Here is a 56,462-nt window from a genome sequence, read left to right as displayed (position 1 = left end):
ATAGATGAAATAAATTTAAAAGATACATGGAGAGAAAGAAATGCTAAGACTAAACAATACACCTTCTATTCAAACGGACATTTATCATGGTCCAGAGCAGATATGATATGGATGTCAACAGAATTGTTAGCTAATATTCAAGAAATAAATCTTGAAACAAGTACTTGGGCAGATCATAATCCAATGACAATTAAATGGAAAGGACAAAGAAGAAGATCTAGATCGCCGTTAAATAATACTATACTAAAAGAAAAAGACTTCATACAGAAAATGGAGAAAGAACTGGCTTTTTTCTTTAAAGAAAATAAAAAAGAAGACATATCAATGCAGAACGTATGGGATACAATGAAGGCATATGCCAGAGGCTTGATAATAGACTATACAAGGGAAAGAAATACCACGAAAAGACTTGTCTCTAAGACATTAAAGAGTTACAGAAAATGCCACAGAAAAAGGACATTAAGTTAAAAATGGATATAATTAAACATAAAATGGGACTAATGGAAAAAGAAGAATTAGCACAGAAAATCAGAGGTGCGAAACAGAACTATTTTGAAGATGCAAATAAACCAGGTAGATGGTTAGCATATAAACTGAGAAAGGAGAAAGAATCAAGGAAAATATTGCGATTAATAGATGATCAAGGCCAAGTTTGCTATGGAAGTAAAGAGAAGAAGGAAATTATATGAGACTATTATGGGAAACTATACACACAAGAGAATATTGACGCTGAAAGAGTTAAACAGTACTTACAGAATGCTAATCTACCTAAAGAGATTGAAATAATGTTAGAAAGCAATATAACGATGATAGAGTTAACTGAAGCACTTAAGAAGAAAAAATAATGGAAAGGCACCAGGCCCAGATGGACTTCTGGCGGAATTTTACAAAATACTACAAGAATAGTTGAATCTTCTATTGCTAGAAGTTATGAATAAAGTTATGTTAAAGAAGATACCTAAATCATGATCAGAAGCTTATATTACACTTGTCCCAAAAGAAGAGGCCGACCCATTACAAATCAAGAACTATAGACCTATTTCCCTACTAAACGCAGATTACAAAATTTTTGCTTCAATACTGGCAGAAAAAATTAAAAAATACCTAAATAATTTTATTTATCCTGATCAAAATGGATTTCTGCCAAAGAGACAAATTAAAGACAATATGAGAGTAATCTTGGACACTTTGGAATACTACGAGGCACACCCTGAAAAACAAATGGCTTTGATATTTTTAGATGCACAGAAGGCATTTGACAATGTGAATTGGTGATTCATGTTATTACAGCTGGAACAGATGGGCTTTGGTAAAAAAATTACCAAAGCAATAAAAGCTATATATCATAAGCAGACAGCAAAGGTAATGATAGCGGGAGAATTAATGAACTCTATTGATATAAGAAAAGGAACAAGACAAAGGTGCCCACTGTTGTTTGTGTTAACCTTGGAAGCGCTAAACAGAAATATTAGAGAAGAAAAGGATATAAAAGGGATGAAAATTAAAAAGGAAGAATTTAAGTTGCAAGCATTCACAGATGATCTGGTTTTTATTTTAGAAGACCTACTAGAAACAGCATTAAAATTGATAGAAAGGATAGAGGTATATGGGAAGGTGGCTGGTTTGAAAATAAATAAAGACAAAATAAAGATTTTGACAAAGAATATGTTATCAAGACAAAAGGAAGAATTGGCGGATGTATTGAAAATCCAGGTCACAAATAAGATCAAGTACTTGGGTATACATTTGACAGCAAGATGTAGTACACTAAAAGAGAATAACTATATTAAACGTAAGCAGCAGATAGCGCTAGATTTGGTGAAATGGGAAAATTTACAACTGTCATTAATAGGGAGAATATCAACAATCAAGATGAATATATTACCCAGAATTTTATATTTGTTTCAAACTATTCCAATTAGGCTTGGAAAAGATTATTTTGGAGATTTAAATAAAATTGTGTTGAAATATATATGGCAAGGTAAGAAAGCGAGAATAAAATTAAAACTTTTGCAAGATGCTAGAATAAGAGGAGGATTTGGTTTGCCTAATTGGGAGTTGTACTATCAAGCTACAAATCTGATGTGGGTTAAGGAATAGATAACATTAAGAAATGCTAGATTGTTGACACTAGAAGGACATGATCTGTTGTTGGGATGGCATGCTTTTTTATGGTATAAAGGAACTAAAACACAGGGCTATTTTAGAAGACATTATATACGGGAGTCTCTGTGGTTAAATTGGGAGAAGACTAAAAGGCAATGTTATTTGAAAATTCCGGTCTGGCTATCGACTATTGAAGCATTTTCTTATCCTATAATATACAAAAAGGAACAAACAGTTAGATATGGTGAAATATTGAATGAAAAGGGTGAACTTAAATCTATGCAAAAATTAGAGGAACAAGGTATAAAGATGAATTGGTTTTCATATGCACAAATACATTCTAGGTATGATAAAGATCCTGAAACAGAAGGTTTCTATGATAAATTGACTGATTTAGATAAGATTTTAACAGATACTGATGAAAAGGTATTAAAAACTGTATGGATATTTATTAGAAATTAAACTAGAAGAAGAACAAGTTAAAGAAACAATGATTGCTTGGGGGAAGAATTTTGGATATGTGATTGATTTAGAGAAATGGCAAAAATTGTGGTCTCAAAATTATAAAATGACAATGTCTACAGCATATAAAGAAAATTTGTATAAGATGTTTTACAGGTGGCATTTTCCCCCAACAAGAATGGCAAGAATGTTCAAGAACAAGTCTGAAAAATGTTGGAAATGTCATCAGATACCTGGCTCATATTACCATATGTAGTGGACGTGCGCTGATGCCAAAAAATATTGGACTAAAATCCACACATGGTTGGAAAAAATGACAGAAAAGCATATAGACTTGAAACCAGAGATATTTTTATTGGGAATTTTACCTGAAATATATAGTAAATAATTGAAATATTTGATTGTAAATGTATTAACAGTGGCTAGGATCGTATTTGCTAAAAACTGGAAAAATGAGAAAATACCAACACAGGAGGAAGTTATTAAGAAAATAATGGAATGTGCTGAAATGAGTAAATTGACATTTGAAATCAGAGAACAAGAAGATAAATAATTTTATAAAATTTGGGATCTATTCTATCAATGGTTAGACAATAAAAAATGGTAATGAAATATTTAGATTTTTAGAACGTAATGAATATATAAAGATGTATTTTTTATTATATCTACAAAATGATTATAGGATAGATTTGAGATGGAAATATGAACTGTCATAAAATAAATTAAGTAAATATGGAATATTTTGTAAAACATGAATGAATAATAGTATAGTCAAATGATTGATTAACAATGATATTAATGTATTTAGGAATATTTGATTGACAATATGAGAACATATACAATGTAATTCTAATGGAAGACTACGAAGTGGAAGCACAAAACAATTTGTAAACCAACCTATTTGGAAAATAGTTTGATGTTTTTATGTTGTGTTTGTTCATGTTTGTCTTAAAAAAATAAAACTTAAAAAAAAAAGAAATCCTGGCTTTTCCCTCTTAAAATACATTTAATTTTCACAACTTCAGGAAGGGAAGGGAACCCAGAATTTGGGTACTGAAATCCACTGTAAGAATTGTCATAATATTCATGAACTGGCAGAGACATGGTAACAAGGTCAGGCAATGAGAGCTGAATTAGAAACTAAAACTGAAATTGATTGGCTTGCTTCACAGTGCATCAGAAGACAATCTGGCCAACATAATGATCAAGCCATTGGGTGGAGTGCACCATGGGAAGAATATTAAGTTAAGTGTCTCTTCCAGTCATGAAGAGGTGTCAGAATATTCAGAAACTGCAGAGACATAACAAGGTCAGGCAATGAAAGCTGAGTTAGAAACTGAAACTGAAGGAGCCTGGGTATGGCCCTGCAGTTCTGTGTGTCGTGCTAAGAATTGAAACTATTCTTATCTGCTCTGAAGCTGCTGCTTGTGTTTTGCTTATGTTACATTGGAAGAATCTACTATTGGTATTGTAGATTTTACTCATATTATTATGTATATTAAAAAGTTAATGAATCCTGCTGAATCAGTCATCTGTATGTGCTTTCTGGATTTGATTTCTGCAATAAGAATGCTAATCATGCAAAAATAGCATTCTGCTCTATTGGATATGGATAATTCCAAGTTTAATTGCACTGATCTCCCAGGATGAATTTCTCTGTAGGTTTGTGCTAGCTGAAAGCAGCTCTTCAGGGTAAAGTTAGCTTGGTTGGGGGAAACTGGCCCAATTCAGTGACCTGGTTGGTTGATCCTAAACAACATTGACATTAAACACAGAGTAGCAGAGGAAAAGGGTTTCAAAGGCTTCCCCATCCAAGGCAAAGGGAAGTTCTAACATCTGGGGATTTGTATAGTTGCTGGCATTGTTGGGTGTTGCAATGTACAGTAGATGCCACTCTATGCTAATTGTTGATATATTCAGCTACCTCTCCAGTCTCAATGCTACTTGCCCAACTTTTCCTCATGAGAACATGTGTTCCTCAGTTTACCATAGAATTCTAAAGCAAATGCACTTGAAAGTTTTAGATCTGGATTAGATCTAAACTTCAATTCAAAATCAAATCCAGATTTGTTCCAGGCCAATCTGCTATAATTTTGGATTATAGCTCTCCTCATTTTCTACCAACAGGTAAATTCAGCAGTATACCAATTTGTGTCCTTTGTGCAAAGAAAATGATTGTTTGTATTTTGTTTTTACAATTTATTTCACCTACAACAAAAGATGACTCCCTCACTGGAAATCTTCATTTATATGGTTTCTGATGTTTTAGTACATTTCTTTCTTTTCAAATATATCTTTGCAAATAAAGGGACTAAAATCATTTTTTTTCCAAAAAGAAAACTTAGATTCTCAAGGTACTGAATTATGTTCCTTGCATCCCATTCCATACTTACTTCCTGTACACCCATGGAAAAAGAATAAACTACATCTTTTTGCTCAAGTAATTCAAATGTATAGAATTCTGAAATCAGGCTGTTTCTCCTGGTGGAAAGGAACCTTCACTTGCTCGTTCTTCCAGGTTGGATGGCTTTTTCCCCTCCATTAGCTTCAATATGGCCTGCAGGGCTTCCTCATGAGATTGTTCTTTAAAGCACTTTCTGCTCAGCAATTTAATGGCTTGCAAAAACTCAATATAGTTAATGTGGTTGGCCCCCTTAAACCTGCAGGAGACAGAGGGGAAAATCAATTAACCATATGCTAGTGGATTTTCATTTCCTCCTAATCTGTGACACAGGAGTAAGCAACTTATGCTTGCAGGCAATTCCCATACCCATCCTTAAAGCTGCCAAAACTTGAAAAATAGCTGAAGTCAGTCTAAAATGCAACGCATTCTGGGATTGGGGCATTTCAAGACTGAAAATGGGGGTGATTAGCACTCTACAAGCCTCCTGTTCCTTTTGCTACCTAAAACCCTACAAACAGAATAAAGAGAATGAAATTTTCATCCTTATTCTTTCTGGGAAACTACGAGCTGAAATACACTATCTGCTCTTTCAAGCATTATCCATCACTGCTGTAAACCACAGACGGCTGAAATCACGTAAGCCTCTAAGATTAAGTCTTTAATCTCTGGGATAAATACAGTATCCAGGGGTCTATGAACTTGGATGGGGAATAGAGTTTCAACTTTATTTTCCCTAACCCTAACTGAAGTTTAGCTTTTCAAGTAGGCATAATAAATTATGGCCCCTAGACCCCCAAAATGTGTAGCTTCAATAAATCTCACTATTTAAACTCTAAAAAGTGGTATTGTCTTATACTGAAGAAACATGTTACTATTACTGATATGTTAATTTTTTAAAAATACTTTCATTAATTATATTTTTAACAAATTGGTTTCCTTATGCTTATGTATTTTATTTTATGCATTTGAAGGCAGCTTTCTCAGAGAGGGTAGAACTGACGTAGCGGGAGGATGGGTGATTCGGGAGCTCCCAAAAAGCTATTGAAATCCCTGCAGCTGGACGGTCCAATTAGACCTAAATTGTCCAAGAGAGATGGTGATAGAGGAGAGCACATCCTGTTGATCCCAGGGACACCACAAAGTCCCTGGTTGATCCAGGGAAAGCTCCCTAATCCAATGGCAGAAGAAAGCGGCCATTAAAACTGCTGAAAAGCTGGGACAGCTCTGGAATGGAAGAAGAGACAGAAGGAAAGTGTGTTGGACCTGGGTGAGGGTTTTTTAAACTTTTTTTCTCTAAGGATGAAAGAGCACTCTAAGGGGAAAAGAATTTTAAGGAGAAGATGAAAGAGAGAAGTTAGCGGTGAAAGAGCATGTTTTTAACTGTCAAATTTAATTAGGACTATTTTATTACATTTATAACAAAGATTAATTTTCTAATTGGACTGGACTAACATTTAGAAAAAGATAAATTTTTAATTTTAATTTTAACTTTAAACTTTGGACTATTCTTCTCTTTCTGCTTGTTATCTATTAACCTAGAAATTTTAAAAGTGAAACCTTTTTGGAACTTTTTGATTAGAAGTGAAAGAAGTGAAAGCAAAGCAATAGTGCCACCTAGAGGTTACAGAAAAGTTGGAGAGATCAAAGGACTGAATTGGTGAGAAAATTGTTTTTGACTGCAAGCTGTTTAGATTTAAAAGGAAGATAAAGAGCAGAGTGTTGAACTATTGTTTAAACAGGTGCTGTGCTGGTAAAATAATCTAAACAGCTGGAGATTGAAAAGGAAGAGAAAAGACTACTGGGGCCTTGGACTATGTTTTGACTTGGGTTTTTTTTTTTTTTTTTTTTGGATATTATATGGTGGCCAGGGTCTACTTTGTGACTTTTATTTAGAATTACTGCTGGCTATTTTAGTTTATTTTTTTATTGCTGGTATTTGTCTCCCCCCCCCCCCGTTTTTTTTTACATCCATTGGCTTTTTTTAATTCTAGTCTTCTTCTTGGTATATTTTAATTTTTCCTATTACTTCTTTTTATTATTGGATTACTGTTAGTGGATTACTTTTGGATTTTTTTTAAATTTCTTTTTCTCCTTATTCTTGTATGGCCTCTTTGTGAATTTTGTATTTTTGATTTCTCTGTTTTTATATTTTTATATTTATATTTTTATATTTTTTGCCATTTGATATGGAGAGCTTGGTTTCTTTGCAATTAGATTAAGGTAGAGGAGAACCTGAAGAAAGCAGAACTTGGATTAATTGGCAGATACTTTTTCTTTGGGATTATTTGAGATGAGAAGGACAGCTGGAACAGCATCTTCAATTCCTACCCCCTTTTCTCTAAAGTCAGCTGGTCAGCGATCAATACAAGCTGTAACAACAGGAAAAGGAAAAAGAAAAAGGAGTTTTCAATGCAGGAGCTAAAAATAATGACGTAAGGAATACAAGAACAAGGGAAGCGTATTGAAGAGAAAATTGAGAATATACAACGATGAAGAATGAAGAAAGAATGCAAAAGATGGAAGAAAGGGAAGACCAGACAGAGAAAAAAGTTGGAGAAATAAATTACAGATTGACAGTAGTGGAACAAAAGAAGGAAAAGGGAATGATTGAGCTGGAGATCTGATTTTTATCTAAGATTTCAAAATGTTGAGGAAGAAAAAGGAGAAAATTATTAAAAATTTTACAGAAATAATGACAGAAATGTTGGCAGAAGCCATGGAGATATCAAAAGAAAGAATGATGGATGAAATTGATGTCTTATTTCGAGTGTATACAAGATATGTAATGAGACATAAGCTACCCAGAGAAATACATGTGAGATTCACCAAGAAAGCAACTAAAACAGAAATGTTACAGAAAGCAAGAGACGACCCATTGAAATGTAAAGGGAAGATGATCACAGTCTTAAAACAAGTACCAAGAAGAGTGACAGACTTGAAAAGAGAGTATCAGTTCTTCACAAAGATTCTAATTAAGGAGTGAATTATAGATAGTTGATTCCAGAAGGCTTGATGTTTATTTGGCAAGAACAAAGAAACAGATTGGATTCAGTAGAGAAAGCAGAGCAATTTTATGATGAATACTTTAGAGGAAACGAAGAACAAGAGAAGAGGAAATAATTAAACTTTGAAAGGAGATGGCTGAAGGGATAAAGAAAAAAGAGAGAAGAAAGAATACGAGAAGAAGGAGCAACAAGTGGCAGGGTGGAACCAAAAGAGGCAAGAGAGCAAAGAGAAATCAGAGCAATAAACCCTACATATAACGTGTAAATAATGGATGAAGAAAAGAAGCTAATATCAATAAATATAAATGGATTGAATTCTGCCATCAAAAGAAAAAAGATTTTTCATAAGTTAGAAAAACTAAAATTAGATAGAATCTGTCTGCAAGAAGTACATATTAAAAAACCTATATGTTCAAGTTCCGGATTATCCTAGAATTGAGAATGTATATGCATCATTGGCATAACAAAATAAAAGAGTAGCCTTATATATTAAGAATACAATAAAAGTTAAATTAATTTTCACAGATGAAGAAGGGAGGATATTGATGGTGAAAATAATAGACAATAATCAAAAAATGGTCTTAATAGCAATAGATACAACAAATGAGAAACAAGAAGAGTTTTTAAAAAAATTACACACAAAAAATAATAGAATTGAAATATGACAGTATATGTATTTAAGGAAATTTTAATGCTATAGTAGACAGAGTTGGGCTACAAAATACCGAAGATAAATTAAAAGAATAGAAAGACACTGCCAAAATCTTTTTTTAAGATGGCAGAGGAACTAAGTATTCAAGACGTATGGAGAGAATTAAACATCAATAGACAATATACATTTTACTCAAATAGACACTTATCATAGTCAAGAATAGATACGATTTGGATGTCACCTGAATTAACTTTAAATGTACAAGAAATAAACATTGAAACAAATACTTGGGCAAACTAATATGGGTTAAATGGGAGGGACAAAAGAAAAGGTCAAAATGGACTTTGAATAATTCAATTTTGAAGGAAAAAGAATTTATAAAAAAATATGGAAAAAGAATTAGCTTTCTTCTTTAAAGGAAATAAAAAAGAAGGCATCTTTTTGAGGACTTTATATTTTTCAACTTTTTGTTCATGACACAAAAAGGTTATGGCAAACGCAGGCAAGACATCTTCTTAGAATGATTTGTGGGTGCAGAAAACAGTATTTGGGGCTAAACAGAGCCTTCTGTGAACAATTAGTAAGTAATCTTAGTATTTTCAGTAGTCCCTGCAAGCTTGTTTGCAATGTTCCCACCATTATCATTCCAAGCTCACTTGACTTCATTGAAGGCAATGAGCACATCAGTGTTGGTCACAACTTTCCCATCCATCACACCACATTCCTTCAACATCTTGTAGAAGTTCTTCCCAGACATGGTGTTCCTGTGAGTAGCTGTGTTTCCATATGCAGCAAATCTAAGGAAAGCGTTTTCCAGTTCTGACATTCCTTCTGCAAGAGTGAACGTGACATGGTGTCTTTAGAAGAGGACCTAAAACTGTGCCAAATGGGGAAAAGAGGGCAACACCTTTGAAAAGACAACCCAGGGCTCCATGCTAGAAGGAATTAATGGGAACTGAAGACAATCCTCAAGTCAAGAATATCAATTATTGTTAAGATAGTGTTCCACTATCTCAGGGCATTTCTATTATAGCTGCACAGCTTTATAAGAGAAAACATAAATGTTGGTTCACAAACAATGATGAGTTTTACATTTTTCATGAAAGGTGCACCTTTACTGGCTGCTGGTAATCTTTGATGAATTGGCAATTATCCAGCTTCCCAATGCATTGCTTAGGAAGGACACAACTAAGCAGTTCATTTGAAATCTCATTCTTAAAATAACATTACAATTTTTAAAAATATTGCATTTCAAAAGTATGCACACTTTAAGTTTGGGGATGATTTATCCTGGTATCTATAGCTTAAGGTTGGAAGTGACCTCAAAAATCATTGATCCAGTTTTTTTTTTCAAACCTAGCAAATTGGCTTTAAGCTCCAATCAGGGCTGGCTAGAGAATTCTGGGAGTTGAAGTCCACACACTTTAATGTCGCTAAGTTTGAAAAGCACACATCTAGTTTAATCAAATACCAAAGCATAATTCTCACCACCTATTTTCCTGTTACTGTAGCTATTGACTAGAGTTTTTCTTACACTGCAGAAAGTGCAACCCCATTAAGTCCTCTTTATACATTGCCTGAAAGCCATCTACACATATAATTTGAACCTTAATTATGACCTTGTAGTTTGCCTATGATGTCATTATTAATGTAAACTTTCAATTTCCCATCAAGAAATGGGAAAGATGCTTGTGTTTAAAGCAGCAGTAACAGGCAGCTCGGTGATGCACTGCACAATGTCATGTCTGTATCAGTAAAATTCTTCATGATCATAATCTCAAGGATTATATCATACAGAAAGTGTTGACCTTTCTTTAAAAATAAGTTTTAAGTTCTGGCATGTCTATCTAGTGAAGAACTATCATTCAAAACTTGGATTTCATAAAAACATTCCAAAAACTTCTTTCTTCTAATACTGAGTAGGAAGTTGTATTTCAGAAGTACCCTATTCTTTCTCTGAAAAGCAAATAGAGCATGACTTATCTGCAATCCATTTTGAAAAATACCATACCGAACTACATCCAAATGTCATTCTTACTACAGAATTTATTTCAAAAGTAGTGGATGCAATTTGCTACTACAGTAGTCTGTTCAATCTGATGCTCTCTAAATATCCTGAGAATTTTGGTAATCTGAGGGTGAAAGTCAGGTGAAGGTTCATTCTCCGAGCTTGTGGATTGGTTTCTCAACCACAATTTTTTCTCAACCATCTACAGCACAGGATCTGAAAGTCCAGGTATTTGGTTTACTGGTCTTGATGCTTGCAAAGAATTAAGACAGGACAAATGTGATATATGAACCATGAACGCATGTACAGATATTAAAATTGCATGAAAAAATGCTAATATATAAATCTAATGATGCCTGGATAAGTAGAAATGCTAGATCAATTGGTTTTTAAACCTGGAATGATGGTTCTCTATCCGGTGCCTACATAGGTGCTCAATCACTAAAGGATTATTGAATCACCTGGGATGAGCAGGTAGCCTGCTCTTCTCACAAATTGAAATGCTTGATGAACCTAACAACAACTTGGATAATGAGGTCGCTTGGAACTCTTTCGCCCAAAATTAGGATTGACCGTGAAGTGGTGAATGAAGCATCATCCTTCATAACATTCATTAGATCCTTCCACTTATGACACTTAGGATCAAAGGTTTAATTTTGACACTCAAAAAAAAATTAGTATAGATTTCAAATCTGCTGCTGATTGTGAAGTTAAAACAAAAAGGAGACAAATAAAGTACCTATTTTCGAATCAGAGAGAAATCAGAAGCAAGTCCTGTGAATATAATTTTATAAATCCTATTTGGGAGAGGCAGATTACAATGCTCAACGTAGTAGTAGGACATCCTCCTCTTTCACAAGCTGTTAGATGAGCATAAGCTTTACAATGCTATCCAAAACTTGGTATGGAAAAACAGCACACAGAGATGTTGTTTTTCCTATGCACTTTTGTTATTTGACTACCTTCTTTCTACTACATGGCTTTTCTTATCAGCTTTTTGTTGCTTCAGAGTACCAGAGTACACAAAACATGAATCCCCGCAAATGGTATGTTTACTCAAAAAGCGAAGTCAAAAGACATACTTAAAGATTGCATTTCTATTAGACAAGGTCAGGATGCCAGTGGAATGCTTTTTCCATTGGAACCATATGTGTGGAACCTTTTTCCATTGGAATCATTGGGACCTTGAGCTTGAAGCATTTCTGCCTTACTTAATAAACTTATATGCTGCCCATCTCAACAAAAGCCTTAAGAGGACAGTTTGTAAAATAAAAAGATAAACATAAGAGTTAAAATTAGCAAAAGCAATAGCACTTAAAATTATATGCCACTTTATAGTGCTTTAAGCCCTCTTTAAATGGTTTAGTCAGCATATTGCCCCCAACAGTCTGGGTCCTCAATTACTGACTCCAGAAGGATGAATCAAGCTTGAGCCAGAGGATAGAACTCCTGGCAGTCAGCAGTTAGCCTGCGATGCTGCATTTAATCACTGCACCACCATGGCACTTTAAAATTAAGATTTAAAAATTAATTTTTTGATCTATTTTAAAATTAAAAACATAATTTAAAAACTAAATAAGAACTAAAACCAATGGGATGAGGTCTTTTTCTTACAGGTCAATCTCCTCCAGCAAAGAGGAGATTTACCTACAGCTGGCAAAACCAGGTTTTAAGGCCCTTCTGGAAGGTCAGAGGGTGGGACTCACAATAGAAAAGGCTCTTCTCAACTCTACCAGCAAAATTCCCTTGACAGGGTCTCCAGCAATCCACTTCTGCTGAAGCAAGTGGGCAGGCTAAACCCATTATTTTTTCCTGGAATGAATCTGATAGATTCATTGTTAGAAAGCTCAGGCAGCCACTGGAGATTTTTTTCAGTGATGACTAATGGATGATTTCTCGAAATTAATACATTTGGCACTAGATAACATTTTTTTTAGAGTGAATCCTATCATGTCTGGAAAAGACAGACACCAGAAACTTTGGTACATTTGCCTTTCATTAATTTTATTTTGAAATAAACACGAGTATACAGGACAAGGTCAGGCTACCTTCTGAGTTTCCCAATGTAACTGTACATAATTTCTTCAGTTTGATACATTTCTGCCTTAATTTTTTTTCTGGAACGAACATGCTGATGTTCTGCAAGCTTAGGCCACTGGAAGCTGTTTCCACTTTCACAACAGATGTGCAGCTTCCAGAGTTTGGTGCATTTGCTTCTAGTCATCATTTTCCCAGAATGAGAGCATTTAAATTGAACAAAGGGAGAAAAACCGCTGGAAGATCTTTCCACACCAAATACAGTACATGCAAACAGCTTTTGAAGCTTCATATATTTACTTCTATGTGACATTTCTCTAAAATGAGTGTTCATGTCAGGCAAGGTCAGAAGGCTATTGGAAACCTTTTCCACATTGATTATAAATATGTGATTTCTTGAGCTTGATGCACTTGCCTCAGCAATTTTTTTCGAGAATGAGTGTATTCATATCGGGCAAGATCAGGATACATAAAGCCTTTTCCATACTGATCACACAAGATTTGAGCTTGGTATGCCTGCCTCTCACAAATTTATTTCTTGAATGAGTGTGTTCATGTTGGGCAGATTGAGAAGGCCACTGGAAGCTTTTTTTTTTCATTGGCTACATGTGTACTATTAGTTGAGTTTGATGCACTTGCCTCTCAGTAACTTTTTTCTAGAATGAGTGCATTGATGCTGGGCAAGATCAGAAGGGTACATGAAACTTTTTTCACACTGATCAAAGATACAGGATTTTTTTTAGCTTGGTACACTGGCCTATCACTACTTTAATTCTGGAATGAGTGTGGGTTCATGTTTGGTAAGTTGAGAAGCCTTCTGGAAACTCTTCCTACAATGAGTACATGTGTAATATTTCTTGAGTTTAGTGAACTTGCCTCTCAGTAACTTTTTTCTAGAATGAGTGAGTTCATGTCGGGCAAGGTCAGAATGATACATGAAGCCTTTTCCACACTGATCAGATACAGGATTTTTTTAGCTTGGTGCACTGGCCTCTTGCTACTTTAATTCTGGAATGACTGTGTTCATGTCGGGCAAGGCCAGAAGGATACATAAAGCCTTTTCCACACTGATCACAGATACAGGATTTGTTCAGCTCGGTACACCTGCCTGTCACAAGTTTATTTCTTGAATGAGTGTGTTCGTGTTGGGCAGATTCAGAAGGCCACTGGAAGCTCTTTTTACATTGGCTACGTGTGTAGTATTGATTGAGTTTGGTGCACTTGCCTCTCAGTAATTTTTTTCTAGAATGTGTCTTTTCATGTCGGGCAAGGTCAGAAGGGTACATGAATCCTTTTCCACACTGATCACAGATACAGGATTTTTTTAGCTTGGTACACCGGCCTCTCACTACTTTAATTCTGGAATGACTGTGTTCATGTCGGGCAAGGTCAGAAGGGTACACGAATCCTTTTCCACACTGATCACAGATACAGGATTTGTTAAGCTTGGTACACCGGCCTCTCACTAATTTACTTCTTGAATGAGTGTGTTCATGTTCGGCAAGTTGAGAAGCCTTCTGGAAACTCTTTCTACATTGATTACATGTGTAATATTTCTTGAGTTTGGTGCATTTGCCTCTCAGTAATTTTTTTCTAGAATGAGTGGGTTCATGTCGGGCAAGGTCAGAAGGATACATAAAGCCTTTTCCACACTGATCACAGATACAGGATTTGTTGAGCTTGGTACACCTGCCTCTCACAAATTTATTTCTTGAATGAGTGTGATCATGTTGGGCAGATTCAGAAGGCCACTGGAAGCTCTTTTTACATTGGCTACGTGTGTAGTATTGATTGAGTTTGGTGCACTTGCCTCTCAGTAATTTTTTTCTAGAATGAGTGATTTCATGTCGGGCAAGGTCAGAAGGATACATAAAGCCTTTTCCACACTGATCACAGATACAGGATTTGTTAAGCTTGGTACACCTGCCTCTCACTAATTTGCTTCTTGAATGAGTGTGTTCACGTTTGGCAAGTTGAGAAGGCCACTGGAAGCTCTTTCCACATTGGCTACGTGTGTAGTGTTTCTGGGGTTTGTTACACTTGCCTCTCAGTAATTTTTTTCTAGCATGCATGCATTTATGTTGGGTAAGGTCAGGCCACTGGAAATTTTTTCCACACTGACCACAAATATATGATTTCTTCATCTTGGTACACTTGTCTTTCATTAGTTTTGTTCTAAAGTGAGTCTGTTCATGTCGGGCAAGTTTAGAAGGCCAGTGGTAACTCTTTCCACAGTGACCACAAATGTAGGACTTGAACTTGGTGCCTCTCATTAATTTACTTCTAGAATGTGTGTGTTTATGTTGGGCAAGGTGGGAAGGACAATAGAAATGTTTTCCACCCTGGTCAGAGTTATAGGATTTGTTGGGCTTGATGCCCTTGCTTCTCATTAATTTTTTTCTAGAATGAACCCGTTTATGTCGAGCAAGGTCAGAAGGCCACTTGAAGCTTTTTCCACAGTAACCACATGTGTAGGGTTTATTTTTCTCAGTCAACTGGTTTGTCTTCAGATGGGAAGGTTGGTCAAAATCCATGGGACCAGATGATAAATCTTTTTGATAATCTACCTTTGATGGGCATTGTTTCTTACTAGCTTTTCCAGAATGCACAACATGATGTCGAGCCAGGGCAGAGGACCATCGGAAGTCCTTCCCACATTCCGTACATATTCTTGGACTTTTGATATCGGAACCTTGGTTTGTTGTGAGATTTGACTGAGGTTTAACTGTTTCAGACGATTCTGTAACTTTACTTTCCATTTGAAATTGACTTAAACTGCCTGCTTGTATTTTAAATTGGTCCTGTGTATCTGTTTGCCCTCCCAAGGCAACATGTAGATGATGCTTGGCTAACAAACAATGACACTGGCAATTGTTCCTATCACAGTTACAAGTGTACAGATTCTTAGCACAGTTCTTTTGTTCTGTAAGGATTTTTGAGTTTTCACTGAATGTTTTGTCTGTTTGCAGAGAAGTGGGCACTGAGCTTTTTGGACTGTATGCTCCCAAGTGGAACAGTTCATCTCTATCTGCTTTCAATTCCAAATTATCAAGATGCTGCTGAGCACAAAGACTATGACTGCATCTTCCACATTGGTCATTGTGTTGTTTCCCTGTGTAAGGACTTGTACGCACTGAGTTTAGGTTAGAGGTTTCACAAGAGTCTGCAAACATGTTTCCTCTCACATGGGGGACAAATGACAAGGTACTAGATTTATTTATTTTTGATTGTCTAGTCAATTTCTCCCTAGGAAGTGTATGCCACTTGAGTACAGAGGACTTGCAGAAATCCTTTCCATTCTGATGGCTGAAATACTGCATCTTTGCAGGAGTGTTATGATCTCTTGACTTTTGTTGGAAAGTTTCCCAAGAGGTTGCACACATTCCGTTTTCCTGGAAGGGAATAGGGACAAATGCCAAATGACTTGGATTTCTATCTTCCAAATTAAGCTGGCTTTGTCTATCTGCTTCTCCTCCAAAATATAGTAGCTGATGTCGGATAAGCTCAGAAAGCCACTGGTATTCCTTTCCACACTGGTCACAGATATGCAGATTTTTGGTCTCAGTTCTCTGGTCTGTTACTTGTATGGCATTTGGACCAACTGCTTCATCAACATATTCTATTATATTCTCTGCCTTAAGAGGAACTGGTACTAATGTGCTTCTATAGCATACTTCTGATATCAGACTACCTGCTTCTGATTGAAAGCTTTGATGCTGCCAAGCTGAGTTTTCATTTGGAAGCACATTTTTATAATATTGGGAAAGGTGAGATAGACTTTGGTTATTTTCTCCACATTGGTCACCTATTATTAAACAATTTTTAGTCTGGCTATTCAGGTCTGGCACCAGTGAATTGCATATTTCCAATTGCTCACTCTGCACAGGCATTTTACTTGCACAGAACACATTTTTATGTTGTGCAAATAGAGATGGTTGCTGGAAGTCCTTTTTAGGCCTATCACAAAAGTACAGATTCTTGGTTTGGTTGTGGTGGTAATTAATTGGTTTTGAGCTTTGGCTATTTGCTTCCTCATCTTTTACAGAGGTATTCTTATCATGGTGGGGTACTGAAAGATTGGTCACAACTTTGTCGGACTGCCACGGATACTCCCAAACTGCTTCTGTCTTTGCTGAATTCTCCAATGCTACTTTCTCAGCAGTTGTCAGCTGATCATTTGCCAAACCTTCATTATCTGCCAAAATTAAAAACACTAAAAATAATTCCTGGAGACGTTGGGAGCACATTGGGCATAAAACTGACCCCTACATTTTAAACATATTCTTTAATTGTAGGAGAAACAAACAAGTACCTCATTCCTTAAAACTGGAGAATTTGCTTTGGCAAGTAAGCTTGCCAAACTTCGTTTATGTGCAACTATAAAAACTTGGCATGTTAAAACACTCATCATATAAGATTGTAGAGATGTAGTGATTTGGGGAAAATAGAGTTATTTTGGTAATGGAAATGTTGGGACCACTGGCATCTAACAGAATGACAAGGAAATTGGGATAATATAAATCTCAAGCTTTAAATTACACAATCAAGCAAGCCTATGGTATAACTCCTTGGTAAGAACCATTCCAATATGCTTCTCTGTGTGTTTCTTCAAAATTATCCTGTACATAAAAAACAAGGAGATAGGATGCAGCCTGGTTTTTCCCACTCCTTTTGACATTATAGCTTGCCTTAATCTAAACGTGCAAGTTGGATTGTTAGGCAAATACTGTTTTTAAACCAGATTAGGATAGACTGAAGATAATAAAACCATATTTTAATAAAGAACTCTCCAAATATGTGCCTAGGTTTTTTAACATTTCAGGCTATAGATATATGTTTAGTATTAAGAGGAAAAAACAGTCTTAAGAAGGTGTAATTGGTCTTATTGCACTGTTTTGGAGGCACCAAGGCGATTCCGAGTGGAAAGGATTATCCAGTGACATCACTGCTGCGGGGGGATGCCCAAATGGAAATTCCTTTCATAACCCTTCAGGAACTGGAGTGAAAGACAGGAGTTCACCCCACCCCACAGCAGTACTCGGGTCTCGAACATGAACTTGCTGCTCAACAATCAGTGCCCTAACCATGCACAACACCATGGTTCCGGTATAGTTGATAAACACAGATCACTTCTCATCCACTGAAAGTTTTATCTATTTTGTTTGGAGATATATCAGCCATTGACTCACCAATAATTTCAGTAATATGAGGCTCCAAGATGCATAATTGACCTTCTCCTGTTAAACAGTTGGCATTAAACTGGAATTCTGAGCATTCTGTAAAGGACAAACAGGTAGATGTTATTATGGCCTGCCTAATAAGAGAACAGTAGAATTCTCAGCAACCAAATCTGCATTCTTTTACAGCCACAGGTGTTACATTATTATTCCTCAAGATCCCAAATTGTTTAGTTCCTTGGCTTGTGGAGCATGTCAACTGAATTTATGAACTGCATTAAACCATTATGTGGTTGTGCAGTTTTGTCTCAACATAGTATCAAACTCAGCCATTGCTATTTTTAAACCAGAAGAGTGCAATTTGATGCCACAAGGATATATGTGGTTCTCAAAGATCTTGGGTGTCAACCATGGAGACTTTCATTACAATTTTTTAACATTGATGGAGATTACATGATGAAATAGATTCTCCAGATTTTTGGAAAATAGTTACACTTACTATATTTAATCTTATTTAAATTTAAATGCAAATCACTTGAATTCAGATTGAACTTTTGTTCTGGTTTTATCATTTGGAGTTCTCCTTGAAGAAATATCACACACACACCCCAAAAAAACCATGTAACCGAAGATGTGAACTGGAAAATTTTCAACTGCAGATAAGCTTGGCAATTTCAAACCTGAATGATAATTTGCTTTTTAGATGATTTGTATAAAAACTTGAAAAGCTAAAATAATATGGCAATTACCTATTATTTTACTGCCTACTGCCCAACTTTAATAAAAGTAATTTTTATCCTGGCATGAAAACTTTCAATTTCTTTAAATGCAAGGTTGAAGCTTTAAAAGACTAGATGCATTTTTTTCCACAATCAAATAATGTAGGTTCATTATTTGTGCAATAGATATTGAACACATACTGAAACCAGTATGTGAATTAAAAGCATGCTAATTTCCACAAGAAACCTTTCCAATTCTAAATGTTCTGGAAAACATCTTTTAAGTGTGGCCATCAACATGGGGAAAATGTCTTAACCCATGGGTTTCTGCTGTGTACAATCAACCAATACATATTTATTTACAAATATGAAATATGGAATATGAAATATGAAAAACCAGCCATATTGTAATGGTATTCTACAGATAACCCTCAAATATAGCCATTCGTGTGACCATTTAAAGTTACAATGGCACTGAAAAAGAGTGACTTATAACTGGTGTTTGCATTTACAACTGTCACAGCCTCTCCAGGGTCACATGACCAAAATTCCTACACTTGGCAATTGGCATGTATTTATGATAATTGCAGAATCCTGGGCTCTTGTGACTGTCATTTGCAACCTTCTAAGATGGCTTCTGGCAAGCAAAGTCAATGAAGAAAGCTGGATTTCCTTAATTACGAGATTCACTTAACTACTGCAATGATTCACTTAACCCTGGGAAGAAGGTCATGAAATTGGGCATGGCTCAATCACTTGCTTTGTTTTCTTTTTTAAAATATATTTATTTTCTCTTATGAACAAAAATAAAATGCAAAACAAAAAAATAGAAAAACACACATCCAACACTAACAACCCCCCAAAAATCTTATGTACAAAAAAAGGGGGGGACCCCAAATCACAATAAAAAATTCACCCTGGCTGGATAGTGAAAAGTAGTAAAAAAACCCAAAACTGCTAGGTTCTCCTCCTCTTACATAATGGGTCAACAAATAATTATCTTCCCATCTTTAACAAAAATATTGTATTCAACAAACAAATATTCCAGGTGAGGAAATCTCTTGTCTAATAATCAAACAGACCCAATTTCTAATCATAATACAACCACTTGCTTAATAACAAAAATTTTGGTCCACTTTTTGTCATAAGTTGAGGAATATCTGTATCAGCGAGATGAATACCATTGAAATATAGGATGTCTTTTTTCAGGTAAAGAAAATCACCAAGGGGAAAACAGGACACCATCCTCCCCAATAGCATTGCTTAATAATCATGATTACAATAATGCTTTTTCCTTTGACCAATAATACCAAGCAAATGAAAAATAAAATTGTTCGAAATAACTGTTGAAAGTAGATACTGCTTATATTCAATATAATAGTTGTAATAGTAGTTATTCAGTGTTATTGTGTAACTACATTATTCATATATTTAATATATTAATGGAATTGCTCATATATACATGAAAATGATAAGACTTTCCCTAGTTATCAGTTCTCTTTCGAGACCCATTCAAAATTTCAACAAAGCTGCATGAAGAGTAGCATAATATAGCCCAGAGTTGGGGCAACCAGAGATATTAAAAAAATCAATGATACTTGCAACCTTGCAATCAAAGCTCTGTATTTTATTTGTTTTCTACATGTTAAAAAAAAGCTTTCAGCCCTTTGTGACTTTTATGACTTTCATCTTGACTTTTTGACCCCACCCCGATGATAAGCGCAAGCTCTTTGTGTTCAGCTCATTTCATGTTGAAATGACATATCTAAGCCAATTTTATGGATCCTTTCAGGAGAATGTTTATCCAGTAACCAGTTTAGGTTTTTCATGGCAGGACCCAAATGAGGTAATACACAGCCATAGACACCCTTAGTGCAGTTAAACATTGGGTTCAAAACATATGTTATTTTTACAGGCTTTTTCATGTAATGCATTTTTACATTGTGTTTAATATTCGTTAATTTACATGTTTCTATTATAAATAATCAGTCGTTTTCTAAAGAAATACGAATGCTCTAGTATCAGGTCAGGCACTGTAATGTAGTCCGAGATAACAAGATGCAGTATCTCTGTATGTGTATGCTTTTTATATAAATAAATATCAATGTTTCTGATCCAACCTGAGTCTTGAAAGAACATAGCATTTCTGTTAATTTTACATCCTGTCTTTTGTTCAGGAACTCAAGGCAGCGTACAAAGTGTTCCCTCCTCCTTTTTCTCATCACAACCCTCTGAGGTAGGCTATGCCAAGGGCAGACATGACCTTGGCATCTCCTCAGCTCTAAACCAACCCTTTCACACAGTTTCTTTCACTTGGAATCCCAATCAAGTTATATTTTAATATCTTTTGGTAGATTCCTCCTCCTCACCTGTTGCTGCCAAGTTTTCTCTATCCAAGGAATGATTAATCTCAGCCATAGCTTCTTCACCAAATGCTGATTCAAGAGCAGTCATTTCTTTCCCAAGGCCAGGTACAGGCCAAGCAATCTTAGGTGCACACTGGATACTCACTCCATAAGGATGTTCAGATGTCTGCTTGAGAGATTTCAGGAAAAGTTTAGGAGGGAATATTTAACTATAGGCACATTAATTTCATTCTGTCAACAAAATCCCATTATCTGACCATAACTATATATTCCATAAAATCAACAAAGCCAGATTGCTTTTTAAAACTTGGTTATGTTATACTTTGCTTGTAAGGATAGAATTGAAGATATTTGCTACTGATTCTACAGCAATCAGACAACCATAGCAGTGTAGAAAAACTCTACTAATCTGCTCTACAGTGTACGTAGCCAGAAAGAGACAGTCCTCAATGACAAAAGTCACTAGTCATCTTCTTTGATCAAGGAGTTAGGGCAGAGGTCTCCAAACTTGGCAACTTTAAGACTTGTGGACTTCAACTCCAAGAATTCTGGGAGTTGAAGTCCACAAGTCTTAAAGTTGCCAAGTTTGGGGACCCCTGAGTTAGGGGATTTCTCATCATCTATAATGGCATTAAATATCTGCTTCTACTTAATTTATCTATAACAGATGCATCTCTTCCACAGTTATGCTGTCAGACCACATGGTTTGCTTAGCCACAGTTTACAGAATAGTTCACAGTTGCTTGAATATAGGCAATTTGCTAATCACAAATAAGCAAAGCAGGCCATGGATTAGCAAACTAGACAATACTGATTGCAGTTGAAACTGTTGGCTGATCCTCATTTTCCACCATAAATTTAAATGGAAAAACGATGTAATAAGTCACCTTTGTTTAATGGCACTTTATATAGCAGTAAAGTCTTGGCTATTTGGAAATAAACTTTAAGTTTAAAAAAAGAAGTCAGTTTGGTGTAATAGTTAGGGCATTAGAGAAGAAATGGGGAGACAATATAAGTTTGAGTCCTGCCTTCAGCACAAAGCCAACTGGGTGACTTTAAACCAGTCACTTTCTTATCAATCCTAGGAAGGAGGCAATGGCAAACCACTTTTGAAAATCTTTGCCCAGGAAAACTGCAGGGACAAGTCCAGGAAGTCTTTGAGAATCAAACAAGGTTGCACAGAGAAAAAAAACAATTACAGAGTTTGGTATGAGATATTTTGGGGGTATAGAGTTGCTATGCTACAATTCCCAAGATCTCTCTATTGGGCACAATACCTGGGACAATTTATTTCCCACTTCTCATTCAAGAGCTCAAGGACAACCCCCCCCTCCCCATTTTTCCTAATCCTGTGTAATAAACTGGGATGAGAGAGATGGCCCAGATTTACCCTGTGAATTTCCCTAGTTGAGGATATAGTTGAACCTGGATCTTACACTGCCACTTTCTATTACTTTAGCCACTACATAGGCTTTGCTGTAAGTTACAGTTGTGCTCTAAAGCAGGGGTCGCCAACTTTTTGAACCTCAGGGATCACCAAACTCATAATTTTAAATCCCAGGGACCACTAACCGGTTTTGTGGGCATGGCCTAATTTGTGGGTGTGGCTTGGTGGTCATGTGACTGGCTGGGCATGGCTTGTATGTAAATATTATAAATATTTATATAAATATTGCATTTTTTTATAAAAAAGGGCAACTTCTACCCAAAATCAGGCAAAGCAGGCAGGCAGATTGAGTTGCTCGCAGAATCGTTCAGTGATATATCTCTCTGCCATCAGCTACCTGAGTCTGTCACATAAAATTTGCTTGCGTCTGCACTGAATAATAGAACCTTCAGTCCTAAGGGAGGTTCAGGAGATCTAAAAACTAGCTAGAAAGCAAGAAATCCAACCATTTCCTGCTTCCAAGCTAATCTAAATCTTCCTGCACAACAGAACTGATGGTCGGAAAAAGGAAAAATAACAATTTAGCAGGCAAGTTTGCTGAGTAAGGAGTGGGCGAGGTGGGTTCCCATGGACCATGTGGGCAGCGCAGCCTTGTATTTCTGCACAGCCTGGATTAATTGCTTTCGGGAGGGGTGCTCTGGGTGTGAGATTTCTCTGCGGCCCATCAAAATTTTCTCATGGCCTACTGCGACCGCTGCTCTAAAGTACAGATTGCATTTTAAGTTTTCACTTTGTTACCGAAATCATATTAGTATTTTAATTTTCCCTCTGTAACACATTAGAATGAAAATGAACTTGAAAATAAAAAGAGAGTAGCCAAATAAATGTGTCCTTAACTGCAGCTCCAGATTTTCTCAATTGTGCTTAAAGTTGGCCCAGTTAATTAACAATGAAGATATTGAAATGGTAAACAATTTGTACTTTTCAGGATCAACCATCAATAAGAACAAGAAATTTCTGCCAAGAATTCCTCTATGAGGAGATGGGTGGTTTTAAAATGTGATAAATAAGCAAATAAAATAAAAAATATTTCTGATAGCACTTGATAAAATAGCCATGAAGGCCTTGGAAAAGATATTCAAATACCATGATATACCTCTATACCTACAGACATCAAAACAGCGTAGGCAATGGTATTTTCCATGACACTGTATGGAAGCAAAAGTAGAACACTGTTGTTGAAGAAAACTCCTCAAAATACTGCAGACAGCCCAAAAACCAACAAATGGATCAAACAAATCAATCCAAAATTCTTACTTGAGGCATGAATTATCAGTCTCAGATCATCATACTTTGGATAAATTATATGAAGAGCTAGCTATTTGGAGAAGGGACTAATGGTAGGAAAAGTGGAAGGAAAGAGGATGATCAACAGCTAAGTGGATGGACTAACTCAGGGATCTCCAAACTAGCAACTTCAAGACTAGTGGACTTCAACTCCCAGAATTCCTCAGGCAGCAAAGCTTCCAGGAGTTGAAGTCCACAAGTCTTAAAGTTGCCAAGGTTGGAAACCCCTGGTTACAGCAGAAATGGGTGCCCTACTGGAAGACCTGAAGGATCAGGTAAGGGATAATTGTGGAGAAAACCCATATATATCACTAAGAGTCAAACACTGACTTGATGCTATTTCTTTTTTCTTTTTTTTTCAATTCCTTTTCTATTTAGTGAACCAAATCGGGTGAAATTGGCAAGACAGAATTCCTTAAATGAATTTTTTTTTAATGTTTGTCTTGCTGCCTTGCTGATAATGCAAACCATTCTGAAATTTGAAAAGTTTGAATTTAAATACTTAAACTATTCAATAATATTTAAATATTTAATATTATCTCCTAATCCTTTTCCACAAATAGGGAAGAACTAGGAGTTGGGAACAGATACTGTAGTTCTACTAAAGTATTATTTGAGAAAGAATTATAAGGATCTAGAACAATCTGGGGGAGGAAGAAAGAGGATTCATTAATGTAAACATAAGAAAATAAGTTTTATCAAGAGTATGTTAAAGTAAGTTTTAAATAGTTAAACACAAGTCAGTCCATACTTAATAGATGGAACCCAAAACTCTTTAACAAAAACTAATTATTCCATAGTTTTATCATTTGTAACTACTTGCCATTATATCAATCTTTAAAAAGTAAAGGATGTTTGTTTATAATTTACAAGGGTTACTACAGTCTGCAAAATCTTGTGCAGCGGTTTTGCATTTTGCTCTTCGCCGTTTTGCATTTTCAGTTTTGCTTTCTTAAAACTGTTTCTTCTCAGCAGCCTTGGTGCATGCAACTCGAGAGTTGTTATAACTATTCAAAAACAACCATAATGAAAAAGCCACCTTTATATGTATTACACCTTTACATGTAAGCTCGAGAAGACTCCCGCCAAATATTTCGGACTAATTTATGCTAAGTTCTTTTGGTCACCGTTTCATTCCAAATGTCGGCAATGATTTGATCCAAAACGGAAAAGAGATGATAAGCACTCCTCCGCCTCCTTAATGGGTCCCTGCCTCTTCCTGGTCTTGCCTGGAACCGGAGCTAGCCCAGGACTGGCAACGGCGCGGCTCTTGGAGGAGACGATGAATAAGCCCACGCTCCCATCTAAGAACCTCGTGCGCCGGATCCGAGTAGTTGCTTTACCTTTATCCTGAAGAATTTTGTTGTTCCCATCACAAAATCCAAAATGCAAGCTAAAATATATCAGGATCCAGCCAAGAAACATTTCCCTGGGCTTACCTAATTCTCCCTGGATCTTGTCTCCCGAGTTCTCCTCTGGCCACGTGAAGTCCCCTAATTTCACCTAGAAACCAGGGAAGGCGGTAAGACCACCCCTTCCGTCTTCACTTTTTGCAAACCAATTGTTTTCGGATAGTTATATGTGATTGGACGCTTCTAGGGAAGATGCCCGTGTTTTGCATTTATTTCCTTTGCACCAAGTACAACAATCAATGGCCAATTGGATATCCACCGTCCATCCAGCTCTTCCTGGCTAAGATGCTTGTATGTTTTGAGGCTTTTCTCAATAATTGCCTATTACTGTTGGAAATGTAATTCATCCGGGATACAAAGGGCTTAGATAATACAAGTTTTGCTACTAACAAAAACGTACTTTTCCCCACCAGGTACTGAGTAAATGAACTCTCAGAACTTTCGTGGATTTATTGGTATAGAAATTTCTATCCCACGTTCTCATTAATGCTAACATTACTAGTGCATTCTTATCTATATCCCATTTATTCTGTCATTTTTGTCTTCAAGGAAAGGGGAAAAAAGCATTGATTGGTAGGGTGGCATGAGACATGCTGTTTTGGAAAATAACATGTCAAATCAGATGGAATTTGACTCCTGTTACCTATGAAAAAAGTTAGCACCCGTCCCTCTCCTAAAAGAATGAAACATTTTAGGAAATATTAAAAAGGCAGAATATTATATTTCCCTGAACGAGAAAAGAAGAAACATGTTTTTAGAGACAAAGCAGCTTCCTGCCCCTCACCTTCAGCTTCAGAGTGATGGGATTATTATAATTCCTTGAGTGTCTAATCACACTTGGCCAATAAAGAATTCATTCATTCATTCATTCTGATATGGCCCTCAGGACATGATAAGATTAGCCCTTTACTCATCTAACAGCAGGGCTCACTGTATTGCAAAATCATCTGTGGACATTACATCAGCCCACAATTCAACCAGACTTATCCCAGACAAACTCCTAGGATTTGCACATGATCCTACAGTAGCCAATAGGACATATGCCCTTGCCACAAGAACAGGACACTCTAGGGCAAGGCCCAAGAATGGGTATAAACATATCTCATTCTCCATGTGTTCACCTGCACCAGGACTATGAGCTTAATGGTTCTGCTCCATTAAACCATCCTTCCAAGCAGTCTCCATGTTTCCAGTGTCTTTCTTCCCACTGAACCCAGATGGACATTTCTTCCAATACCTATTTCTATCTCAGATGATAAACAATTACTGTGTTATCAGTGAATTATTGACACTGTCCTTACAATGCCTCCTGATGAAATGAGCAGAGAAGAGAGCATTTGCTTGTTTAAAATAGTTGGAACATAGTTAACAGAAGCTAATCTAGTTCACTGAATTAGCAGAGTTCCTTGAACTCTGGGAGGAGGGGGGAACACCAAAGATTAATTTTTTTTCTTTTCCTTTTATTTGGTTGAATTAGTAACCCACCTTACTTCTTCCACACCCATACTTCCCTATTGTTTGAGAGAATGTAGAAATTTGAAGAGTTTGAATATGATTATAAGGCTGGCCTAATGACAGTAAGATTTACTCAAATTCATGGAATGCACTGTATGATACAATATATGAAGAAACATTCTCTTGAGCAATGCATAAATTGGAGAAAGATATAATGGGAAGAGAGTCCTGCTACAGTATTTTATTGCCTTTAACATATAAAGAACGGTTGCTGGAATTGGGTATGTTTACTTTAATGAAAAGAAGGACTGGGGTGACATGATAGCAGTGTTCCGATATCTCAAGAGCTGCACAAAGAGGGAGTCAAGCTATTCTCCAAAGCATCTGAAGGCAGGACAAGAAACAATGGGTGGAAACTAATCAGGGAGAGAAGCAACCTAGAACTAAGGAGAAATTCCTGACAGAACAATTTATCAGTGGAACAACTTGCCTCTATGTGTGAATGCTCCAACACTGGAAGTTTTTAAGAAGAGATTGAATAACATTTGTCTGAAATGGAATACGGTTTGCTACCTAAGAAGGGCATTGGGCTAGAAGACCTTCAAATTCCCTTCCAACTCTATTATTCTATTCTATTTTAGATCACAGCAAGCTTTAAGACTTTGTTCCACATTGTTGAAAGAACAAAAATCTACATAGAGGTATAGTATTTCTGAGCTCCTGAGAAAATTATTGGCATATATGTAGATACTGACATAAAAACAGTATAGGTAGTCCTTGACTTACAAGTTTGTTTAGTTTACAGCACTGAAATGACTTTACACATGCAGCATCTCCATGGTCAATTCAGTTGCTTGGCAACTGGTTCATATTTGTTATAAGGATGGAACCCTAACATTTATATCTTCATATTTGGCATCCAGAAAGGGAATTACCGTGCTAGCTCTTGGGTAGCTTGAGCCATGCATGACATTCGTATATAATCTTTGTGGTTTATGACTAGAATGTGCTTTATGACTAGAATTCTAGATGAGAGCTGCAAAAAAAAAAGTCCTGGTGGCGGCAGAATCCTGGTACTCAACTGCTTTGAAACTCATCAAATTTGACACTCAGTACATTTTCACAATAACGTTTTGTCCCAGTACTTATTTGTTTGGTACTCAACACACAAGCTAGAACTTGTTGGTGTTGGTTACCTCTTGACTCGCTATCCTTTCCAGCCAAGAGTGGATTAGTCACATGGTAACTCTTACCCTGTGTACATCCCCCTGGCAGTTTTGTGTAGTTATTTTGTGTATTCTTGTGTTTTTCCCCCTCATCAGTACAGGTAAAGTGAAGTTTTTATTTTAATATAAGTATTTAATTATTTATAGGTTTCTTTCTCATGTAAAGTAATAATATACAACCCTATCTGTTTACATTTTGTCTTAAAATGTGCATTGTATTTGGTTTGGGAATGCACTACATTTATTTACATTATTCTTTATGGGGAAAATTGTTTGGTACTTGTCATTTTTGGTACTCATTGTACCTCCCAGAACCATTTAATGACGAGCATCGAGGTACCACTGTATATCCCTTTGCTTCATCTAGTTTTTGCTTGTATTTTGGCTGGCCACATGTAGCAACCCTGTTTGTGACTTAGTTCAATGAGATCATTGAAACAACTGTGATTTTTGTCTAAAATATGGTTTAATGTATTAAGTGAGCCAAATAATGAGTTTCTATGGCCAGATTTTCCATCTGTTTTTAATCAGACTTTAAGAATATAATTGAAAACGTTGCTTCTAAGCCCACACAGAAAGTAGCATATTTCTATTTAAAGAAATGCATTCTGTGCTTATGGAACCAGAATTGGGAAAGGATTTTTGCTCTGAGATTTCAGATGTTTGATTTTTTTTTTACATGTGGATAATGTTGTCCATCCACTTCTTGGCAAGTTTATCATAAAGATTAAGAGAATTTAGTAATTCAGCATAAAACTTAAAATCTCCTTTGAGTCAAGCTTCAGCTGGGCTCATACAATTTTTAGGGCGATGGAAGCAAGCAATTTGTCATTCCTTTTCCAATACTAAATGTTGGTTTCCCCATTTATCTTAGCCACTCACTTCCATCATGGATGCCTCTGCAAATTTTATGCTTGTCTATGTGATTTACAGGAAAAAGATTTAAAAGGGGAGGATAAAAAAAAAAGGATCAGCAACTCAGACAGAAAGGAGGCAGCTAAAATAAGTGAAAGTGGAAGTCAGTTATACTATCTTCTTATGTTTATGGTTCTCAGGGAATTCAATTTAAGGAAGGGAAAGGCTTTTTTTAAAAAAACAAAGATTTGAGGAAAATGCAATTCACATCTTCACATCTTGTAACAAAATCCATGGCTTCTTAAGACATTGTTTAAAAAATGCAGACCGGTACAAACTAATTTTTCAATGTAATTTTTATTTCCAGTTTCAAATTTTCTACAAGAAAACAATAAAAAAATAGAAAACTCTAGAAGTTGTCAAGCACCCTGCCAGGTCACTACAGAAACACAGCTCTGTTGCTGGGTCGCTACGGAGATAAGATACTGGCATCAGGTAGCTTGCTACAGGAACATGAGAGGCTGAAGCACCTGGATTTAATGAGACAAAAGCGCATCCCAGGTGCTTGAAATCCCTTGGGCCAAGAATGGTTGGTGAAGCCTGCCCTGCCTCTAGGAGATACGGCAGGGTCATGAGAACAGGGCTCCTGGGTTATGAATAATTGGAGAATAGAGAATTCGGACAAGCTCAGCTTCTCCCACCAGATGAATACTATGCTGAGAAAAGCAACAAGTGCACAAAAGTTCCCCTTAAAAAAAAGAAAGGAAGAAAACTTGCAAGAACTACTACAGGAGTCTTGTCCCCATGAAGCCCAGCAACCCTCCACGTTCTAACACTAGGATCCCCAAGGGGCCAGGTCCTCAGATTGTGGCACCTGAAAGAAGCAGCATCAAGCTCAGAACTGAGGAGAAAACAAGGGGTTGAACTCTAATACACCCCAGTGATAATCACCTCCAAACCCTGTTTGACTAAATAGAACTCCCACAGCAGCCCTTTCAAATATCCAGTGCATGGAGGAGACAGGGACACCAGAACCAGCAGCAAATCCTTTAAACGTATCTTCTTCATGTTGACAGGTAGTTTCTGCAGGGTATTCATTGGGGTATTTTGCTTTTGCAATTGGGAGCCCCCAGCAAGCAGCTGTCTTGATCGTGCAGAGGATTATAATCTCATTCAGCCGAACTGCAATTTTCCCCATCAACTCAAGGCATGAATTGAATGTCCTTGCCATGCTTTCCCTGGCCCTTAACCAGTGCTCCACTGCAGCTACAGTTTTTACCTTCCAGGATCAGTACTTGGTTGTGTTGTAGTTTTGTCTTTTTTTCCCCTCCTGGAGCTCTTGTGCTGTTATTAGCTGGTTGGTAGGTAATCCCTGTATCTTGCTATGTTTGTCTTGCTGCTGTTAAAAATAGAGAGAATTATTTCAAAAAATAGTCGATAACTCTACGTCTTACTCCAAAACCTTTTGCAGATGGCTGCATAACCCTGTCATATGTGAGCTGACCACTCACAAGCTATCTCTGCAAATCTACGCTACACATGTAAACGGTCTGAAACTGCTTTCACTGTCTTGTAGAGCTGCTTTTTCTTGAGACAGACATTGGTCCATCTAGCCTCTTAGTGCCTGTTCTAGGAGGCAGCCTCCAGTCAAGATCACAGGCAGGGACACAGGCCCTCATACATGTTTATTTTGAATATAAAGGAACTATTGAATATGGAACTTGATTGCATGCAAGGCATGTGTTCTACCACTATGCTACGGGCTCTGCAAAGCCCCTGCCTATGAACTTTGGGAAATGTAGCTTTGTATGCATTATTATTGTTAATTATGGTTTTGTCACACAGTCAGCCAGATGTTTAGACTGGATTTGGCATTTTTATCTGCCTATCAAGTCCTTCCCAAAGACCTGGAATTATTATGATCCAATAGATAGAACAGAGCTACAGTTTCCAGGTCCCTTGGTTGAGAGTCATCATGACAGCTAAACAGATTCGGAATTGATTTATATATGCAGAGCAGACTCAGGCCTGTACCGGCTCCAGCTGTAATTCCACAAGGCCTTGGCCTGTCTTTGAAGCCTCCTGCTGTGGTCCTTTTGGGGCTAGTGGGCCAGACAATTCCTTCTCAGGCTTTGGCTCCTCAGAGTCTTGTGATAGGTTCTCCTCCCATTCTTGCCGATTCAGTGCAGCTTCAGAAGAAAGGCTGGCAATTATTGCTCCCTCAGAACTTGGTTTCCCCTGAGGCATCTTGAGACAGCGAGAGTCTTCCTGATCTTCGGAGGACCAGAAATTGTGTGTCTTGGAAAACTCCCCCTTTGGTTTTGGGGATTCTGGATCTTTCAGCTCAACTATTTCTTCCTCCAACATCACCTGGGCTTTAGGAGCTGTGTGAGAGCAACGACGGGTACGAGTTTTCCTGCTGTGATGGACTTGAAGGTGTAACTCCATAAGCTCAGGAGCTGAGGTGGCAAAGGGGCAAAACTGGCAACGGTGAAGGGCTCCTCCAGCCAGGGCTGGACGTAGAGAAAGATCCAATGGCTGGAAATCAGCCTTTCCGTTTAGCAGTGACTTGCGACGGGATTGGCGGGATCGAGCTGCCCCCACACCACCTAGAGGAAGGAAGGACCCATGACTCTTGGTGAGCTGCGTAGGGGGAAAGGCAGGGACTGCAGTAGGGGCCAGAGGCATGTGGCACTGTTCCATTGTTGCCACAGCTGCAGCAGCTGCAGCAGCATTCTTTTGTTCCCGGTGGTGGCGCTGCAGGTGATATTTGAGCGAGCCAGACTGAGTGCCAGCATAGTCACAGTGAGGGCACTTGTATGGGCGCTCACCTATAGGGAAAAAAGGGGAGAAATTAATTGGCACAGCAATGATGTGTAATTATTTTTCTCTGGGGTATTTTTTTTTCCTGGTTGGTTGCAACATATGGCAAGAGAGTCCATTTAGGTGTCTGACTTATTCACTTTTCCCAGTCCATGAAACAGGGTTAAAAATGTTACATTTTTGACAATGAACAAAATCAGCTTTCTGTATTACAGCTTTTGGAGAGTGAGTATCTTTTTGGTGATATTTTATGGAAGAGGTCTTGCCATAAACTCTTATGTACAATTAATGAGCAAAAGAAAAAGAAAAATCCAGTGAGATGTGTGTAGACGTGTGTGTGTGTGTGTGTGTGTGTGTGTGTGTGTTATTCAGCTTTGTTCGGGTATTTTCCCACGTCATTATAGTTGTGCTTTTAAAGTTGTAGCAACGTTTCGGCAGAATCTCATCTGCCATCATCAGGCTTCTGTATTGTGTTTCTCTGAGGGTCAGACTTTTACAGTTGTTTCAGTTTTAAATTTGGGGCTAGCCTACTGCTGTGCCAGAATGGTTTTTTCTTCATCCTGATTGGTTGGGAGTCTTGGTCTGTGTTTATTGGTCTTGGAGTTTGCTGTGTTCTGCTTGATTGGTGTTTCTATTATCTTCTGTCTGTTTTGTGGCTTTTTTGTGTCTTGATTGGCTGGCAACATTGTGTTCCTGTATTGGAGGCTTTTAGTGCAGCTTGGCTCCAAGTAAATGGACGGCTATCATTTGTTAGGAAGCTAAGTTTCATCTGGGTGCCTGGTTGGGGTGTGTTTGAGCTGGAGGTTTCAGGGGCGATCTGTTTGTGCCCAGGTGTTTGCCTGGCTAGTGGTGTGGAGATTTTTTTTGTTTGTGAGTGCAGGCTTCCAAATGATTGACAGTCTGGTGGAATCATCTCTTCTATTCATGCTTTCAGGTCTTTTTTCAATCTCTCTGGCTTTTCTGATAATTCTGTGGCTGGGGTTTCCTATAGTGGCTAGCGTTTTGGTGCCATTGAAGTTGATGCTATGTCCTGTGGCTTTCATGTGTTAGACTAGTGAGGAAGTGTGTTCCAGCTTTTTTACTGCATTTTTGTGTTCATCCAGGCGGGTACTTATTCTTCTATTGGTCTGTCCAATGTATGTGGCCGGGCATGATGAACAGGGGACTTCGTATATGCCTTGGTTTTCCAGATCAATTTTATCTTTGGGGTTTCTAAGGATGGCTGCTATTTTTCTGTCTGTTTTGAAGGCAGTCTTGATGTGATCCCTGTGTAGTATCTTACTGATTTTGACTGTAGTACCTCTTATGTAGGGCAGGACAGCTGTTTCATAGGTCTGTTCATCTTCTAGGCCTCATAAGAGGTACTACAGACAAAATCAGTAAGATACTACACAGGCATCACATCAAGACTGCCTTCAAAACAGACAGAAAAATAGCAGCCATCCTTAGAAACCCCAAAGATAAAACTGACCTGGAAAACCAAAGCATATATGAAGTTCCCTGTGCATCATGCCCGGCCACATATATTGAACAGACCAATAGAAGAATAAGTACCCGCCTGGATGAACACAAAAATGCAGTAAAAAAGCTGCAACACACTTCCTCACTAGTCCAACACATGGAAGCCACAGGTCATAGCATCAACTTCAATGGCACCAAAACCCTAGCCACTATAGAAAACCCCAGCCACAGAATTATCAGAGAAGCTAGAGAGATTGAAAAAAGACCTGAAAGCATGAATAGAAGAGATGATTCCACCAGACTGTCAATCATGTGGAAGCCTGCACTCACAAACAAAAAAAATCTCCACACCACTAGCCAGGCAAACACCTGGGCACAAACAGATCGCCCCTGATACCTCCAGCTCAAACACACCCCAACAAGGCACCCAGATGAAACCTAGCTTCCTAACAAATGATAGCCGTCCATTTATTCGGAGCCAAGCTGCACTAAAAGCCGCCAATCAAGACACAAAAAAAGCCACAAAACAGACAGAAGATATTAGAAACACCAATCAAGCAGAACACAGCAAACTCCAAGACCAATAAACACAGACCAAGACTCCCAACCAATCAGGATGAAGAAAAAACCATTCTGGCACAGCAGTAGGCCAGCCCCAAATTTAAAACTGAAACAACTGTAAAAGTCTGACTCACAGACAAACACAATACAGAAGCCTGATGATGGCAGATGAGATTCTGCCGAAACGTTGCTACAACTTTAAAAGCACAACTATAATGACGTGGGAAAATACCCGAACAAAGCTGAATAACATACATATATAGGTATGTGTGTGTGTTGTTCAAATCAGGACATCATACTTAGGAATTACCGTGTTTCCCGAAAATAAGACAAGGTCTTATTTTCTTTTGAACCCTGAAATAAGCGCTTATTTTCCGGGTGGCCTTATTTTTTTCCCCATCTACCGGAAGGTTTGGGGTAGGGGAAGGAAAGCTGCTCCTCTTACCAGCAGCTTGGTCCGCAGAACCTCCTGCTGCTGCCTAGAAGAATCCTGGATGATCTTGCAGCCGATCGAGGCTGCAAAAGCAGCAGGAGGCCCCACGCACCTTGTGCTCCCTTCAAGAACAGTCTTACCTCAATCGATGGTAGAGCTGGCGAGTCCAACGATGAGGAAGCTGCGGCAGCGGTAGGACTCGTCAGGACGCCAGCCAGCCGCTCGTCAGCAGGCCGCTCTCCTGGCTGGGTCTGGCCACAAGCAGCACCAACAGGCAATGAGGTGCATGGCCAGCGTGAAGAACAGGGTGGCGGCAGCAGCAGGCACATCAGGACAGTGCCAGCCAGCCACTCATCAGCAGGCCGCTCTCCTGGCCAGGTCTGGCCACAAGCAGCACCAACAGGCAACGAGGTGTGTGGCCAGTGTGAAGAACAGGGTGGCGGCAGCAGCAGGCACGTCAGGACAGCGCCAGCCAGCCGCTCATCAGCAGGCCGCTCTCCTGGCCGGGTCTGGCCATGAGCAGCACTGGCAGGCAATGAGGTATGTGACCGGCGTGAAGATCAGGGAGGCAGCAGTGGGACACGTCAGGACAGTGCTAGCCAGCCGCTCATCAGCAGGCCGCTCTCCTGGCCAAGCAGCACTGTCAGGCAGTGAGGTGCATGTCCGGCACAAAGAACAGGGAGGTGGCAACAGCGGCAGGACATCTGGTCGCAGCGGTGTGACTAGGCAGACAGCATGGTGCAGAGTCCTGGGAAGCATGGCTGGAAGTGCATGCATGGCCGCAGGGGCAAACAGAACAGAACAAAGCAGCACCGCCACAAGCTTCATCACACTGGCGCAGCTGACATCCTGCCACTCACAGCTGTGCCAGTATGTCGAACCTCACAGCAGTCCCACTGCTTGGACACAACAGCACAACAAGCCTTGCAACGTGAGGTTCGACATACTGGCGCAGCCACGAGTGGCAGGACGCCAGCTGCGCCAGTGTGATGAAACTCATGGCGGTGCTGCTGTTCATGTGTGCAATAACAACAAGCCTTGCAGGGTACTGCTTCAAGAGGCTACACCAGTGCGATGAGTCTCACAAGACTAATTTCTGGTGGGGTTTGGAGGAGATAAAGAAACATTTCTACTGCTTCTGCTGCTTTCCTTGCGTGCAGCCAAAAGTTCATAAAAGGCAGGAAGGTAAAATGCCAAACTCAACTTGTACCCACACCTTGTGTATGAACCACCCCCAACAAGCGCTGGGGCTGGGTTAGGGTTAGGAGCCCTGTATAGGCCCCGCCTGCTTACACTTAGCTTTTGGCAGGGCAGCGGGCACTAAAAAGGCACTGTCCCGAAGCCTCCCTGCTAGGCTTGGGATGAACAGTGCACAGCAGGCCCAGGTGCAGTAGGCAGGCAGGCGGGTGAAGCAGCTGCATTGCTCACTTGAGTTGCGGGGATTTGGGCAGCATTTACGTGGCTGGGATGCCTGCAGGGTCCCTGGTTTCCAAGGCAGGCGAGGCCCAGAGAGGAGGCACAGTGAGGGAGCCCATTTCTCTCATTGGACATGCGGGGGTTGCCCACGCAGAGGCTGGGCCCCGGGGCGCCGCCCTGAGCAGGCGCCGAGCTGGAGGCAAAGGAGGGTCAGTCTCCCTACCCTGTTGCCTGCTCCCTGCCGTTTTCATCAAGTAAGTGTGTGTGAGAGAGAGAGAGAGAAAGAGAGAGAGAGAGACAAGAGAGAAAGAGAAATAGTGGAGAGGAAACTCTTTCAAGCAGCAATTCTTGTTACTCCCCTCCGTTGTTTCTCTTTCTCACTCTCTCTCATTCTCTCTCTCTCTCACACAGACATTTGATCGCTTGAAAGGTACAGGCTGAAATTTGCTTCTATCGTAAGCTGTTCCATAGCCACAAGGTAACCTGCGGAATGCAAGGGTGCCTAGCGCTGTGGGCAGGGCTGGGGCTAGCAAGAATGCACTGGAAATATCTCCAGGCACCTGGAGAGACAGAATTAGAATTCCCGGCCCTCGCTCAATCAGCTGATTAAGGGGCCCAGCAGCCTTGAGGTGACCAGGGAAGGGCTGGGCTGCCTCCTCTGCTGGCCACACCCACCCCCTTCACTAGGGCCTATTTTGGGGGGACGGTAGTTATATAGGCCCACCCCAAAAAATCAGACTTGGCCTTATTTTCGGGACAGGTTGTATTTTCGGGAAAACACGGTATCTTTTCTCTTTATAACAGTCTGTGAGGTAGGAAAGGGGGAAAGTGAAATACTGCCTTAAAGATATCTAGAGAGATTAAGAGGGACCCTGCCATAAGATAAGTGAGGACTGCAAAAAGACCTAAATATCCTTACAGAAGTCATCTTGCAAAACCTCTACTAGAATGAATAAGAGTATTTTAATAGTATACATTTCAGTTGGGCTAATGCATTGTGACTTCTATCTGGATGATGCTCAGTGTGAAGAGGCCCATGAGCAATGCAGCTTAACTTGCTGTCAGCATTTTTCATTTGCTTGCCACTGCCTCTAGGCCCTGTAAATACCGCCATTGAGAGGGAGCCATTGAGAGCAGTAAAAACTACTGCTTTTTGGTCTCAGTCTTATTACTGATACATGCAGAGAAAACGCAAATAAACTTGCAACAACTGTGAAGAATCTCAGAGCAGAAACTCACCAATTCCAGTCCTTAAAGACAGCTCTGGTTATATACCATGCTAATGGAAGGAAGGGTGTTGTTAACCCAATTTGGACACTGAACCAAATGGTCTTCTTGTAGTATACCTTCAAGAGGATTAGTTTCAATACAGCATCATTTAGATTTAAAGAGATGATTTAATGTGAAAGTTTAGGTTGTAGGCAAATGAACCTTACCATCTACTTCCATATTTACTTACCCCATGTTGCCGCTCCTGACTCTTACCTGTGTGGACACGGAGGTGAACTTTGAGATGGTGGGAAGATCTGAAAGACTTTCCACAGAATGGACAATCTTTCCCAGTACCTCGTCGGGATCCATCCAAGCGTGACTGACCCTGTATTTCTGCAAAAGGCAAAGTGAAGACAAAGATTTTTTTTAATATGAGCTGAAGATTGTTTGAGGATTCATATTTCTTTTCAATATTCCATATTTTTATATTATTTTATATTATTTGCTTGCTAGAACCAGATTCATTTTCAAAAAGGCTTAGAAACATAAATGCTACCAATGTCTCACTTTGCTTCTTCATAAATGCTACCAATGTCTCATTTTGCCAGCCTCTTTCAGACCAGAGTTTCCCAATCTTTCCAGCTATGCAGATTGGGGGATTGTTCCATGAGACTGGTGGGCCAGCATGTGCACATGCCACTCACACAAATGGAGCATGCACACACATGCTTGCTGCTGCTCACACAAGTAGCGGATGCATGCATTCGCCCACTGCTTTAGTGGCCTGGTTCCAAACAGCTCATGGCCCAGTAGTAGGCTGCAGCACAGGGATTGGGGACCTCTATTTTAGACCACTCTGGATTTAGATTATATCTAAAATGACTGAACTATAACTTGTATAAAGAATTATATCCAGTGTATTTAATAACTGCTTATGTTGTTCTCAGTTTCCAATAAAGAAAAGATAGAAATAAAATACACTATTAGTAAGAAACTGCCTTCAGCAAAATGACTGTCGATTGGGGAAAAAAATGGGATGTGATAAAATTGCAATAAAATGGGAACACTTTCTAGAGGCAGAAATACAAGAAAGAAAAATGTACAAACCAGAGATGTTAGCAATGTGGGAGGCATCTGAGGTTGCTTGGATTTGTCAAAGTCACATCTGATTGCATTTTAAGTCTTTTTCTCTATTTTTTAGTTATATGAACAAACTTTTTAAAAAATACAAAAATGTCCAACCCTAACCCTAACTGTAAGAATTTATATTCCCATACAACTATCTGGGTAGTACTGATTTCAGAAGCAACATTTTTTTAAAAAAGAAAAAAGTTAACTAAAAAAAGTGACATATCTCAGAGCCTGGGCACCATGGCAGAGGAAGCTTCAGAATAGTGGAAGCCTTTTTACAAAACTAACAAGAGGATTTCAAAACACATACACACAGAGACAGGCAGGCAGGCAGAGACATTCAGGAAGACCTCAAATATGTAAGATCTATTCGGGTTTTTTTTTCATACCTCTATAAAATCAGAGCCAGAAAAGGGAATAGTGAGGAGAAAGTAAATTCTTGTCACAAGATGGAATCATCTGACTATCTTAAAGCTTTTGTTTTTCCTTCCTTGCAAAGTTGGAAGGAAGGATAAAGTGGTCCTTCCTAGTCATTCCAATCACTATTCTTAAGTATTGTGAAGATATTTTCTTCTCTCTTCTGTGTAGAATGAAAGATACAATAGCTAAAAGATAGGGAAAATGATCCTAAAGGAGTTTGTGAACTTAAGAGATCATAATGTTCCAAGTTATTTCAGAGTGGTGAATATCACAGAAAATGTTGAGATTATGTTACGCCCATCCTTGCAAAATAGCTATCAAGGAAGATAGCTTTGCAAAAGTAATTGATCTCTTTAGGGCTTTCTGAATCTTTACATATCTTTGACAGTGAATGTATAGGAGCTTCATGTGGGTCATACAGATATAAAAGGAAATTTGATTTAACAAAACACTGAGTTTCTCTTTCATTTAGTTTCCATACAAAGTTAGACATCATTTTATTTTATTATTTTACCCAGCTACCATATTGGAGGGCAAAAGGTGACATATAAAAATTATAAGCATTATAAAATATGCTGTCAAAAAACCCACAACAGAAGCAATAAAAAGAAGCTCATGTTGTAAAATTTAAAATACATAAAAAACCACAAAAATTGAAAACATTGCTAAGCAATTTCATAAAATGTACTGGGCCTAAGTGTTGCTGAAAGAACTGAAGTGCCATTGAAAATGTAATCACCCTCTCAGATTCAGTAATTGATTGCACCTCCACTACCTGACTTAATTTTAATTTAATGTAATCATATCATTATGTAGGATTTCTGGCTATTCCAAGATAGCAAACTGCTTCAACTCAGTAATATTTTGTGGTTTACTAGCAATAAATGCTTATTTCTGATGTTGCCACAACAGTTCTATGCAATTTAGGCACGGTAGATCCTTAGATATTGTTCTGGGATTGTATGTGACTTCATTGACAAAGTTACATTGAACTTGGGAATAGTTTGACAGAATAGTAATTCTAAGAAAGTCTCACTATTCACTATTTCCCTTTCAAGACATTTTGAGATTTTTGAAATGGTTCTATAACTTCCAGTCTAAAGAATATTAATAATTCATTTATTTATTTTGAAGAAGCCTAATATGACTCTAAATCTGTGTAGTGGGAACTTCAACATAATGAGGGGACCCAAAGTTTCTACAATTGTTATGGGGCCAGGCTGACAGCTGAAAATGTTCAAAAAAGGGCTGGCCCTACTTATCCTAGTTTATAAAACACGGAAAGGGACAGTATTTTCCATACTTGCAGACCCTAATTTAGATGTTTTTATTTATAAAATAATTGCAACAACATCAAATTTCAGTGTTATCTGTTTTCTCAAAGTTTGTTTACATATTACTAGGATTCATATGAGTTCTGTTCAGCATTCAGTAGAAAGATATGCAAATACTCAGAAAACCCTAACGGGGCAATTACATTTTCATCCCTGTCAATCAGCTTGTGAATGAGCAAATCTCCTTCAAGCAGCTTTATCCAGCAGCAGAGAGAGAAAAATTTTAAAAAAATCTTGCAAAATGTTTTTAAAGTGCTTTATACTGGTCTTGAAATAAAGATGAAATGCATGTATAATACAGACAGACAAGGGAGAGGATATTGCCCTGCATTATTGCATTGTTTTGTTAAAGACAGCCTCAGGTAGAAAAAATACAGTTTGCAAGACTGTATCATCTCAAAGCCTAATTCCTAATTATTGTGTCTTGTGTGAATAAATTCCAGCTCTTGCCACCTGAGGGCATAACATATCCACCATACAAAATGACATGGCCAAATAATTCTCTTGTGTAATCTGATGTGATTCCAACCTTATTCCAACTCTGTTTTTTTTCCAAAGAGGCAAATAGTGTGAAAATTAGTCCATCTCTACACCACGGATTTAATTTCATTTAGTAACAGATTATTTCTCATCAAGAAGACTCAGAACTCTTTAATCAAACTTCTTATAACTAGGAAGCAAAGGCAATAACATCAAAGCAGTAGTGTGTTGAAGGACAGGGAAAAGCATCGGAAGAGGCAATTTGAGAAGTGCATGAGGGCAATTGAAATATATCTTCTACCTGTGCAGAAGAGGGATATTTTATTTCCATGGCACATGTATTACCTGATACATCCCATCAAACCAGTTTGGCATGCATGGAACATGGAAATCCAAATTTTGCTTGCCCAGAGATGTTTATAAGTTGGCATTGTTAGGAAAAAATGACATCATCTTGCTCAGAGTTCAAAGGAGTAAAGATTCTGCTCGGTGTTGTTCTCAACTGAAACACTGAGGATTTTTACACTGTGGGAGAAGGTTTTGCTCCCCCCCAAAATATCCTATGGCAAAACACACATTCTATTTTCCTTTGCAGTAATTTGGAAGGCACAGAAAATGGCTGCTTCCCAGCTGACTCTTGATCATGTTGTGTTTGGGATGAGTAATCAGGAGAGCAGCTGGACGGATCAGCCACATTATGCAAACATGTCTAATATCTTTATTTCTTGCTGCATTGTTTGGGAAGGAAGGGTTCTGGGACAAAGACTTGCATGTAGCATTTAAAGCACAAATCAATTTAGAGCTACAAGCACATGTGCCCTACACAGCAGGGCACCATTCTGATCATTTTTGATAAACATTTCCAATGTGTGATTTTATGGCATTTTGAGACTGGAAACACAAATAATGTTCAGTGAATGTTTAGTAATATAAGTTGCATGCAAACGTTTATGCATGCCTGGTCAAATTGCTTATTTCAATAATTTCCTTAGTGTACAGAATGATACAACTTCTATATGGAACAAAAGTTCTGCAAATATGAACTCATGCTTATTATGAGCAGCAGTTTAAGAATAACCACCAACATTTAAGTTTCAGACCAAATTCATTGTTATTTTATTATCATCGAATTGTTAAAGTTCCAAAAAGTTATTGATTTGTTAGCCTTCAGTTACTCAAGTGAAGACAACTTCACAGGTAAGCAAATACTCTAACCCTTCTAACTTCTCATATTGTGACTGTTCTGTTTACTTTCAACAACCAATAGTTCTTCTCAGTTGCTGCCTGCTTGGAATATTTGAAAATGAACATAATTTATTTATAAAGCAGAGGGAGGCTATAAAAAAAAATTTGTGAACGTTTCCAGCTAACAACTTTAATTTTGAGAAGCATTATTAAGTAGTGAAAGTTACAGGGATTGCTGAAGTAAACAAAAAAAAATCTCTGTTACAAGTGCATGAAAGATGGTTAGATCTATGAAAGAGCCTATTGAAAAGTTTAGCTGACACTGGATTAGTTATCCAAAGTACAGTTGCTTATACAATAATGATGTGCATGGGAATGTTATAAGAAAGAAACCTTTTCTCTGACCTCTTCACAAAAGACACCATTTAAAATAGCAGAAGAAAACATTGACAAGCTTGAAATGTTTTGATAGAAAGTGCTTTGGACTAATAACCACATTTACAAGATACATTTGGAAGTAAGAAGATGAATCATTTTTGAAGAAAAGCTTAATGATCCAATAAGAATGGAGCTGGCTCTATTATATTTGGGGCTGTATGGCAGCAGCTTGTGGGATTAACTAAATATCCATATGCTGTCCAACCTCATGTTCTGTAACTGAGAAAACTGAAGTTGAAAAATGATCATATATTTCATTATAATTATGAATGAAGGAAGCTTCCACATCAACACTTACAGGAAATAAAGATAAAGGTTTTGGAGTGGCTGTCACAGTTCTCAAACAAGAATATTTTTGAAAATCTGAGGGAAAAGATCCCAAACATGTCACACTCTATCAGCCCTAGGAAGGAGGTAAAACACTTCCAAGAGGAGGAGAAGAGGAAGAGGAAGAAAGAAGACGACGCTTCCCTGGCTTCGTTAAATGTTTGTTATTTTTGTCAAATTACAAAGTACAGGTTGAAGAGTATCTTGATTTTTGTACCAGTTTTCTTGTTCTTAATCTGTAAATAGCTGCATATAAACAGTAATTATGCATTCAAATTTACAGCAAGATGGCCTGTTTAGGTTTGTATCATGTAGAGCTTGTGTCAGCTTCTGTTTGCTTGGGGATTCACTAAAACATATAATTTCACTAGAGATGCCTACATCAACTATAATGCAACTATAATTTTTTTGGTTTTTGAAGAAAAAAAAATCACAAATTATCTTCCAAAATTCAAAACAGACTTAATTCTATTAATTAAAATTTCAATTATGTCCATGTTAAATGAAGCCCCAGGCCACTGTCTGTCTCAAACTAAAGGAAAGTTTAGCTTCTTATTCTCTGTGATCAAAGTCAATCACTTCCACTCAGTTCATTCATTCTCATAAAATTGCTAAGTGTGGTCTGAATTCCATCTGTACTTGCCTTTTTGCTTCTGGGTCAGCAGAGCTGAGCTGGTGTTGGCTGCAGTAGAAGCTCTCACATTTGTTGGAAGCCAGTGTCCACTGAGAAGGTGAGAACCTAGTGACTGTCCCTTGTTCCATTCTCTCTCACGGGATAGGTGGCTTTGCCGGTGCAAAGCCATCTGCTGGAATGTACCAAAAGTCCGGTTACAGTCTGGGCAGCAATGGGTCCCTCCTGAGTCATCTCTCACAAGCTTGGACCCTACTACATAAGAACGTTCCCGCCACTGCTGACTACTCTCCACGGCACGAGCTGTGGCCTGCAGTCGTTCAGCACAGCTCGCATCACTGTAACTCAGGAAACTGCCCATACTGGCTTTATCTGTTGGCCGAGGAGAGAGGAGAGATGGATACAGGGCCTCACAACCCACAAGTAAACTCTGTGCTGACCGTCCTGGTCCTCTTTGTTCACTCTGGAGGCCCAGCTTGCTGAGATGAACCTTCATGTGGTTTTTCAGGAACCATGGTTCCTTGAAGCCACGCCCACACACCTGGCACTTATGGTCAAAGGAGTCTTTGTGCTTCCGCATGTGACCCTTAAGGAACCAGGACTGGGTGAAGGCTTGACCACAGACCTGGCAGCGGAATTCCGTAGGGGTAGAGGCAGAGGAAGAAGGGGTGAGTGTGGAAGCAGGAGGGGTGGGTGGAGCTGTAGTGGTGGGCACAGGGGCAGGAGGGGTGGGTGTCCAAGCTGCTGGTGTGTTATGTGCCTGTTGGTTGTGCCACTGAAGTTCTGACTCCTGTGTGGCAGCGAAAGAACATTGCCCACACTTGTACGGCTGATGGAGGATGCGAAGGTGGCGCTCGCGTTCCCCTGCAGTGCGAAACTTGCCCTTGCAAAAAGAACAGTGGAAGGTGGGTAGAGGTCGGGGTTGAATAGGAGCAGCCATTTCTTCTTCCTCCTCTTCCTCTTTTTTATCTTCTTGACCCCGCAGAAGTGCCCGCTCTTCCAGTTCCAGCAGCAGTCGGCTCTGGTGACTGAGCCGGGTTTGGGCCTCAGGACAATGGGAGCGCAAATGGAGACGTAAGCTGGCACGCTGCCCTGCCTGGTGGCCACAGTAGGGACAAGTGAGTGGATAGGAGCTGGTGTGGATGCGGGTGTGCAATGCCAGGATGCTGTTGAAGCGGAAACGCTTGCCACAGATAGGACACGGATAAGGACGAGCCTCCCCTCCTGATCCCCCTGGCCCATTAGAGTAATGTTGTAAGTCCAGCTCCCCATTGAAAGCCATAATGTCAGCTTCATCACTGGAAGACGAGGAAGGAGAAGGAAGGGCAACACTGGTTGAGTTGACAGAAGGCAATTGGTAATCTGGACCCTGTAAGAAGGAAGAGGTAAAGAAAAACGTTAAAACCTTCATAATGAATCATTTCTTTTCCTAAGTCTGTTTTTCAATCAACGATGTAGCACAGGGCTATCAAACTGGCAGCCCGTGGGCCAGGTGCGTCACGCGCACCCCACCCCACCCCACCCCAACTAAGGGAAAAAATGCCATGATACATTACATGATGGCAATGTGACATGGCGAGTTTGACACCTGTGATGTAGCTTGTTGCTACAGGAAAAGAATGACATTGCTTTGGATTTCCCTCAATGCAATTTGCTGGTGGCTGGCATGCAGTCTTTGTACAAAACAAAAGGAACCCTTCTGTCCTCAGCCAGCAACCTTTCTACTCAGCATTTTGCAATGCAGAGGCTAAGAGAAAAGCAACCAAATAACTTTCTTTCCTATGTAACTAGAAAGCAGAAGTTTTGCTTTATTGTTAGAGGAAATAGGAAAATGGAGACTCCCAAGAGCAGGTGTCCCAATTTCCTTCCCTAAGAGCATTTTGGAAAAATCTATCAGCACTTACAAATAAATCTGTGTGTCAACAAAAACATGATTGAATTTGGAGAATTATATCCTGTGATAAGACAGTAAAACATGGTTGTGAACCAAAGAATGGGTAACAACTTCACACAAGTCAGTGAACAAAAGAGAGAGAGAGGGACATACATAACTAAAGTGCAAAACAAATTTAATAGGATTGTAAAATCTTCCTCAAAGGCAAACCTAAGGAATCATTTTAGGCTTATAGTAAAATATTAGAAAAATATTATTAGGATTTCTTGTTTCTCCCTTTTTATTTCACTTAATTGAATAGATTGGAACTATCCAATTATGCTCAAGAATTCTCTAGTCGAGATGGGACTTGTGTTATCTTGCTTATATTACCCATGAAAACTCTGATTTCTACTACACTATGTCTCATTCCAACCCCAACTAATACCAAGAGTTCTATGTGACAGGCACGAACAATAAATCCACACATGAAGTGTCAGGGTTCCAAGTAATAAATCCATAGCAAGCACAACTTTGAGGCAGGAAGATTCCTCAATATTTTTATTGGAAATATTGTATTGGCACATACCTGGTGAAAACCAACTCTGAAAACTCGCATGATTTTTACCTAATTAAAATATTTTCTACTTTCTCAAAACAAACAGTCACATAGTCCAATCATTGTGCGGTCTGGCAACCAGGTAGCATCACTCCACCTTCCTCCAACCAGGTGTGAGAACGTCCTTGGTTCCCAAGAGAAAATATTTTGTGTTGACTTCAAAATCCCCTCTATCACAAGTCCCCCCTCCCTATCCCTCAGCTCCAGTGTGGCAACATTGAAGCGGTCAAAATGGTTTCCGTCAGGCCAGCTTCAAGGTTGATATGAAAAGTCTTCTCAGACTGCCGATTTGCATTTAGGCCAAGCTACATAGGTCCAATGGCATTTAAGAGTAGTCAGATCTTGCCCTCTTGTGTCTACATAGAGATCCCAGGCTAATTGCTTGTTTGACTCCTTTGCCAGTCTCTCTCTAACATGAGAAGCTTATAGCAGGCAAGCTGAAAAAAGCTCCCGTACCTGCTAGCTATGAATTGCAATGGCAATATTTTGTTAAGTTGTCTGGTTTTTCTTTGAATATTTAATGGTAATCTAGTTGTTAACCACTCTGGAAAGAAGAGTATCCATTAAAGTAAGATATAATAATTAAAATCAGTAATATATACATACATCTTCTCCATCTTGCCCCTATTTCCAGTTTCAATCAATTTTGAAAGTCAGTATTTCACCAAGGGGGAGCCAAGAGAACTTGGATCATTGCCAAGTTAATTTCAGGTGAGCTTAGAATAATTTACTGTGATAATTCTCTAGGGAGGAGAGGGAAATCATTTCAGGAGTTCCACATTCTGTTATATTCACCCGTGGTTTTATGACTCAAGCCACTCACCTCCATGGTGTTCCTGATCACATGCTTTAATCCTTGACTGGTGATGGAACAGCCAGTGAGAGACAAGTTGACATGTCACCCTAGTTAAGTAGACACATCAGCTGCAACAAAGAGAGTGGAAGTTATATAGATGAAAGGTAAATGTTTTATCAACAAAGGCTGAGACTACTTTGAAATTAATAACAACTATGCTCATACTACAATACGATTAGTTCATTTTTGGCCTCTGTGTTGCTCAATCCAACCAACAGTGATATGTTCTGTAAACTATAATTATCAAAGTGTGGCTCAGAATGGTGAACACACTAGGCCAGTATTTGATAAGTATGGAATTTTCATCCACATATGCTCCACCTTAACTTAATTTGTTCTATAGTTAAACCCCAGGTATGTGTGGAATAGTACTAAATATCCATGAAATTATCCAGAGTGTAATTTCTTTGCTACTGGTACACAGTTGAGGGTCCTTCACATATCAATCATAAATCTTCCAGTCCAGTGAAAGGATTGTTTCCAGATGGAACTGAGATCCAGTATAACTTTAAAAACAGAAGCATGGCTCTTGGAAACCAGCTCCACTGGACTCCTTTCTCAAGCAACAAAGACATAAATGGAGGAGGGCTATCAACTGACTTGAAAGATCAAGTCCTTCAGTTTCTTCCCTAAACCATATGATTTTAGTACTATAGTACTATTTCACTTAATGAATGCCTGCCGTGCTTTTTTCCCACTTTCCTCAACATCCCCTTTCCTTCTTTTTAAATTGTAAATTTGCAATGAGGATCCATTTTTTTCAATAAATAAATAAGATTTTGCCCTGATGTTATCTAGAGACTGCAAAGGAAAATGAAAACATTTTAAATACTGATGTGACACAACCTGACAATCTTTAGTTCACTGTCACAAAATAATTGCTTTATAGAAAGCTGGCAAGAATTTTATCTGCAGTGGATCTTTGACAAATATTTCCTGAGTTGTCAAAACAGAAGGAATTCAGCAGTAAGAAACCTGGAAGAAAGACCTCCACATAAAATATTTTCAGATTGTAATTGGAAAATCTTTGTCCATTGCAAAAAAGTATTCCAGCCTTTGATTTCCAGTTTCCATAACCGTTTTATATTTGCTGAAGGCAACTTAAAACCAGGCAGAAGGAGGAAGCAGATGTGAATAACAATGCAAGAGAAACTAAGATGTATCGCCTTTCATTATTCTCCATCTCATGCAAATATTAAAAGATATGTAAGAAAGGACAGTATCTCCAGTTCAATCTTAGTTGCTGTGATACTATAATCGATGACAAGTTTTAATCAAATCCGTGAAAACTGATTCCACTGAATCTCCCAAAGAAAAATTTGTGAGATTCAGATAAACATTTTTTTGGATTTGTTCTTTGAAGTGGAAAAAAAATCAACATTTCAGTTTATGATCATGAAACTCAACTGACTACATTGGGCAAGTCACTATTTGCATAAGAATTAAGGAAGCCTGTTGGAGAAAAAACTGGAATACCACTCAGATCTCTACCTTAAGAGCTTTGATGTTACCAAATATTCCCAGTGCTTCAAAGAATCTCACAATGCAAGCTTTTGCATGTGTAATATCCATTGCTTTGCACAAGTCAACAGAGTGTACCTCCCCCCAGTATTTTTGAGTAACAGAAAACCCAACTTTCCTGAGTTAATGCCAATAAAAGGAGCCCACACATTGAAAACTCAAAAAGGGGGATATAAATTGTGTTGATGACATCTGTTACTTGAGGGCCTTCCATTGAAGTAATATCTCTTTTGGATAATATATGTTCCTGTTCCAGAGATATTCTAAAATATTATATGCAGGTTTGGCTTATAGTCTCTTCCTCCTCCTCTTAATATTAGCATACCTCAACAATAGCAGGGAATGGTCACAAGCAAAACCATCACCAGCAGAAGGGAATAGTAAACAATAGCTTTTACAAAAAATATTGTTTTGGCTGTGAAAAACATTTATGCAAAGTTATGAGCAAGAAAGAAATAGGGCAGCTGAAGGAAGGGAAACAGTGAGCTGGCAAGGGTGTGTCTATGGAAGAAAAAATAGGACATCTAGAACTAGAGATAAATCTAAGGCAGCAGCAGATAAAGTAAAAGATGGAGGATTGTTCAAGGGAGAGAAGTGCTGCTGACATGTGGGTCTCTTACTAACTGCTTTCTATAAGTCAAAGTTTGATCATATGAAAATAAATGCCAGGTAATTCTGGGTAGAGACATACATCTGGGCAAAGTTACATATGTATGATACACCCCAATATGTATGATATGCAGGTGTGCTCTGATTGACATGGGATGCCCCATCTCACCCCATTTCGCCTCAGGCAGTGTCATCTTTACAATTATATTCATCTGGATCTCAATCTCCAGATGTTCGGAAAAGATTTCTGGAATTCTTGCAGCCTGTACTTCTTTTGTGACAAATACGCTAATTGTGGATGAAAGCCTTAGCTAGCCATGCTCCAGCAAAAATGCACTATGTGTATCCAGTTTACAATCCAAACTGGAGTGAGGCAGGAGCTATACAAGAAAATGAAGGTACTTGATGAAAATGGGTGTGGTGGACACATTTCTTTATGTATAATTTTGTTAACTTCTTCCAATAAGCTGAAGAAGGCGTACATGTGAAAAAGAAAGTACACCCTATCTGAGTTCTGTGGTTTTATATATCAGGATGTAGTAAAAATTATCTGGTCCTAAAGAGAACAACAACACATGACATGTTACACCATTTCATCATTTGTTTAACAAAAAGACTGGATATAGGTCTTTTCCCACTTTTGAATTCACATAAACCATGTTCGATTCAGAAACACTTCCTAGCTCGGAGTTGCCCAGTAAATTTTACACAAAGGAGTGTGAATTTCCATTAAGATCGTAGCAAATCTCCAACACACTAATTTATGCATATTAGCACAGTTGCATCACTTTTTTCGTTTTGAAGAGAAAGAAAATGGGTAGGAATCTCTAAGCATGAATTTTAGCAACAGCTCCAATCCTTGGGGATCCTTTAAGAAAGCTAAAACTAATAAAAATTATAAATCCTACTATATTTGATCTTAGCCAAAAAGTTAAGATGCATTTAAGAAAATTACATATGGAATGGTAACTATTAATGTTATAATGTTAAATTATACTTCATATCTTATCATATCTTTGTACCAAGACAAATTCCTTGTGTTTCCAATCACACTTGGCCAATAAAGAATTCTATTCTATTCTATTCTATTCTATTCTATTCTATTCTATTCTATTCTATTCTATTCTATTCTATTCTATTCTATTCTATTTTTTTCCTCTTGCATTTTTTCACTTAATTTTTAAGCAGTTTTTAGTAGTATTTCTTTGCAGTTTGTTGCTTTTGTTTTTTAATTTTTTGTTATTATATTAAAAGCAATAAACATTTTAAGCAATAGATCCTATAAACAATTAAAATGGCTATAGTTATAAATCCAAATTTCATAGCAGTCTGAATTTTGAGATCATCTATCATGCTAATCCATGATCTGTCTTAACCTGGCATTGATGATCAAATATAGTAGCTGAGTTCGCAAATAATGCTAAACCATACATCAGGAGTCTAATAAAATCTCTATTGTATCAAGGGCTTTAGTAGTCTTTCCAGAAGTTCCTGAGAGCTATACCATAAAAATGGGTGGGCCAAGACTATTTTTCATGAAGATTTCAGAAGTTAAACAGACAAAATGGATGTCTTAAACCAAATGAGTCTACAATAGCTCACCATGGCCACCTTGCCAGAGCCAATTCACTATGATCAACTCTCCATGGCCAATTCACCACAGCAAACTTACTGCGCAACAACTCACTGCAGAACAAGAAGTAGTAGTCAAATAGAATCACTAAAGAAAGAATGCCAAAGGAGGGACAAAATAATATATGGAAGACAAAAATTTAAAAAAAATATTATTTGAAATAATTAAATTGAATTGAATTGTCCCACAGCGAGTTGTCCATGGCAAATTGCCCATGGCAAGTAGACTATGGCAAGTTGGCCATGGTGAGTTGTCCCATTCTGCATACAGGTATGTGTCTCTGGTCACTTTGAGCAACGCAAAAGGAATTGTGATGTGCCGCATGCTACTCCAAACCCTACTTTTTTTGCATCTCTGTCTTAAAATTTATAAACTTTATAAACTGCATAATCTAGATCTACATACTATACAAACTACATTAAAGTTTAATCCAATATGTGAATTGCCATACAAATTGAATTATGAGCCCAATTTAATTCATCTTTTCTAAAAATGCAGGAGAGAATGTCCACTATATCTAATGGGGTCCATTTGTAGGCCTCTGAGCCAACGTGAATTATTCTTTTTTCAGCACCAGATTAATTAACTTGAAATAAAAATTACTTGGAGTATTAACCACTGTGAGTTATGAATATAAAGGGCTAGCTGAAGTGGTAGAACTAAATGAAAGTTGTTATTTTGAATGTATACCTTTACAATCTTGCACATGGAAGGAATTTGCTGTGTGATATTTTACTCCTTATGAATCTTGTCTTAGAAACGAAAGGGTATATATAGTATGTGAAAGCTAACAATGAGAATTGTAAGCAGCAAGGTGAAATGAGGTACTCTCTGCATTCAGAGGATTTAGCAAGAGGAGAAACAGTTGGACGGCAGAAATCTAAACTTACATTCATAGCAGGGTTGAGCATGAATGAATCAGAGCTGTGAACTCATGCTGTTATCATATGACATGCTTGCCCTGCCCCCAGATAGCAACAGGCCTCACAGAAGAACTGAGAAAAATTATGATAAATTATTTATCTAGGGGTTATATTCTCTATAGTAAGACAGTAAACTTTTTATGTGCATGGCTGAGTGCCTCATGTTTCATTTCATTTTGTTTTTTAACTTCCTGTGCTTATAGAGCCATAGGATCAGAGACACTAGACGTAATCTAATCGTTTCAGTGTTACAGCTGGGCAAAGCATGTATTTTTCAGGAGAACTATCATGCCAATCCCAAGACCTCAACTGAAGTGATATACATTTCAGGTATTGTTTGAGTAACATATACATCCATTTTAACAAAATATTTCACAACTAAAGAGAAATGTCACAACTATTAACCACTGGTCTTAGAGTTATAGAAAATTGACTATTTATTATGACTTGAGTCATAAACTGCATTAAATCAGATTCACTTGGTTGTGGTTTATTGAATAAACTATAATAAACACACTATCATAAACCCTGGTTTTGAAATCAGAAGGGATGGGTTGCAGCACACAGTAAATCAAAACCAAACCACATTATGTTTTAACTATATTCTATTAATTCAACCTATCATTACCACAAAAACAAATCATCCTCCTAGATGTCATTTCTTGCTGTTTTTACTATGTACAGATCTTATTAAGATTATAATCTAAAATAATGATATACATATTCCTCTAGACATACATTTACCCCTAATATGCACTGCATGCTTATAATGCCCTTTGAAACATGTAAAATCACCACAATTTTACATGTTTCAAAGGACAGAATAGTATTGTGAGGACCTTGTTAATGAAAGTCCCCACTATAGATTTGCACCTTTCATAGCAAAATAACCATCAGGACTTCTCTCTTTCCTCAGGGAAATCATGGGAATTGTATTTAGCAAGAATCTTAAAAGTTGTAGAGAAATCTAGCCTTCCTCAGACCCACAGTTCTCCTAAGGAAGAAAGTCATTTAAAATGATTTACATTCATGCTGTACGTATCTATTAATTTGTCTAATTCTAGGAACGCAAGACTTCAGTCTCAATAAATTCTGGATAGATTGAAAGAACAGAAAAATATTTGACAACCAAAGTGGGGGATGGAAGGGGGGGTGACATTATTTGTCTACATGCTATCCGAATCCCAGCAGCTCTGGATAATTTAATAGCATTTTCTTTTGGAGTAAATCATACTTTTTCAGAGTTGCTGCCCTTCAAAATATTAAAGTACCCTACTACAGCTTCCATTACCCTAGCCTACATGGCCATTGCAGTTTGGTAAGATGAGCATTAGAGTCTAACCAAGTAGTCTAGAATAGAGGAATAGAGGCTCTAAACTCAAGCAGATCCACTTGTAGAATTCAGAGTGCCCACTCATGTGGAGCACCTCTGAATGAACCAAGACAGTAAATAAGAGTGTGGCAGAATCTTACTCATATTTTTTTACTTGTAGAGACAAAGCTTACTATTTCAATATAGTGATCTTACAATGACATCACAAACTTGTACAAACAAGCCCCTGAAGAAACAGGCTAAACAACACATCAGGCTTCCAGGATGCACAGAAGCATTCCATAGGCAGTAGGGGCACTGCATAATTTCCATTCATTATTGTCTCAAGAACAGTTCTGTGCCATTTGAAAGCTTACAATCTTGAAATAAGTGCAATTTGAAAACTTATAACTTATCTAATAAAAGGCACTCTTAGAAAACGTTACTGTCTCAGAAAGAGGACGCTCCTATCCAAAGCTTTGTTTTTAAAATAGTGGGCAGGGCTCAAATCTGATTGAAAAACAGACCATTTTGGAAAATCTGTCCCCAAATCAGAGCGGGAGCTGCTAGTTTTTGTTAACAGGGAAAACGTTACTGTCTCAGAAAGAGGACGCTCCTATCCAAAGCTTTGTTTTTAAAATAGTGGGCAGGGCTCAAATCTGATTGAAAAACAGACCATTTTGGAAAATCTGTCCCCAAATCAGAGCGGGAGCTGCTAGTTTTTGTTAACAGGGAAGGGAGAGAAAACCTACTTGTCCTTCAACTCATTTTTATTTTATTTGTTGAAAAATTTCAGGATTATGCACTGAAGCTAAACCCTGATTTAGGCTCTATACATCAGATGTTATACTGTCACCCTTATTAAGGAATATCTGGCTGCCTAAAATGGTGGCGTAGCTTACTATACAAATGCTCAAATCAAGCAGCAATGCTGGTGGTATTCACAGGCCTGGAGAAAAGATAGCTGATTCATTTTGGCATCATGCCATGCTCGGCCTATGACAGTACTATCCTAATGACGAATGTGTTAAGCGCAAGCGCACACACACACACACACACACACACACACAACACAAAAGGTCCTTTGGGCTCACTCAGTGCAAAGAAGGCAGATTGTCCTGTTTTGTTTGTACAAAACACAGGGAGTGAGTTATTTTCTTAATGCAATGTAACTGTACCAAAGGGGTGCTGAGAATAGAAAGTGCCAATTCATTTTTTTCCTCCTAAATATTCAAGATGGCTACTTCTTAGAAAAAGGCAACTTAAGAGGAAAAAAAACAGTGGCAATTTTCAAGGACTCCCAAATTGGGAGGCTGGCTGCCAGGCCTCAAGCCAACTCCCGCCAACTTCCAAGCCATGAAGGATTAGGGGGAGGAGGATATATGAATGGGAGCAACCAGTCTCCACACATTGAAGCCATGCCTTGGCCTGTGAGAGACAAGAGAGTGACTGTCCCAGCAAGACGCAGAACTTTCCCCCCCCTCTTCCCACCCACACGCCCCAAACAAAGGGAGCAGCTGCCTCAGCAAATGCTCCAGTGCACATGGGGGGGGGGGGGGAATAGGAGGGTGAGCCAAGGGAGCTGTTCCCAGTGACTAAGAGCTACTGATCTTCTTCCCACCCACCCTTCAACCACACCCAACATAGTTCTCAATCTTTGAGAGCCTCAACGTAGCACTGGGTCATTAGACCGCCGACCTTCCCACCTCTCTCCCGTTCCTTGCCTGTACCCTGAAAGGGCTCAAAAACTGTGGGACTAGGAAATAGAAACCACGACCTCCAAACTGTGCCTGTTGGGGGGGGGGGAGAGAGAAACCGAGCCGAAGGGGGAAGAGGGCAGTCTAGGTGCAGCATCGGCCGTCCTTCATTACTTTCCTCTCCTCCCCCTCCCCCCATGGCTGCAAGCCACCTGTTCTCGCAAACCCTTCCATCTCTCTCCGGAATGCTTTCACCCCAAATGTCCTCCGCGTTCCCCTGTTTCCTTCCTCTGATTTCCGCAGAAGGGATCACCCCCCCCACACACAAGACAATTTTAGTCATAGTCACGTGGATGGGGGTGCGAAACGAGGAGTTGGGGAGCGGGAAAGGGATATAGAAAAAAATAGAGATGGAGGAAATCGTCCGGGTCATTCGGGGATAAAGAAGCCCGAGGCCGAAGCCAGGCTATTTCCGTGCGCCAAAGCGGTGCGCGCCCAGAGCGTGGCCCGGTGCGGTCCCGCGGCCGGCTGCCTCCCGCCCCCGTAAGAGGAAAAGTGAAGCCCGGGCCGCATTTCCCCTCCTGCTATGCACCTGCTCTGGGTGCCGAGCGAAGGGGGGGGAAGACTAGCGGCCGGGCGGGCGGGTTTTCTGGGGAGGGGGGCGCACGGTGGGCGCACGGTGGGCGGGCGGACGACACGGCGCAGAGCAGCTACTCACCAAGGCGCACGGCGAGGCGGCGCGGAGGAGGGGGCGCTCCGGGGACCAGCCGCGTCGTCGGGGCTGGGCCGGGGCGAGCAGCCTCCCCGCCAATGGGGCTCCCCCCTCTCCTCTCCTCCTCGCCGTCTCTCGCTCGCTCTCTCGCTCTCCCTTCCTTCCTCCCTCCCTCTCCCTCTCTCGCTCCCTTCCTCCCTCCCTTCCATTGTACGGAGCCGCAGGCAGCGGAGGCGATTTGCATTTCTGAGCCTTGCGCGGCGAGGGATCACCCGGCTCCATTGTGCGCTCCGGCTCGGCCGGGGCAGCCCTGCCTCGAGGGAGGGGGCAACCCGGCTTGGAAGGGAGGGAAAACGAAGGAGAAAAACATTGAAACACGGCCTGCTCTGCTCGAATGCGAGGTGGGGGGCGAGAAACAAAAAATCTAAGTGCTACGAAAGTGGCCACTCTACTCCGGTTCATCTAAAACCCCTCTGGCCAGCTTTGCCTGACGGCCATAGGAATGATCGGAAAGATAGTGTCAAAATAGTAGATTGCCATTTATTTCATTTGCCTCCACTTTCCCCCGAGAAAAAATGGCAGATGGTGGCACTACTCTGGCACAAGTTATTGTCTGCACTCCGATGAAGGCCCGCGGAGGGGCACAGGCAGTTCTGGGAGGTATTTCATAAAGAAGGAGAAAAAAATAGCACCATCGTAAGCCAAGAACTCCCTGCTGCTGTTAAGAGCCAAGCAAACAGTAGTGCAATTGAAGATTACAGAGCAGAGGATTGGAGAGGCAGGATCGGCCTGCCTCGGCCTGCTCAGTTGGGCCACGAGGGGTGGGGTGGGGGACAGAAGAGCTGGTAACTTGGCACAAGCAAGTATTGTCTGCTTTGTTGTACATTAGTGGAAGAAATTAATAATTTTTTGGGATGACGTAGTGTTCCTGGCAAGAGGGAGGGGAGTAGAATGTTAGCCTAGCATAACTAGGCAGAGACTGGCTTTGTTTTGCTGCACCCTGACTGCAAACACAGTCCTGGATTGGCATAGCTAACTGGTATTTGACCGTAGTCATTTTCACATCTTAAAGCAGATATGGTTGGTAGTACTGAGATTGAGAGCATTGCTGGGACAAAGGGTAGGATGTTGGATGGTTTCTGAAAAGCACAAGGAACGGGTGGGATTCAACCGGTGTTACTGCCTGTTCGCTGACTACGTTTTGCGTGCGTGCGTGTGTGTGTGTGTGTAAAAAGCCTTAAGTTGTGCCGTACAGAGAGCTGAAAAGTGCTGTGAGCAGGTGCACAGCATTTGAAAAGCCTTTTTTACTGCTTTTTCAACCTCAGCTGTGCAGTGCAAAGCAGCCAAGGTTAAAAAGCAGGAAATAAAGGACAGATAAGAGCCCGGGTGGGTGGAGCAAACAGCAGCAAACAGAGGACCGGTTCAGTGTCTGCTGCTCTTCAGAGCTACGGGTTCTTTAGAACTGGGCAAAACTGGTAGCATCTCATCCCTGAATAAGGCAAAATTCCACTCCTACATTGTATTCTGCTGTGGGCAGCACCAAGTTTGTGAGCAGCAGCAGCAGCAACAGGTAGGTTGTGCTACCACTGAGAAAGAGTCAAGCCCTGTCTGCTTTGTTACGCCACACTGCTGAGAAGCAGACCTGGTCTTTCCAGGCATGTGGTCTGATGGAAGGGCCTCTCAGTGCTACTGCTCAGCCACTCAGGTCAGTCGAGGAAAAGGAACATTCTGGTTGCCAAGCAACCATGTCAGGTTTTTATCTACCTCTTATGTAGCTCTCTAAAGAATGGGAAAGTGAGCACACCAGCTAAATATCTAAGTCAGGAAAACAGATGGGAAAGAGGCCAAATCAGCTTGGCATTGTGTTCCCCCTAAAGGGGGAGGGGGGGCTATTCAGAAGCCAGGGCAAATAAATGGATAAATGACAGTGTGAGCTAAAAAACCCTGCTTTGCTGAGGGAGAGGGAAAAAGGTTTAATAAAACTGTGCAGATGCAGCGGTATATATATGAACAACTGTACCGTATTTGTAACTCAGAAGTCCCACTGATTTCAATGGGATTTCTGTCCAAGTGAGTACCTAATTGCAGCCTTGTAAAACTAACCACTATTTATAAATAAAGGCTTGCTGAAAATAGCCTTTTCTCCATTAGAGATCCCTCCAAGTGAAAGAACTATAAAAGATGGTAGAGTTGATGTAATAATAAAAGCCACATATAAAAACAAAACTACCCAAACC

The 56,462-nt window shown here is 39.1% G+C and overlaps 3 protein-coding genes and 1 long non-coding RNA gene across 5 annotated transcripts; 1 reads left to right on the top strand and 3 right to left on the bottom strand.

Annotated features, from left to right (window-relative positions):
• Nucleotides 1-5,035: 5,035 nt before the first annotated feature.
• On the bottom strand, nucleotides 5,036-9,455 carry LOC148124224 (tubulin polymerization-promoting protein family member 2-like). Its single transcript, XM_087917227.1, has 2 exons — nucleotides 9,286-9,455; nucleotides 5,036-5,228 (listed from the first exon to the last, which is right to left on the bottom strand). The coding sequence occupies exons 1-2, from the start codon at nucleotides 9,453-9,455 to the stop codon at nucleotides 5,036-5,038; spliced, it is 363 nt and encodes a 120-aa protein (XP_087773353.1).
• A 2,657-nt stretch (nucleotides 9,456-12,112) lies between these two features.
• On the bottom strand, nucleotides 12,113-26,555 carry LOC113448580 (uncharacterized). The gene is made up of 4 exons (XM_087917965.1): nucleotides 25,110-26,555; nucleotides 20,940-21,102; nucleotides 17,864-17,950; nucleotides 12,113-16,869 (listed from the first exon to the last, which is right to left on the bottom strand). The coding sequence occupies exons 2-4, from the start codon at nucleotides 21,022-21,024 to the stop codon at nucleotides 13,631-13,633; spliced, it is 3,411 nt and encodes a 1,136-aa protein (XP_087774091.1). The 5' UTR covers nucleotides 21,025-21,102; nucleotides 25,110-26,555; the 3' UTR covers nucleotides 12,113-13,630.
• A 2,401-nt stretch (nucleotides 26,556-28,956) lies between these two features.
• On the bottom strand, nucleotides 28,957-54,405 carry ZNF219 (zinc finger protein 219). 2 transcript variants are annotated; one of them, XM_026719285.2, is made up of 6 exons: nucleotides 54,232-54,405; nucleotides 45,786-45,886; nucleotides 42,483-43,839; nucleotides 36,798-36,917; nucleotides 30,653-31,449; nucleotides 28,957-30,017 (listed from the first exon to the last, which is right to left on the bottom strand). In XM_026719285.2, exons 2-6 carry the CDS (start codon nucleotides 45,789-45,791, stop codon nucleotides 29,907-29,909), a joined length of 2,391 nt encoding a protein of 796 aa, XP_026575070.1. In that variant the 5' UTR covers nucleotides 45,792-45,886; nucleotides 54,232-54,405; the 3' UTR covers nucleotides 28,957-29,906. The 2 variants fall into 2 exon arrangements, with proteins under 2 accessions (XP_026575070.1, XP_026575072.1); XM_026719287.2 differs by having other exon boundaries at nucleotides 28,957-31,449.
• On the top strand, nucleotides 40,888-43,116 carry LOC148124223 (uncharacterized). Its single transcript, XR_015740374.1, has 2 exons — nucleotides 40,888-41,086; nucleotides 42,505-43,116. It is a non-coding gene; the product is annotated as an uncharacterized LOC148124223 (long non-coding RNA).
• Nucleotides 54,406-56,462: the final 2,057 nt, after the last annotated feature.

Source organism: Pseudonaja textilis, chromosome Z (genome assembly GCF_049901715.1).
Source record: "Pseudonaja textilis isolate UNSWEBS1 chromosome Z, rPseTex1.2, whole genome shotgun sequence".
In the NCBI taxonomy this organism is placed as follows: domain Eukaryota; kingdom Metazoa; phylum Chordata; class Lepidosauria; order Squamata; family Elapidae; genus Pseudonaja; species Pseudonaja textilis.
Note: the sequence above shows the minus strand (reverse complement) of the source record. Positions and strands in the feature narration are given on the sequence as shown.

Excerpts from the sequence above, each read along its gene's own strand:
- LOC113448580 (XM_087917965.1), bottom strand. The coding sequence starts at position 21,024 with ATGACTGCTCTTGAATCAGCATTTGGTGAAGAAGCTATGGCTGAGATT. Across the intron at positions 17,951-20,939 it reads AGAAAACTTGGCAGCAACAG|AATGCTCAGAATTCCAGTTT; the intron begins GTGAGGAGGAGG and ends TGTCCTTTACAG. Across the intron at positions 16,870-17,863 it reads TCATATTACTGAAATTATTG|ATAATGAAGGTTTGGCAAAT; the intron begins GTGAGTCAATGG and ends TAATTTTGGCAG.
- ZNF219 (XM_026719285.2), bottom strand. Across the intron at positions 36,918-42,482 it reads GCTGACCCAGAAGCAAAAAG|AAATACAGGGTCAGTCACGC; the intron begins GCAAGTACAGAT and ends TGCCTTTTGCAG. Across the intron at positions 30,018-30,652 it reads TGGAATTACAGCTGGAGCCG|CAGCAAGACAAACATAGCAA; the intron begins GTACAGGCCTGA and ends TATTTTTAACAG.
- LOC148124224 (XM_087917227.1), bottom strand. The coding sequence starts at position 9,455 with ATGTCAGAACTGGAAAACGCTTTCCTTAGATTTGCTGCATATGGAAAC. Across the intron at positions 5,229-9,285 it reads ATTGCCTTCAATGAAGTCAA|GTTTAAGGGGGCCAACCACA; the intron begins GTGAGCTTGGAA and ends TGTCTCCTGCAG.